The 72089-nt window shown below is 32.7% G+C and overlaps 1 protein-coding gene and 1 long non-coding RNA gene across 2 annotated transcripts; one reads left to right on the top strand and one right to left on the bottom strand.

Annotated features, from left to right (window-relative positions):
- Nucleotides 1-7895: 7895 nt before the first annotated feature.
- Nucleotides 7896-8433, bottom strand: LOC143194311 (uncharacterized). The gene is made up of 3 exons (XR_013005289.1): nucleotides 8231-8433; nucleotides 8112-8171; nucleotides 7896-8057 (listed from the first exon to the last, which is right to left on the bottom strand). It is a non-coding gene; the product is annotated as an uncharacterized LOC143194311 (long non-coding RNA).
- Nucleotides 8434-40775: 32342 nt separating this feature from the next.
- Nucleotides 40776-45347, top strand: LOC143201233 (toll-like receptor Tollo). Its single transcript, XM_083059064.1, has one exon. The coding sequence runs from the start codon at nucleotides 40971-40973 to the stop codon at nucleotides 44925-44927; it is 3957 nt and encodes a 1318-aa protein (XP_082915190.1). The 5' UTR covers nucleotides 40776-40970; the 3' UTR covers nucleotides 44928-45347.
- The last annotated feature ends 26742 nt before the right edge of the window (nucleotides 45348-72089 follow it).

Below are 72089 nucleotides of genomic sequence, written 5' to 3'. Positions count from 1 at the left end.
TTTGAAGGGTGTAAAATTATTTTTATATATTAGTATACTTTAGTTTTGTAAAATGGAAAGGTATACTAACACCCAATTATTTTTTATCGGGTTTTAATACTACATGAATTGCTATTTTCTTATCACATATTAATAATAAAATAAATGTAATAATATATAGTCAATATGATGACATAAAAAAAAGATATACAAATCTATATCAGTTTTTTAACTACCGCATCTTTTTTAAATAAAATAATAGATTTATTTATCGTTAATCAGGAATATATTAAAACTATAATTTGTTGAAACCTTAAACAAAGTTTAGCATTCAAAAGGCTCAAGCAAAAAGCTTTGGTAGACTTCTAGATTAATATAGTATAGAACATATCATCTATAACAGTTGCTTGCATTTTTCATAGTATATTTTAATATCGATAACAGTAAAAAATGTCGGAATATGAACGAGAAAATAAATATATACCATTGACAAAACGATACAATGCATTAAAAGAAAAGTAATCTCCACTAACTATATAAGCTGCGATATGAATATAATATATATGAATTTAATGAAGGAAGTCTATATTGGAATAATATATTTAAGAAATATAAGATTCCCAATTATGTATTATGTATTTGTTTACTGTAAATTAATCGAAAACATATGAACTTTCTTGGTAGTTTTACTGAAATTTTGATAGTAATAGCATCTATAGAGATTTACATCATTATCAAAACCCTCGTAATTTTTGCCTGGATCCCCATCTATAAAGACACACAAAGAGATGAATTGGCTGATAGCCTCGTTAACGATGCTATTACAAATGGCGAATTAGTGATAAAAATAGCAATCCAGTTTTTCTGAATCGATCTGAAATGAAGTGGTAATCCGAAGACTCTATGAATGGTGAGTTTAGCTTAAGATTGTCGTGGTAGCTCCACTTTTCATTGTTAGTCAGAATATGCCATAGAAAAATAATTTTTTTCTACCTGGCAGGCAGTTAAACCACGATGTTGAAACGATTCAAAATGACATTTTCACTCAATGCGTATAGCCATTTTCCATATAGTAATTTTGACTTTTTCACCTAGACACCTTTCACAAGATGTAAGGAAGTCTCTTGAAAGCTCTCTAAGCAAAATATTCGTCTAATAAGTTCTACAACTCATTGCTTTCAAACTATTTCGTCCTACAGGGTGTGCTTTGTCATCATTTATTTGCCTTTGTTCATCTTCATCAAAATCAACACTATAATCGTTTAAACCAAAACCGACATTTCATATATGATAGGTCAGCATCATCATAATTTTATAAAAGTATTTAATGGGCTTCGGCATGAAGCTCGAATATGCTAATTTGAGCAATCCATGGCAGCTATACTACACGGAGAAAACATCTATTTTATATAGAGAAATGTCAAAACCATTGAAACGAACATTTAGGTAAGGTTATTTAACAGTTCTTTACATTGGTAATCTGCGTTTTCACCAATAGATTCGCGATTTATAATGAAATCCAAACAAATAAACGAACAGAAGTAGATTGACTGCTATAATGCAATTAACATAATTTTTTCAGTGATTAATAAACAGTTCGATATAGAAATAAAAGTAATCTAATGTTATACTTAATTTTATAATGTAATTTTTCTGAACAATCTTCTTGATATACGAGCAAGTTATACGCATACAAGCCATTAAAAAAATCGACGATAAGAAATTTATAACCAGTTTTATGTAGTAAAACACTGTTTAAGAAAACAGATAAAGAGAAGCTGAAATGTGTTTAGGGATAATCGATAAGGCATAAAAGAAGGCGTAAATCAACAAACTACATCGAATGGTTTCAATTTGATGGCGTAGAGATATATCCCGGGCTTTGTATGCTTCTCTTAAAGAGCAGTAACAATTTCGTATAGAAATAAAAATTTAGTCAGACTATATAATTATTCCTTTTTATTTAATAATGATTCATTTCAGTGCAGTGGTCAGGCGGACAGAGGTATTTTTAGTTTCTGTTCTTAATTTATACGAATAAGATCGGATATTTTCTGAAGTGATTCCTAAGTTGAACACTTGCAAAAGAATGTATTCTTGACATACACATACAACTTATGAGAATTGGCAACATGGCAAAATAATACGTAACAGAACTGTCTATGAGTACTGGCTGAAACCAAGGTTATTCTTGTTCACTTCAGATGAATCCTAGTTGATAAAAAGGAGACAAAACAGGCTTGGTGGTGTAGTGGTTATGGTGATAGGACGGTCTCCTATTGTTTCTATAATCGCAGGTCGTAATCCTGCTGGGGAATGGATGTACTTTATGTTGGTGGTTGTAATTGTAAATTTCGTTATAGGAAGCAGTAGAAAATTCGACAAGGAATAACCATCCCAGTCACGCCAGTAACCAGGCTGTGTTTGACCGGATGTCTTCTGGGATCTCTAAGTTCGTTCAGTCTAGATATATCCTCGTTGGTTAAAAGGAGACTTTAAAATATATAGAAAAAGGTTAGAGTTGTTTTATTATACTTACATATACCTCTTTTCCCACCAAAAGTTAGAGTTCTAGGCACGCTATATATAATAATCGACAATTCCATATCTAAGTAATATGTTTTACTTTCATTAAACAGCAATTAAAAACATAAAGCACATCAATGCCCCAAGATTCGAATCTGCGACTATCGCAACAGTAAGAAGGCCGTCCTATCGCCTTTACAACTGCGCCACCAAAGCGGCTCAACACTAATGTACAAACTATTGTGGCTGTTTAATTAACTGTAGTTTAAACCATTCGGAAATATGAGGATACGTTAGCCTTGAGTCATATCCGGTTTTAGCGAATGTGCACTATTCTGCCTAGAATAAACCATATTGTCTTTCTTTTCTAATAGCGGTATATTCTATTCGGTACAGTATCACGTCAAAACAACAAATATATCTAGGATATTTAGATTTTGTGTTATATTAATAATTCTAATAATAATTAAATTGTTGTGTTATTGGTGGATTAACATACATTGGTTTTAAAATATGGAAGAACAAGGGTAAAGTGCAGAATGTAAGGTTATATTTTGAAAAGTTATAAAATCAATAATAGCATCAGTTTTATTTATAGTGGAAATGTTAGCTGCCAAATTTATAACACATCATTTTCAATGTCATCGAATAGGTATCAACATATGCCAAAATTTAATGATAGCAACAACAGAGAAGAAAATGATTCTTGTTAGGTTGGAAGTAGTCAAGTCATTAATGAGGTTTATCCATCAAGAATAGTAGCAAAAATTGTAGTAACTGGTAAGAATTAAACACTTATTAAACATAATATATTTTAGCGATGATTAAAATTTAATTTTATAGATAAGAGGTAGTGAGAATGGTTGAGAGTGAAAATCGAAAAATGTGAAATTCAGAGGAGAGGAAATTAGACAGCAGTGAATAGTGTACAGTGATACTGTGATATAATTAAATTTGTTAACAAAGGAGACCTGGATCAAATAAACAAAATATAAAACCATCAAAGAAACCCTAATGATCTAATGACGAGGAAAATACAGTGCATTATCATATAAGAGTATAAGTAAATAAATTATTGTTTTGTAAAAATAATGATGTATTGACTGAGATTTATTTCAGCTTAAAAATACAATAATCCATTCATTTTAGGCTAGCAAATGTACAATATGTTAATCGAAAGCTGGAGGTAGTCAATTCATTAATGGATTTTGTGGATCAAGAATAGTAACGATCATAGTTGATCATATTTGGAGATCTTTAGGAGAATTTCACTGCTTTTATATATAGTGGTGGCTTTTTCATTTAATTTTAAGTAAATTGGGTGGGATTAATTCAGGCGATTTTGGTCATTTTTATGGTAATGTTTTTTATTTTTTAACAATTTTGTTAATTGTTTAAATATGTAAATTAATTTAAAGATGGTGTTTTTATACAAATAAAAACGTATATAGAAACAATATTTATTATTTCATTTTTTCTATATAAATATTTTAAAGTCTCCTTTTACCAACTATGGGTTTATCTGGACTGGGCCTAAGGTTTAACGTGAGCTCAGAACCACGGTCTTCAGCATTAAGCCTACCGACTGGCGAGTGACCTTCTTTATAAATCATCCCAGAAGACATCCGGTCTTACCCATCCTGGTTACTGGCGTGTCTGGAATCGTTTTCCTTGTCGGATTTTACACACTTGAATAAAACATTCACAAATGTTAAACAATCACAAACATAAATTTACGACCATGACCCAGCAGGTTTCGAACCCGCGGCTATCGCAGCAGTAGGAGCCTTTACCACTACGCCACCAAGCCAGCTATTATTTGATTTTATTCAATAATTTTTTAAATAAAATATGTTATTTCAAAAAAAGTTCTATGTTTATTTCTGTCCTTATATATAATTTCAACAGTAAATCAATTATTTATCAAATTTGTGTATATTTATTAAAAAAAATTATATGTAATAAGATGTTTTTATAAAAATACAATGGATGGACATATATTAATTATATTTTTATTATTTCCTTTTATTCAATAATTTTTTGAATGAAATGTTTTATTTCCAAAAGTTTCGACATTAAATCTAATAATCACAACAAAAATATATAAGTAAATAAAGCTGTATGTGCGCATGTGCCGAATCCGGAGATGACTGAGGAAGTAAGGTATCCTGGAAATATATGCATTAGATGTACTAACACACAAAATTAAAATAAATTATATTCGATAACGTTATTTTTGTTTCATTATTTTATTTACGTTACGAATGACTATTGTTGTAATGTGTGTGGTATGTGCTTTTTAAAATTAAAAAAATACAATCCTGCTAGTTGACCTGGATTTGCATATACCACCAAACAAAAGAAGAAAAAAACGAAATGTCGATAGAAAGCAAATAAACTGACCTGAAAAAGAAACCGATGTGGGTTTTTGAACCAACAAAACATGTCATCACTGCCCAAATCTCCTTTCCTATTACCCATCCTCAACCTTCGAAATTGATTGTTCTAATATGCTTATTTGTAATATAGAAACAAACATCTCCATTTAGAAACACCGAAAAAAAGACGTCGTCGTTGTTTTCCTTTCCATTACAATCTAGCCACTCGGGAGCTCCCAAATAATGTGTTGTCGATCGTATCGGCTTCGAATTTATAGTTTTCATCGCTCCCAATATCTTGGTTTTACCGTTTTCGCCCCTGCACGCTAATTACCATATTTCCATTGCCGAAAATGGGTCCATTACGAAGCCATAAACAAGTCAAGGTCTTCCATCTACCGCCTTAATGGTTTTTCAATAACTGGGGAAAAATGAGAATGGCAAAACTAATCACGATCGAATTATATCCTGCCCGTTCGCTCCTGCAGCAGCTCGTTCCTCTCCGCGATCGCCAATGAGCGATATTTTATTTCTGGGATGGACAGGACCACTAAATTAACAGGAATTTTCAATGGAAGCCTATAGAATTTCAAGGGACTGGAAATGTAATTTCTTTTTGTATTTCTCCCGCCCTACCTCCCTCTCGCTCTTTCTCTGGCGATTCTCATTTCGTGTATTTGCATAAAATGTTTTTGGAATATATTGAAGAGAGATAATTTATACTGACCTGGATTTGAACGTTGTACTGTATAGCGCAATTAACTTAATTAGGATTTAATTGAAAAATAGTGCATTAGAATTCTCCATTACATTCAAAAGTATTTATATGGCCAGATCATGCCTTTATCATTTTATTATTTCATTTATTTATTTATACTTTTATTTCATGTTTGTGTTAAATATGATTTTATAATTAACATGTTAAATTTTGACTTCTTATTGACCAATATTTAATAATATCCGGCCGCTATTGTGACATTTAATGACTTATTTAGTTGAAAAATGTTAACAGTAGTTATTTTTTAAATGATGACGTTTTGTTTTTATAGTTTATCTAAATATCTCGGAAAAATCTGTCTTGTTTCTTTTTATGTTTGAGGGAATCAGACTCATTCACTCATGAATCAGTAACACATTATCATATAATTTATCGTAATATGGAATTCCTGTGATGGTTTCGTTAGGTTTGAATATATATATATATATATATATATATATATATATATATACATTTGAAGTTATACATACTTTACTTCAAGCAAAACAACATTTTCAAACAGTGGTTTTGTCAAAAATGTCCAAGAAAAAAGAAAGCTTTCATTTATGCAATTCAAAATATTTTAAAACTTTACAAATGTGATATAAGTTCTAAAATAAGTATGTATGTATTTTCAAAAAAGCTGGAATTATTCATCCTAACTAAACACAAACTTAAACAAACTTAAAAATTATTTTCATCTCGGGATGCCCTTTCTTCAATATTAATTAATTATTAGCATTTCTGAAGATGTTAAAGGCGTTTTAAGAATGCTAGAAAAGATCTTCAAAAGACAGTGAACAAGCTTGTGAAGTGCGGCCATAAAAAGGTGCATACTGCTTGTTATATTTCCAGTCCTTGCAGTTGACAGCTGACAGCCTTGATTTGAACAAAACTTTTCATGTCATTTTATTTTACGTTTTCCAAAGTTCAAAGAAATATTTCTCAATGTGCTTCGTGTTAATATTGTGTTATGAAAAATTCGAATTTGGAAACAAGATAATACGAATACCTATGTTGGTAGAAATTGTAGCCTACTTAGATTTAGTTCACATCAGTTAGAGACATTTAAAATTCTTTATTAATATTCCTCTAGAAAGTAACTTTGGTTTGCTATTATATATTATGATGTTTATATATAGATACAATAAATCATATTTATCATCATATTTTTTTTATAATAAATATTATTTTAAAATAAATATTTTTTATGAAAAGTTTTCGATGATACTTTTAATAGGCTTATAAACAATTTAAAACTTATAATTTACCTTAATGTTTCTTGAACAATACATAAAATATGATATAGTATGAGTCACTATAAACAGAGCCTTGTCCTAGTTTCAGGCATTTTTCAACATTTTCTGATATTCTTCCAGGTAATCGAGCTGTTCTTGCTTCTTTAGAATTAGCAAAATCTACAGGATGGCCGTTTCGGACAAAATTGTTAAAAAACCTTGTTAAAAAGTAATAAAACAGGCGCACGAAAAAATTAATGAGCATTATTGTTTCTCTAGTTTGAGCCTTTTCCTTGTTGTTTTTTCTTAATACATTTATAATTTATTACACAAAATTGCAATTCTACATATTATACCCCACGACGGTTTTCAAAGGCTTTTGGATATTTTCATGTAATGATACGTTAACAGCTAACGAAAAACCCAACCTCTATTGAACATCATTACATATTATAAACAAACAGAAAACGATTTTTGTTAGCACACATTCTTATTCTTAGGTTGTACAGTAAATACTGGTCAATAAATTATGAATACAAAATGTCTTGATTTCCTGTTAACCTTAACATAACCTTTTTGAACTAAGCAACAGTATACCCTATAAAGAATTACTTCATCTTTACAGCTATAATAGGACTTATTTGCTTGTTAAATCTGCAATATCATTTCAGAATGCCTGCACTCGACTGTTTTCCTTTATATATCAATTACTCTGTGGATTTTTGTTCGAAGAAGAATCAACTACAGTTAGTTTTGATTGGGTTCTAAGGTACAGTTATAATTTAGTAACGAACTTTCTGCAAAATCGCATTAATACATCGCTGCAGCTTAACCTTCGCGATACCATATAACCTTTGGCCATTGATATAATAAGCTTGATAGCAACTATTTACTCTGAATGACTGGTGTAACAACAAATCTAACTGTAAAACTGGAATGTATATATATATATACATATATATATATATATATATATATATATATATATATGATTAAAAATTTGTTAAGAAATGCAGGAAAAATTAGTAAACAGAATATGTAATAATAAATAGATATAGTCCATCCAAAGTTATTTTGTACATACGTTATCTAAATTTGTGAGGTCGAAACGTCGCAATGTTGCCGTATCAACTCTGAGTTTTAGTTTACTTTGTCTTTGACATACGGCAAAATTATATCCTAAATAAAAATACGGTTATCAAATATACATTTACATTGAATTGTATTCCATACCACCCATGAGTTAGAGTTCTATTCGCATTTGTAGTTGTATCACCTGGAGGCCCAATCCACCTAATTAACAATTTTATATCCAAGTAATATATTTTATTTTCATTAGAGATCATATTTACCTTTTTCACTTATTTCTTGTATTCTCCGGTATAATATTACCTTATAAAAACACTTACTGTAGATAGAACTGATATCACTGTATTTCTCCTCAGTTTTTTCTGTTACTAGATGTATACATCTTTCTTGATAGAACTAGATGTAATCACTGCATTCTCATAATATATTTGCCGTATCTGCAAAACAGTTAGTATTCTTTCCCTCCTAGCACATTTTAACAATTTCTCTTATATATTCTGAACAATTACACACATATCTATGCACGTACGTCTTTTATACTCTACAAAAAGATTTCCTACAATTATCATATATTAATTATATACGCACCGTAATTACTTGTTTCCATTGTTATCCCCTCTAACGAATTTTATAGGCAAGTGGTAGCCACCGTTATCTCATTACTGTTCAAGGTTCTGTCGGTATTTTTTTTTATATTTTAAAGTCTTCTTTACACCAACGAGTGCTTTTCTTGACTGGACTTACTCTTTAACGTGGGCTCCGAACCACGGTCCTCGGCATTAAACCTATCGACTGGCGAGTAACCAACTTATAAATCATCCTAGAAAACATCCGATCTTACCCAGTCTGGTTACGTGTGACAGCGTGCTTGTCGGGTTTTAAACTCTTGCCTAGGACTATCACAAATATTAAACAATCACAAACACAAATTGACGACCATGCCCAAGCGGGATTCGAACCCGCGACTATCGCAGCAGTAAGAGAAAAAAGGAAAATATTGTCGGATTGTAAAATGAATGTACAAATTGCGTCAGGCAATATATTAAACATACTGATGGCGTATGTATAAAAAAACTTTGGATACACTATATATATCTTAATATAAAATTTGTAATATTAGAAATAACAACTTTTGTCTTTTTGAATTTTGTTTTTGTTATATGAGTATAGTGGTTATGTTCGACTACTAGGAGAAAAAAAGCAAGAAAAAAAGATGTTGGATTAGTAATCGTTTTCCATTTTCTCGAATCATTTTTTAGTGTAATTTAGTGGAGTTGGGGCAAAAGTATCGCTGCTAATGCCGTAAGGTTCAAAGGGTACAAAATGTAGATTAAAGCCGCCCCAAATAAGAAACATTCAAGCTTCGAGAAACACCCCTAGTCCATGGATTCTCGGCACATGAATCACAGATCAAGGTGTAAAGCCACCAAATGCGAATTGTAATAGCTCAGTTTCTTAGCCGTAGACTAAAGCACTGGAAAACTATTACATAAAGAGATTTGGAAATTTGGCTAGAAACAGTGCCATTTCGAAGATCTTCAAAGGGAAACTATCGGACAAAGATACAGGCGATACTCAAACATAGTTTTACAATAACTGTAAGCTCTCCATGTGGAATAAAAGAATGCGTAACACACGTTTTTACATTCAGTGTCACTTTGTATCGCCGTTCTACAAGTCTCCTTTATCAAGGAGTGCTTTTCTTGACTGGACTTACTCTTTAACGTGGGCTCCGAACCACGGCCCTCGGCATTAAGCCTACCGATTGACGAGTAACCAACTTATAAATCATCCTAGAAAACATCCGATCTTACCCAGTCTGGTTACGTGTGACAGCGTGCTTGTCGGGTTTTAAACTCTTGCCTAGGACTATCACAAATATTTAACAATCACAAATACAAATTGACGACCATGCCCAAGCAGGATTCGAACCCGCGACTATCGCAGCAGTAAGAGAAAAAAGGAAAATATTGTCGGATTGTAAAATGAATATACAAATTGCGTCAGGCAATATATTAAACATACTGATGGCGTATGTATAAAAAAACTTTGGATACACTATATATATCTTAATATAAAATTTGTAATATTAGAAATAACAACTTTTGTCTTTTTGAATTTTGTTTTTGTTATATGAGTATAGTGGTTATGCTCGACTATTGTGTGTTCAACATCAATCAAATTAATTACCAAGAAAAAAAAAAGATGGATTAGCAATCGTTTTCCATTTTCTCGAATCATTTTTTAGTGTAATTTAGTGGAGTTGGGGCAAAAGTATCGCTGCTAATGCCGTAAGGTTCAAAGGGTACAAAATGTAGATTAAAGCCGCCCCAAATAAGAAACATTCAAGCTTCGAGACACCCCTAGTCCATGGATTATCGGCGCATGAATCATAGATCAAGGTGTAAAGCCACCAAATGCGAGTTTGCGAGTTGTAATAGCTCAGTTTCTTAGCCGCAGACTAAAGCACTGGAAAACTATTACATAGAGAGATATCATGGAAATTTGGTTAGAAACAGTGGCATTTCGACGATCTTCAAAGAGAAACTGTCAGACAAAGATACAGGCGATACTCAAACATAGTTTTACAATAACTGTAAGCTTTCCAGATGGAATAAAAGAATGCGTAACACACGTTTTTACATTCAGTGTCACTTTGTATCGCCGTTCTACAAGTCGCATCTTTTTTTCAAATTTTCAAGTAAATTAAAATAGTGTTTGTGATTAAAATGTTATAACTTAGAATATAGAATATAAATTATAATATAGACAGGAAATCACTTACTGAAGTAATTTTCTACATATCATATATATAATAGTTCATAGGAAATACTTATTGAACTACTAGGAGAAATAAAAATGGACCTAATAGTAAACTTGTTTGATTTCTTACCCATGTATAATAAATATACAAATAAGGAAAATTAATTGATAAAATCTTAATATTACTGAATAAACAACGAACTACTGGAAACCATAAATCAACACGGCCAAAGCAAATAACCAAGCAAACATATTAAGACGAAATATATAATATCGATCTTTCCATTTATAATGAATTCGGTATATTCAATCTCCGAGTTTCCAACTATTATCCACGCTACCTTTAACTGTATTAAATCTTCCTATAACAGTTCATATATCAAAAGTTGAATGGGCGCGGACAGGATATAGAAACAAATATACAGAACTCGATAAGTTTCAACTAAAACGAACCCTTTTACTCCTTTGTCCGCCGCATACCCTCATCACGAATTTCTAAAGGTTCTTTGCTAACGTAGGACGAGACTATTTCCAAACAAATCTACGGCCTAACTCGTCTGCCCCCCGTCCCCCCGCTCGAGTTTCGTCCTTTTATAACGGTTTCACCTTTGCCTATAGTACCTATCCGGTCCCCCCCTCCCACTTATCCACATTTCACTTTTCTCGGCCTTTACTATTCGACGACAACGACATAGCTATAAAACAGCTTCTGCCATGTTTAAACAGAATTATCGTTAGAAAATTATTCACCAACACGAACGTGATACCGCCGAATCTGGGCCGCCATTTAATCCACTTTGAGCATCCCCCCTTTGCTCTCTGCGGATCGAGCTCACCGGTCCCCCGTCTGGTTGTCGGGGTTTTACGCTGGAAGACATCGAACATGCGGGTTGTGAGGGATTGTTAATGGAGAAAAAATAGATTGTTTTCTGATATCAGTCTGGTTTTAGTAATAATTATAATTGCTGAAGTACATAACAAGTCAATTGAAAAGTCCCCGGCCCGACACATAGATGGCGCTACTAGAATTAAACCCTTATGTCTTTTAGTTAGCCCTAACCTTCAAAAGATGCGTGTATAAATTTGACAGGTGTCTGATCATTAGTTTGTGAATTATAGAACTTTGAGTGAAACAACTTTTATTATTGAGAAAATAATGGATAAAATGGAATTGTGTTGATAAAATATTGCTTTTTGAAGGTAAAAAATACAGTTGAATACAAGTTTTTGGCTTGATGCCGAATTTCCGGACGCTGTCCCAGGAAAATAAACCATCAAGAATTGGTATACTAAGTTTAGACGTGGTGAAATGAGCACCGAAGACGGTCAACGTAGTGGACCAAAAGAGGTTGTTACCGATGAAAACATTAAAAAAATCCACAAAATCATTTTGAATTACCGTAAATTGAAATTCAATGAAATCAATTCGAATTCACGAATACTTGGTATGAGTAAGCTCTGTGCAAAGTACACCCACTCGCGAGCTCAATTTTACCAAAAACATCGACTAGTTTATGTTTCGGAACAGTGTTTGAAGATGATCAGGCGTAATAATCCCGACAATGGACGAAATATGGCTCCATCATTTCACTCCGAAGTCCAATCGACAGTCATCCGAGTGGACTGCACATGATGAACCCGCTCCAAAGCGTGGGAAAAGGCAACAGTCGGCTGCAAGGTTATGACGTCTGTGTTTTGAGATGCGCATTTGGAAAAAGGAAGGACCATTAAAAGCGATTATTACATAGCGTTAGTGGGCAGTTTAAAGGACGAAATCGCCGAAAAACGGCCGAATTTAAAGAAAAAGGAAGTTCTGCTTCACCAAGACAATGCACCGTGTCATAAATCAGTGAAAACGATGGCACACATTCATGAATTGGGCTTCGAATTGTTTCCTCATCCACCGTACTCTCCAGATCTAGCCCCCAGCGACTATTTCCTGTTCTCAGATGTCAAAAGAATGCTTGCTGGGAAGAAATGTTCGTCAAATGAAGAGGTGATCGCCGAAACTGAGGCCTATTTTGAAGCAAAGGACAAATCGTACTACAAAAATGGTATCGAAAAGTTGTAGGGCCGCTATAATCAATGTATCACCCTTGAAGGGCATTATATTGAATAAAAATAACAATTTTGCCAAAAAAAAATGTGTTTTGCTATGGTAGGCAGGGGACTTTTCAATTGACCTGTTATTATGAGAAACTGTTAATTACACCGGTTTACAGCATTCTTATTACAGTACCTAATTTTCGTTGTTTTTATACCTAGAAATAAGAATAAGAACAAGAACTATTGCTGCATTTGATTTTATGTATGAAAAAATGCTAAAAACCAACTCAATAAAAATACATAAAATTTTTATATAAAAATGTTTTACTAATAATGTTAGTTTGCCTATCATATTCAAAAGAAGTTTCTCTTATCAACCATCATGCTTCCAGTGTGCTGAATATTCAAACATCAAAATCAAGTAAATTTAATTGTTCTAATCGCGATACCAATAACTCTGCTTTATTTTTTGGAAGATTTTAGTCTCTTATTTAGTCATTGAGATCTTCAGAGTTCATGAGATGTGGTAGTTTGGGTACAGATTCAATACCAATTTCGGAATGTATGGATATAGATCATCTTCGTGATGGATGCCTTCCTTGACAAAGCTTATTTTCCAGTACAGGTGGAGCAGATAAAAATATTTTCCTGCATTGTATATTGGAGCAGATGTCGATGGAAGATCAGGATATTTTTTTTCAATTTTTACCTTTAAATGGATTTACAATGCAAAAATAACAATCTGTATGACGGTCACTTGGTTCCCACCAAATTCTTGGAACTGCAAAACTTCGTTGCTCTTTTTTCATCTCTATACCAGCCTACAATAAGACATAATATATAACTTAAAGAATAGTTCCAAACAATAAAAAAAGAAAAGAAAATAAAGTCACCATCCACAACATATCTGCAAGGCTTACATGAAACATGTGCAGCCCATTGTTGTCTTGACTTTTCATTCAGAACAGATCGATTCAGCTTAGCTGATATGCGTTCAGCTTTGTGCTAAAGTTATTTGTTTTTTGACAATTAAAGACAGACTCATTATATAGTTGGTATTTCACAGCCATAGGAATTGGGAATTAATTTTAAAAAGGCCAAAATATTGACCACTAATGAATCAACATTTGTATTTCATCCTTATCATATTATTATCATTGTATATCCCCGTTGATAATAAGAAACTAAGATTGTTCAAGACTAGAATGGTTGTGGTCAATTTTCTCCTTTGACGATGTTTGGTAAAGAATAGGATGGAATGGAATAGACTTGAGAAGAATGGGAACTAAGCGACTAAATTTTGAACCTGCCGCTCCAACAGCAGCGTAGTGGTTGAGAAAAAGATGATTTTGTCCAAAAACCGGCTGGATGATGGTGATGACGATTTTCGAAAGTTATATATACATTATATACAAGCAATGACTTTTTTTTCAAGCAATCTTGAAAATCACTTTATTTACTTGATTACTGCTGTTTGTATTGAAAGAGGATTATATTGTTCAAAAGAGAAACAGTTCATAATTCGTCATTTTTCTATTGACCAATTAAACCCGAGCTATTTTGATTCATTCTCTATTAGTAAGTATATATTACAATTTTTTTATAAAATTAATAACACAACTAAACAAATATGATTAAAAATTTTTATAACATCTTTATTAGATACGCTTAGTACAATCTTAATTATTATTATTATTACAATTAATTTATTACTACTTTTCCTATGTGCTTGGATTAATTAGCAAGCAAGACGAGTACGAGAAAATACATCAGTATGTATTCCTCAATTATAAAATTATAATTATTTATTAATTATTAACTTATAGCTATAGTTTACACTAATAATACACACTAAATGTTCACACAAGTTCGTATGGTTTTGTTCGTTTCAGTCTCCTGACATCCTGTGCGCTGTCCAGCAGTTGTATTGCTTCCACGTTAGAATGATTTAGTAATCTTCTTTCGTCTTTCAAGGCGAAATCCTGCACAACTTCGCAAATCCATTTGATTTCCAGGTCATCGTGCAGTACTTCATTGGTTACATAATAGGCATTGGTAATCAATCGAAGAATCTTGTTTTGACAGCGCTGTATGACTAACTGATTTGAATATTTAGTGCAACCCCATATTTGCACCCCATAGTTCCAAATTGGCTTTATAATTGTATTATAGATCAACCTCTTTGATTTTAGATCAAGTTGGGAGTATCTTCCGACTAACCAGTATAGTTGTTTTATTTTGGTTCTAATGTGTTTTGCTTTTTGTCTAACGCGATGCTTCCAATTTAATCTACCGTCAAGATGGATTCCAAGGTATTTTGCTGATTCTGCTTGAGGAATCGGGCATCCATTGAGTGATATAATTAAGTTTTTATTATTTCGCCTTAATGCAAAATTAACGTGGACAGATTTGGAGCTATTAAGTTGAATTTTCCAATCTTTTGTCCATTTGTAGATTTTGTTGACTGCCACTTGCACTTTTTCTATTGCCCTAGGCAGAGATATATCTTTTGCCATAATAACTGTGTCATCAGCAAAGGTTCCAAGAAGTGTTTCTTTTGTTGTTGGAATGTCAGCAGTGTAGAGCAGATACAGGAGAGGTCCTAAGACGCTACCTTGTGGAACTCCAGCCGAGATATTTTTAAATGTCGAGAATGCCTTTTCGTGCGATACTCTAAATTTTCTTCCGAATAAATATGACTCCAGCAATTGACAATAGTTACGCGGTAACAATTTGCTCATCTTACAGATTAATCCCAAATGCCAAACCCGATCAAAAGCTTGTGAGACATCCAGGAATATTGCAGGGCAGTATTTCTTTTCTTCAAACGCTCTTTCAATAGCCGCAGTTACTCTGTGCACTTGATCGATAGTTGAATGGTGATTTCGAAAACCAAACTGGAAATCTGGTATTGTTACCAAATGTTTAACACGTTTATATATCAGCTTCTCAAATAGCTTTGATATTACAGGTAGTAGCGAAATAGGCCTGTAAGATTCGACTTGTTCTGCAGGTTTGTCAGGTTTTTTGAGCATAATTATTTGTGCAACTTTAAAGCATTCCGGGACATGCTTCAGCCTTAAACAGGCATTAAATATATATGTCAACATGATGATTGCTTTTCGTGACAGTTCTTTCAATAATCCAGGTGAAATGCCATCTATACCAGGTGCCTTTTTAGGATTGAGGTTATCAATTTCAGTGGCAACTTCCAGTGGAGAAATTAGATTTGGATCTACATCGGGTTGATAAATAGGAGATGTATCCATGGTAGATTCTATATCATTAGGCCGAAAAATGTTTGCTAAATATTCTGCGAACAATTCAGCTTTTTCATTGTCGCGTCGAATCCATTCATTTCGATCATTTTTAATAGGCGGTACTCGAATAATTGGTCTTTTAAATCTTCGAGTTGCTTTCCATAGCGAATAATCTTTGTCTGCTTGTGGGCAACTAAACAAATATGATTAAAAATTTTCATACTGTCTTTATTTATATATAGAACTTTAATTTATCATGACTTTGAAATGATACATATTACAAAATATCCGTAAAATTTGACTAAAAAAGTCGTTTTATTTAATGTTTTAGAACAAAAAAATTTGTCTTTATGATAACATAAATTTAGTTAATACCTGGAGGACCCATTGGCCTTATCTCAGTCTCTGGTGAAATAATATTTATACATGTCACTGCTGTATTTTTTAAATATATGCACCACAATACACAACACTACACAAGATCAGATGGTTTGATTCTTTAGAGTCTGTGTCCTGTTCCGGTGGTATCCAAAAGTTGCAATACTTCAAAATTTTCATACGAATGGAGTCTTTCCTCATGTTCCTTTGCAATTCTCTTGATTTCTTGACTGACTGTAGGTATCTGAAGGTCTCGATGTGAGTAGTCAGTGCTGTAGTATTTGGGTGCGCCCACAATACTTCTCAGGATCTTGTTCAGAAAAATATATATTTTGTTGTATGTATATGTTACTCTTTGCAGAACATCCCGATAATTGAACTCCGTATGTCCATATAGGTTTCAGTATTTGCTTAAATAATAGCAATTTATTATGTACTGATAATTATAATTTTCTTCCAATTAACCATTACGTTTCCTTATATTTCAAATAAATCTGTCTCTGTCTTCTTAAAATACGATAATAATCTAGCTTTTTCACCAGTTTCATGTCCATTAAACTCTGTCTCTGTCTTCTTAAAATATACATAAAAAGTCGGAATACTATAAAACAATTCAGTTTGATATTTCAAAATAAGTTTTAATAATTGAAAATCAATTATAATGTAAAATATTCCTTTTTTATGCCGATTACAAAAAATAAATGGTACTAATATCCGTAACAAACATAATAGTCGGTATTGATGCTCACCCTCGGTTATTAATTGACTAAATGTCACCCGGTATAATTCATAATATTTAACGATGACCTTTTTTCCGTCTGCTCTTTATTAGGAACGATCATAAAGTCCCAGCTCACTCACCTCGTCCAATTTCCCCCACGGAATTGGTAAAAATTCACGTGCTCCCCGTCGAAGCTAATTAGTATGGCGCTACTGTCATCGACCGAACGTCAAAAATCAATGATTGATGTGAACCTACCTTAATGTAGTGCGTGTCGGTCGGCCATCACGCATCATCGAGCTATAAAACGAGCATCGTTTAAACAAAGCCAACGTATCCCACATAACGTTTACGCTTCTTTCTCTCGTTTTATGTCAGCGTTTTTATGGCTATTGTCTCGATTGTATATCAGTCGTTTCTCCGCGATGCCTTCCACAAGAGAGGTTTATCAAACAGTAATGATCCAGCTTTTTCTTCTATTGATTATTGATTCAGTTTAAAAGCGAAAGGTTTTATGTGGTTTTCGCTTTTTTTTCAGGGGGCTTTTATAAATGTATTAGAGCCGTGGGGAAACCGCTAATATATTATTTATTACTGGAAACGAAAAAGACAGTCGTCAACCTATATCAAGTGAATGAATTCACGGCGTTTTTTTGTTGGTGTTCTAATTAGTAAGTTTAGTGTGATGGAGGCGGCCAAAAATGAACCGCAAACAATGTTAAATTATGTAGGGCTTCGAGCCCTCAAGCTAAACAAAGAAAATCAATTAAATTATGTATTTTTTCCATCAGACGTCCTATATAATAATCTGTTTTTGGTCTGTGTAGTAGCAGTTCAGAGACATATACTAAAATGGTTTTAACATGTCTGTCGAATGAACAAAGATGTCTTCACTATTTATATGGCCAAATCGATCGTTTGGGTGGAAGACGCTGCGAGTAGCTCTGAAAAAATTATGAATCAAGATCATGGAAATCAATCTGGAAAATAGGCCCATTGCCAACTCTAATGAGATGCAATGTAAAAAAATTCGAAGTCCTGCGGCACCAACTACTAATTGATTCTCTACTTCATATTCTTCAAACTCTACTCCAGATGGTGTCTAAGTTGTTGCTATGGACCGGTGTGGGCATGCAGAATACTTATCAGAAATGCAGAAAACAACTTAAATGTTTTCGAGTTTTCATATAAAAATTTAAACATTGATATTATATCATAGATCAGCTATCTCACCCAATTTAACTTCAAACCAATTTCTTTAAATTATTTATATATTATTATCACATGGTTTGGTTCTCTTGAGTCTGCGTCCTAGACCAGTGTTATCCCAGTAGAGTCTTTCCTCAGTTTTGTTTGAATGAATCTCTCACAGGTCTTGGTGTAAGTACCTATTCCGTAGGTCCATGTGGCTTTATGATTAACTTCTAAAGCTATCTCTTAGATTTTAGGTCAACTTGAAAGTATCTTTCGACTAACCAGTGCATTTGGTTAACTTTGAGCCTCATCTGCTCTGCTTTTTACCTAATATGATATTTTTAATTTAACCTACCAACGAAATGGATGCCGAGGTATTTAGTTGATCAATGAATGGTTAACAAGCTTTTCTCATGGTAAACCTTTTCAATAATGTGTGTGATTCGATGGACCTATTCAATTGTTGGATGCTTGCTCATAAAACCAAACTGACATGCAGGTAATGGATTTCTCTATCTATAATTGGTTTTAACCAATTTAGCAGGAGCTTGTCAAATAATTTAAATATTACTCGTGGCAAGATTTTATTTCATTTGGTGGTTTTGAAGGTTTCTGAATCATAATAATTTTAGCTATTTTTCAAACCTCTGGAACATGTTTAATAAAACTAAAATTTCAAATGAAACTCAGTTAATAATTCATAGAATATTCTAGATACAAATGTAGCATTATTCATCTACTCAGTGATATTTTTTACTCTTTGGAAATGGAGATTCCGGAAGCTCATTCTCGTCATAGTTTGCTATTTTTCCGAAAGCGAAAAGAAGCAGCTCAAGTTTTTCAAAAATCATTCTCAATTGCTGGCCTACATGAGATTGCAAATTGTGAGTTATTGCTGAAAAGGAACGAAAGCTGGAGAAAATACTTGAGAATGTCCACGTAGGAAAATAATGTTAGAGTAATGTAAAATAATGTTGCAATAATCATAACAGATCTATTGTCATGATCATTATAATTCTAATTAAAAAAACACTTCCTAAATGACCAATAAGAAAAAGTTCTAGTAAAGTTGTTGTTTTACCAGAAAGGGGTATCAAAATGATACAAATATGACTGATATGACATTTTACATTTTCTCAACCCATCATTTCATGAACTTTTTTATGGTTTCAGCAATAAGTTCTGATTGTTTCTCTTAAGAACGATTTATGAAGAGCATCTTCATATATAATATTATCTTTAGATAAGAACAAATTCGAATTACTGAGTTTTGTCATCTTTATTGTAATACTATTTGCGTAAATTATTTTTTCAATACTCGTTATGCTATCGAATCAGTCTTATTTAATTAAGCTACAATATTATAAAAGAATCATTAAATACATGAATTATTAGTATAATAATGAGAGTATAAATAAAAAATTTAATTAAATAACCTTATTTTTATTTTTGTTTTTATATATTTTAAAGTTTCCTTTTACCAACTATGGGTTTATCTGGACTGGGCCTAAAATTTAACGTGGGCTCCGAACCACGGTCGTCAGCATTAAGCCTGCCGACTGGCGAGTCACCAACTTTAGAAATCGTCGTAGAAGACATCCGGTCTTACCCAGTCTGGTTACTGGCGTGACTGGGATCATTTTCCTTGTCGGATTTTACACTCTTACCTAGAACATTCACAAATATTAAACAATCACAAACATAAATTTACGACCATGCCCCAGCAGGATTCGAACACGTGGCTATCGCAACAGTAGGAGGACCGTCCCATCGCCTTTACCACTGCGCCACCAAGCTGGCTTCCATCAAATATTACCATATAAAGTAAATACCTCTTGACATAAACAACAACATCGCATAACATCAACATTTGGCAAATTGGATGAATGTCAAATTAAAAATGTTAAAAGGACAAGCAGGAGAAAAAAAAACAAGGCAGTAAAAAGAGTTTCATAAGAAAATGCCCGGAAGGAAACGGAAATATTTACTGCATAAACGATAAAGATGCTTTCGCAACTCCGCATACTCGATATGAAATTGTTATTTGTTTGTTCTAGATGGTTATATATGTCTGCCAGTATGTGCGGGTGTGTTTGTACGCTTGTATATGCTTCTAGTTTTATTATTACGTATACGTTACAAGGGGTTGTGTTTATTTTTCGACGGGGGATGTCGGCGAAACTTTTCGAAACTTCGTAATTTCGGCTTCAGTCAAATAATATTCAGAACGGTTTTCCATTTCACGGCAACGGGGCTCTTTGTGTCTGGAACGTCACATTTTGAATTGTGCCTTTATAACAGGGCGGGTCATTTATATTTCATAACATGTCAGAGTTCGAACAATAATATTAGTTTTGAAAAGAGATTTGCGATTCCATATCGCGGTTTAACATATCTTGAATTTGAAATAAAATCCGTCACCGTAATTTTGTTAGTCCTTTGTTAGCTCCTTTATACCCAAGCCATTGTTTAGAAAAATGGGTACATTAAAGTCTGTTCAAAATACGAATGCACTCACATCATCTTGATGTCGACTGTATTACCAATCGTAGTTCCTTAATTCATATTAACATCACGGCATTTTCCATCTAATTTTATTCTATAAAATTCGCCTGGTTGTTAAATGCCTGCAATATTATGTACAGAGAAACAGATATTTAACTTTACAGGATATTTTGGGGAAATTTTGAATTCTCGATATAGGAAGTGTTGTTTACTCGGATGCGCGTATAGTAAAGACATGCAGAATCGTTTTCTTTCGAAGAAGTATTTCGCTTTCATTAAAAAATGGTTGATAATGTTAGAAATCCCAAATCGATTGGATTAAGCATCAAATAAATTTATGATCGTTACCGCGTGTTTTATTGTTATAAGTTGGGGTAAGTTTATTCATGTATATAAAAATATTATTAATTATACTTACTTATTAATCCTCCAAAAGAAGCTATGCAAGCTATATACTTACTATACTTCTCTTCTTGGATCAATAATTGCCACTCCAATAAAATGATATCTCCCGAATGCAAATCTATGAAGAAAGGATCAGCAACTTGTTGTATATGTGGAAAGAAGCAATATGTACAATATCACCTTTGGTATGAATAAATTCCATCAGAAACACAATAGTAAACAAAGAAAGAGATACAAAGAAAAAATTGACAAATAGTAAAATCATGAATAAGTATTAGATAGATTGGAAATTAACAGTACTGACTTGTATAGTGACTCAGAAAATGACAGTGACTGAATGAAACTTTGGGGATGTGGGATTTTGATCCAATGATGACAGTTGCGAAGAAGTGGTAATGAAAAATATCAGAGAACTTATTTAGCTTTGTATAGGTATTCCTTGTTATTGACGTCAAAATTACAAATATCATAAAATAACTTTGAACATTGTTTGTTCAAATAAGAAGAAACTACTAACAAAAAATTTTCAAGCAAATTTTAAACTATAGCCAGAACATTTAATGTTATTTAATATATTTTTAGTCTAAGATGGTACAGTGGTAAAAAATATAAACAACAAATATTTTTGTATACGTCGAGCCAGCTATATCAGACTAGATATTTTGCGAAAATAAGTATATAAATTTTGCTGCGTATGCCATTTTCAAGCTAATTTTTGTCAAACCCACCAATATCTTATAACAACCTAGAATGTATTAATTGTAGGCCGAATTTCTTTAATGTAATCTAAAGAATCCTCATTAGAAGAGCTGCAACTAATAACAACTGTCAGATAGATCGATCCAAATCATTTTATATAATTCGACCGCATGATGACCACAAGATTGACAAGACTGAACATATAAGAAACTCGCAGAATATTCCAATGTCGCTACCTGTTAGTGTATTTTGATAGTAAATGAGTTCATTTATTGAGTATATAATAATATTGTTTCTATTACTTTTCTTTGTGTTTGTTTTGGTTTGGATTTGAAGTTTTTTTGTTGTTCACAAGACAATTTACAACTGAAGGTTGCCTCAATAGTCATCATGTTTCTAAATATAAAACCACTACATTGTGATTACGTAGTCGAAAGAAACCCGATGGTCAGTGTGAAAATTAAGGTGAGAAAGTTCGATATATCCTTATTAATTTTTTATAACATTTTTATTAGATACGATATGTATTACTAGTTTTTATTTGTAATTGGTTTAATTCACAAGCAAGACGAGAAAATACATCAATAAGTACTCCTCAATAATAAAATTATAATTACTTATAGCTATAGTTTACACTAAAGGTATACACTTTATAAAAGTTCGTATGGTTTGGTTTCTTTCAATCTCCCGACACCCTGCGCTCTGTCCAGCAGTTGTATTGCTTCCGCGTTAGTATGATTTAGTAATCTTCTTTCGTATTTCAAGGCGAAATCTTGGATAACTTTGCAAATACACTTAATTTCCAAGTCATCGTGCAGTTCTTCGTTGGTTACGTAGCGATAGGCATTGGTAATCAATCGAAGAATCTTGTTCGGACAGCGTTGTATGACTAGTTGATTTGAATTTTTAGTGCAACCCCATATTTGCACCCCATAGGTCCAAGTTAGCTTTAAAATTGTTTTATAGATCAACCTCTTTGATTTTAGATCAAGTTGAGATTATCTTCCGACTAACCAGTATAGTTGTTTTATTTTGGTTCTACTGTGTTTTGCTATTTTCTAACGTGATGTATCCTTATTGTATGAGTTTATTAATTTCCGATTCATCTAGCCTTCGCTATGATGATTAACAATTCACAATGCTAATCCAATGTTTGTGGTATGAATCTGGAAATGCATGTCTTTCTCATGGTCAACTGAATGTTCACATATCAACAAACCGTCGGCTTTATTTGTTCTTGCGTCTGCTAATAAAACGAAAAATGTTGTATATCACAAGATGTTTCACTGAAGATATTAATTTATTATATACATATTAATTTTTATTAAACATTATTATATTATAGCGCAAAGGTAACACGGTATTCATTGCCTGTTACGCGATACAAAGTTCACCGGACTAGCGGGATCTAAATACCCTGGAATTGTGTAACTTTTAACAACGTTTGATTTAAGTCATGAAGAACCACATTCTCTGTAGAACTTTTGAGCCAAGGCAAAATTTAATTAATTCTCTGACTAGATCTATCGACATGCCCTCAATTAACTCAAGCACAAGTAACCACCAAACTGAAACTGAAGCTAATATTTGCGACGACGCCCCGTATATCAAAACGGGGATGATTTTAATGAAATACTAAGAGACGCTTAGAGGTTTAATCTTATTAAACCTCTTCTTTAGCTTTCTGATGTCTCATAATTTACTGAAAAGCTTATTATACTTAACACAACACTTAACATCTCCCATCTGCCAACAGTGCCGTTTGCTACGTCATATTATCTACCCCGGAAAAGCCCGTTCGTCGTCTCCCACCACCACCGCCGTCTCCACTGTGTTTGTCGAATATGTAGAATGAACTAGCAAATATTTTGCGACGAAAAAACAGACTCCCTTCCTCCGAAACGAAGCCCGGCAATAAACTTGACGCAAACTTTCAAGATATATACATTAATATCTTAGTCAAATTACCCCAGGGGCCTGCACAGCTACCGCCGGCCCCCTCTCTCTGCTCCCCCAGTAATAAAATGTCCGCTATCAAGATATTTGTAATTCTCCTAAGGCGGACTTTATGAGGGTATAAGGGGTGGATTAGCGAGACATTGAGAAAAAATTGTTTCAAACTCGAAATTTGCTTCGGTCGTCGACATGAACGTTTTATTAAGTTTGAACATTAAAATTGGTTTGTTTTTTAAAGAGCGAGGGTTAAAACGGGATAATTGTTTCGTGAATGATTCAAAATTAACCTTAGATGAAAGGGTTCCGGTATTAATAACAAATTTTACCCAGGAACCAACGATTGTACCTTTATTTTTTAGTGATCGCTGAGATTTTGTGAATATTTAATTCCAACAACATTATTCAATGAAGTTAGTTCAATTGTTCTTTAATCAGAGCCGGGCAGAATGCTTTAATTTTTTTTGATAACATCTTTATTAAATATGCTTAGTACAATCTTAATTATAAATTAATTTATTGCTACATATCATTTGTAGTTGTATTAATTCACAAGCAAGACGAGTGCGAGATAAATACATCAATATGTATTCCCCAATTATAAAATTATAGTAACTTAAGCTATAATTTACACTAAAGGTTTACACTTTATTTAAGTTCGTATGGTTTCGTTCGGTTTAATCTTCTGGTATACTGGGAGCTATCCAGTAGTTGTATTGCCTCCACGTTAGTATGATTTAGTAATCGTCTTTTGTGTTTTAAGACGAAATCTTAGGTAACTTCAAAAATCCATTTGATCGTGCAGTTCTTCATTGGTTACGTAGCGATAGGCATTGGTAATTAATCGAAGAATATTGTTTTGACAGCATTGGATGACTAGTTGATTTGAATTTTTAGTGCAACACCATATTGTGCATCCCATAGGTCCAAATTGGCTATATGATCACAACGTACTCGCTAATCAGCTAAATATGCCGAAGTGATAGTGAAGTCCGTAGACTAATAAAACGTGTAACACCATTCGATCTGATTATTGGACATATATAGACTTTAGAATCAGCTTTACAATAAGACTAATTAATTAAAATACTATTTTGTACTGGTGATCACTTTATAAAGTAATTTTCTACATCCCATGTGTATATAATATAAACATAATAAATATTAACTAAAGTCAACATAATGTTAAAAAAGCCAACATACTGTCTTTTTATTGTGTTGTTTGTAATTGTTGTTAAGGCAAGAGTGAAAAATCCGACAAGGAAAATATTCCCTGTCACTCCAGTAACCAGGCTAGGTAAGACAGTCCATAGTCGGTCTATAGTCTTAATGTCGGGGACCATGGTTCTGAGCCGATATTAAGCTGTAGGTCCAGTTCAGATCCTAGTTGGTAAAAAGGAAACTCAATATACCGTACATGCTTGATATTATCTGAAATTGAACTTAATCGAACATTAAACTATTATTTATTTACAACTTTATTATTATATTTATTTATATTTAAATAGAATTTGTAAATAATATGTGGGTTAGATAGCTAGGTCTGAACAGAGTATAACTTGAGGAAACACCAAAAATATAACAATGACAATATGGCGGAGTCACTATTAAATATCCTATATGGACTAAGAACATCTCAACCAAAATGTTAATATATAAATTTTCATTCAAAATATCAGATAACATTTTCAAGCCATTGCTATTGACTGTTGATAGAATTTGGTCAAATGTAACTTCTGAAAAGAATTAAATTGGAAACTGTGAAGACTTACTAAATTTTTTGTTGAAACTCGTATGTAATCCAAAGCCTGGAGATTTAAATTATTTCGTACAAATTATTTTTTATCTTAAAGTTATAGATTTATATATGCTGTTCAATTTGATTAAAGATTACACCCAATTATCATTATATTATGTTTAACAAGTAAACAAATTACGATGGATAGCATGTCCAAAAACTGATAGGTTTAGAATCCAAGGTTTCTAATCTAAATGCACTATGATACCATGAAAATAATTTTGAATTTCATTTAATTAATTTATTAGAATATTAGTATTATTAAAATTAATACACACAAAACACTGATAAAATATATTGCTGATATATCAAAATGACAATTTGGCGAAGTTGCCTAAATAAAAAGAAGAATTTATAAAGTGAATTCAAATATGCTTGCCATCATTATTTTAAATATTGGACCTGGCGTAGGTTTGAGGTAATTTTGTCAGTCAATCCTGGTCAGGAAACTAATTTGAACATATCATTATCATATCATAATAATAATAAAGCCCAGTGCAAGTAAAACTTTATAACTGTAAACAGTTGCCATTTAGATACCCTGTAATATTTAGTAACATTAATTGATTTTTGTTTGTAAAACTTCATTTTTTATGTGTATATTTTCCATTTCCAATCCAATTTTACTCTATTCTCGAAACAAATGAGAGAAGCAAATCAACAGGTAATGGATTAATTAGAATTAAATTACAAATACGTGGCGCCAATTTTACTCAACGGATATAATAACCAAACAAACCGGGATGCGAATTAATTTTGTAACAGAACTCCGCGGAAATGATTATTAGAAATCATCCATTTTTAATAAATTCCAACAATTTCGAGGGGGCGTTCGCATCTACAAAAAGTTTTGGCCGTCGGGCCCCCCGTCCCCCCAACGCTCCTCAGGCAACTCGGTTCGATTCCCCCGGTGTTCATTTCCTAGGGTTTTAAGGATAAAATATCGCAAAATTAATTAAAATTTCCCCGTTGGTATTTAGACTAACTTTTCGGAGATTTAGCTGCAACATTTTTCGATTTAATTGTTCCATCATAAGGCGATTATAATATAAAATTAATAATTTCGACCATTAAAAATAAATCAGCGTTACGCTTGGTTCGTACACGTGTAGGCGATAAAGTTCACTCGACAACTTTATAGCCAAACGATGTTTTATTACCTTCAGGTTTCGGGAACTATAAGGAATATTATTAATAATAACGCTGAGTTTAGGTGAAAATATAATTAAGTAATTAAAATTGCAATTACAATTTAATTATGCAAATTAAGACCACAAAATAATAAAAAATATAATAGTTTAGATATGCTTAGTACTATAATTACAAATTAGTTTAGTGCTACTTTTGTTATACTTGTACTAATACACAAGCAAGATGAGTATGGAATGAATACATCTGTACGTATTTCCCAATAAAACCACTTAAGTTAAAAGTTACACTTATATACTCTACCAGTTCTGTACCTGTATTGCTTTCATGTTGCTGTGCTTTAATAAGCTTATTTCATGTTTAAAAAAATAACTAAGTCGTTAATTAATTAGAATTCGAAGTAATCTTTTTGATCTTAAACCAAGTTGGGAGTATCTTCCAACTAATCAATATGGTTGCTTGATTTTGAGCCTGATTTACTCCGCTTTTTGTCTAACATAATGTTTCCCATGTAACCTACCATCAAAATGGATACCAAGATATTTAGCATATAATTAAGTTAGTTAAATAATTATGTTTTTGTCATTTCACCGCAATACAAAACTAATATGGACAGATTTCGAGCTAGTAAGCTGCATTTTGCAGTCTGTAGACCACCTTAGATGTTGTTGACTGCGACTTCTATTTTTTGCAGCCTTAGGCAAATATATATTTCTTGCCCTGATAACTGTGTTATCGGTAAATGTTTCAAGTACTGTTTCTTTTGTTGTTGGGATAGGTAAAAGAGATACAGGAGTGATCCCAAAACACTACCCTGAGGAACTCCAGCAGAATAGGTTTAATTATTGAGAATTGTTTTTAATGCGAGACCCTATATTTTCTATCGATAAAATAACTCCAGCAATATAGAATAGTTTCGCCAAATGCCATACCAGGTCAAAAGTTTGTTTGTCCAGGAATATAGCTACTCTATGCACTAGGTCCTTTGTTGAATGGTGATTTCAAAACCCAGACAGAAATCTGGTAATAAGTAAGACGTTGATTATTTTAGAAATTATAACAAAGTTAATAATATATGTCTTCCATAAAGTAAAGCGTTGAAGTTGAAATGGAGACAAACCAGAAATGGAGTCAAACATTTCGACAATATATTCGAAACAAATTTGTTCAGAGACCTTTTAATTCTCAACACTATTATTCCATCATTCAACGGTTCCAAAATAAGGTGTTGCGTGCCATTGTTGATGCTCCGTACTATATTTCAAATAAAGTGATACAACGCGATATTCCTCTAGAACCTATAACGAGTGTAATCCAACGTGTTTATGTGAAGTACTTCGAAAGAGTGTCAGTGCATCCCAATGTACTCGCTAATCAGCTAAATATGCGACGTGATAGTGAAGTGCGTAGACTAAAACGTTTAACACCACCTGATCTGATTACTGGACATATGTAGAGTTTAGAATAAGCATTAGAATAAGTCTAATTAATTAAGATAATATTTTGTACAGACGATTGCTTAATGAAGTGATTTTCTACATGCCATGTATATATAATATAAACAGAAGAAATACTTATTGCCAATAGGGCAGATTGTGGACTCACGAAGAGTAATAAAAAAAAACACTATTATTATCAAAATTAAACTATGAATATATCAATTAGTATATATCATCATAAATCAAAAAGCTCTTAATAAAACGCTCCAAATAATAAAAATCACTGTTTGTTTTTAAATTACCAGTTTAGTTACTGTTTATTTTTAATATAAATTATTAGCTAAGACTAAAGATGGAGACTAAAACCGTTATAATTGAAATTATCTGTTAGGATCTCAAATTCTCTATAATATGGAAAATATTCCTCTCAAAATGATCACTTTATGAGTTTACAATCTTAATAACTACCAAACACGACTGTTTTCTTTGACCAACGACTACAGATTATCAAAATATACCCAAAGAAATATATTTTATATTAAAATGCTGTGTTACACTGTAAAGTTACTGTTAAAACAAACACTATCCAAAATATTTAAAACAATATTTTATGCGGTATTATATATATTTAAGGGATATTCTGAACTATTAATCTGAGTTTTGTATGCTCAATACTAAAACTCCTATCTTAACTTAATCTTAACATATGAAAAAAAAAGTTTCAGGAAAATGGCGAAGGCAACATGGTAAATAATTTAGCACTTAACACATGTACACCACCATTTAATTTCCTTCTTGGTATATTTTTTTAAAACTTTGGATGAACTTATTATTCTTATTAAAATGTACAGAAATTATCTTTACAATGTATTATTATAGAATGCTACATCTGGACACATTTTTAATATAAAAATTGTGATGCCAAAACAAAAAAAAACTAAATAATATATAAAAAATTTAAATATATAAAAAAGCATTTTATGAATCTGCTTGGCTGTAAATTTTTTATAAATAATAACATCTAGAAAACTGTAGGCCTATCGTTGCTATGCTATCTAGTAAGGAAACTTACGACTACAGTTTTAGAGATCCAGTTTCTAAGGGGCCTTTCGAAGCTTAGGCTTGTACCCGACAGATGGCAGCAAACTTGTATAGCTAGTATTCTTAATTTATATGGATGGCACTCCAAAGTTGAACAACAGAGGGCGACACGGTACTAATAAAGAACATTCTTATATCTTCTTAAATGTATTATTATCCAGGATAACAGTTTTGCATAGTTTAGAAATATAATGTTACCATATGAAATCTTATAAAGAGTTTCTAAGAAAAACTGTGTTAAATCTGTCAAATTTGTAATATTATAATTAATAAATTCCACAAGAGCTACACTAAATAAAGGTCTAACAATTGGAAGGTTAGAGATTATTAACAGAACTTAACAGGAGCTTTATTAACAGAACGTAGGAATATTTATTTCAACTAAAATAACAAAAAAAATATTGAACTATACTTGGAAATGTACAAATCTTATCAAATAAGGCAAAAATTAAGCTATTATTAGATAGAAATGTATTTGGTGGAAATAGATCCATTTTCATAACATTTTACGCGCACGGTTAATCCCAATATGGGCACCGAAAACAACACACTGTAATGCTAGACCGTGTGTTTGATTGGATCGAAATGACAACGTTGTTTTACGAGCTGTTAGAACCTCGTAAAATTAATAATGCGGAAAGTTATAAACAACAATTAATGTAGTTATTCGTATAGTTCCAAAAACGCAAATAATATGAGAGTGTATTTTTTGCAGAACAATTAACGCTTCCTTGGAGATGTTTAATTAGACAGTTAAAGACACAGTGGAAGTTTTTCACTAGGATATTTACATCTAGTACCTCATTTCAAAAATCAAGAAATTTGTTAAAAACCATTTTGAAACAGATCAAATTATTAAACTATCCCTTGTAATTTCCTTCTTTTTACTCAGAAACAAATTATTATTCCCATATATATGTCCCACTAATTTTCAATTGATTCTTTCAAGTGTTGAAAACGTTAAAGACACAGAAGAAAGCAAGGCAAACTGAGAGAAATTACATCAAAATAATACGACTAATATTTCTCATAGAGTAGTTTCATATTTCCCATAATTTTCATAGATTCTGAAAAACGTTCAATAGATCTGATAAATAATTTTCAATCATCATTTTTAATGTTACACAAGAAGGAACAATTCGGCTTTCACGGACAGTTAAGGAATATACCTGACCTCCATCCCTCCAGGTACCAAGGACCGTTTACGCATCGTCATCGAGTGGTACCATGACAGAGATTACCGCCTGAATATTCCCCATGGTTGCGGTTAATAAATGAAAACGTTTACACGGCATGTTTATTGGAACTTTTTAGTTTGCAGTATATCCACAGATAAATCTTATCAATGATTTGGTTAAATTCTTGTAAGAAAGTTCTAAATGCCACTGCAAGAAATCCAAACCACGTTCATAAATAAATGTGGCGAAAATAATTTTATCCCACTCAAAAGCTTCCGGTCTACTAATATCCATACTACTTGGTAATCAAAAAACTATTATTCAAGCGTTGTACATTCATTTCAATGTTCCTATAACATTTTTTTTTATTTTTTAATATATTATTATTAGTCATTGCCAACTAACTTACAATTTATCTCTACAGTAATTTAAAAGTAGGTATTTATCTAGGAAGACACTGGATTAAATTACTCTTATATTTTCTTCCAAACAATCAATACATTTCTTTGAACTTCAATTCCAGTTCTTTTTTTCTCTTTAATATGCTGCTTCTTTCATACTTGATAGTCTTTTTGTAGGACGACTTTTGCCAGAAACTAAATATTTACTCGGCAATTTTTCTTACTCAAATGTTTAGTTGTGAATACCTACATACTTTGTCACCTATGCATGTGTTATGTTATATGTCACATGTAACACGTATCCAGTTATTTTAGTTTCTTTTGGACTAGTTCAAACAGCCATTAAATCTTCGGTCTATTAGAAACCAATAACGCATATTATGTTCTGATATATCTATGATGATTTGATGCTGCTTTTGTGAGAGGCTTTTTTTAAGTTGTGTTTGATTGACTTTTTATATTTTCCAGAACAAATGGCAATGTTGGGCGATTACAGCGTTGCCGAGTGTCCGGACACTGCCCCAGAAAAATCTACCATCAAGGATTGGTATGCTAAGTTTAGACGTGGCGAAATGATCACCGAATACGGTGAACGCAGTGGACGCCCAAAAGAGGTTGTTACCGATGAAAACATTTAAAAAATCCACAAAATGATTTTGAATGACCGTAAATTGAAACTGAATGAAATAGCAGACACTCTAAAGATATCAACTTACCTTGTACATCACACCATTCACGAATATTTGGGTATGAGAAAGCTCTGTGCAACGTGGGTGCGGCGCGAGTCCACTTTTGACCAAAATTAACTACGATTTGCTGATTCGGAGTAGTGTTTGAAGATGATCAAGCATAATAAACCAGAGATTTTGCATCGATATGCGACAATGAATTAAATATGGTTCCATCATTTCACTAAGAAACCCAATCAAGAGTCATCCGAGTAGATTGTACACGATGAACCCGCTCCAAAGCGTGGGAAACGCAATAGTCAGCTGGCAAAGTTATGCCAGCGGACCGTTGCATTTTGTTTGACTGTGTTTCAATGAGTACTTTGAAAAAGGAAGGACCATCAACAGCGATTATTACATAGCGTTATTGCACCGTTTGAAGGACGAAATCGCCGAAAAACATCTGCATTTGAAGAAAAAGAAAGTGTTGCTTCACCAAGACAATGTACCGTGTCACAAGTCAGTGAAAGCGATGGCAAAAATTCATGAATTGGGCTCAAATTATCATTATTATCATTATTATGGGCTCATTTATCGTATTCTGCAGATCTGGTCCCCAGCGACTATTTTTGCAAGCAAATGACATATGGTACTACAAAAATGGTATCAAAAAGTTGGAGGGTCCCTGTAAACAGTGTATCACCCTTGAAGGGAATTATGTTGAGTAAAAAAAAACTAATTTTGACAAGAAAATGTGTTTTACTATGGTAGGCCGGGGACTTCAATTGACCTGTTAAATCAATAATAGTTGATATATCTGATACAAGGTCTTCATAGTGTTTATCAAACTACTGTTTGACTTTAATCGTTAAACAAGCAATTTTAAAATCAAAATATCTCTAGATCGGAGACTTAACGACTTGTAGAGATTCATGCGATATATTAATAATACCTTTAAATTTCTGAAAAGTTGAACCGTTTAAATAAAAAGCAATATTCTTGGGTGAGGTCACGATTCAATTTAATTATCGCCGCCAAATTTCGGAGTTTTATTCAGCATCTCTCATAATTTTATTTATTTATTCATATATTGGGCGAACGATTCCCGAAATATAAATAAGATAATTGGAATTTATGCAGATCAGGAGAAGGTCAAAGGTCGCCTCCCATCAACTTAATTTAAATAACATCACGGAATACAAGACAACTCGTTGAAAAAGATGAAGCGTATGGTTGAATGACTTACTCCATCTTTGAGAAAAAGTGAGGCGTCACCAGACACGTCGTTTCTATAAGCACCGATAGATGGAGGATTCTGTGTAAATTTAAAGCCTGAACTCTTTATAATTTATTAGTTTTGCTTTTCATAAAGGATTAATTGAAATTAGTTGTATATTAATTGTATATTTTCCATGATTGCAACTTAAGAGACTGATACGCAATTATTTTACTTACATTTATTTTAGCAACAGTTTTAGTAAGAAGAAAAAATGAAAAGGTAAAGCTGCTGAGACCCTGGTAAAAGTATATTCGAGCATTATTTTGAGATCTGTGAATAGGAAATAGACGCTGGGGGCCAGATCTGGAGAATACGGTAGATGAGGAATCAATTCGAAGCCATCGTTTTCACTGACATGTAACACGAAGCATTGTTTTGGTGAAGCAAAACTTTCTTTTTCTTCAAATGCGGCCGTTTTTCGGCGATTTCGTCCTTTAAATGGGCCTATAATGCTATGTAATAGTCGCTCTTGATGGTCCTTCCTTTTTCAAGAAAATTATGAAATGCGCATTCCAAAATACAGATGCCTTAACCTTGCCAGCCGATTGTAGCGCTTTCCCACGCTTTGAAGCGGGTTCATCATGTGCAGTCCACTCGGATGACTGTCGATTGGTCTTCGGAGTGAAATGATGGAGCCATCATTCCATTATCACATATCGATGCAAAAACTCAGGTTTATTACGCTTGATCATCTTCAAACACTGCTCCGAATCATCAACTCTTGGTTATTTTTTATCAAAAGTGAGCTCGCGCGGCACCCACTTTACACAGAGCTTTCTCATACCCATATACTCGTGAATGATATGATGTACACGTTCAGTTAATATCTTTAGAGTGTCTGGTTTATTCATTTAAATTCAATTTACGACCATTCAAAATCATGTGTGGATTTTTTTAATGTTTTCGTCGGTAACAACCTCTTTTGGGCGTCCACTATATTCACCGTTTTCGGTGCTCATTTCACCACATCTAAATTTAGCATACCAATCCTTGATGGTTGATTTTCCTGAGGCTGTGTCCGAAAACTCCGCATCAAGCCAAGTTTTTGCTTCAACTGTATTTTTTCCCTTCAAAAAGCAATATTTTATCATCACCCGAAATTCCTTTTTATCAATTTTTTTAACAATAACAAAAGTTGCCTCACTCAAAATGCTCTAATTCATAAACTAATGATCTGAAAGCTGTCAAATTTACACACGCACCTTTTGGGGGTTAGGGCTTTGAAGCTTTGCGATTCTCTTGATTATTTCAGTGCAGTCGGCATCTGAGCACCTCGGTGTACGTAACCAATCCTGTAGTATCTACTTCTTCGGAGATTCATCGGGAAAACTTGCATTATTTTTATATTGTTTTTCGCAGAACAGTCCAATTTGAACTAATATACATTTCTATTAATAGTTCTGCCTAAATACTTTTGTATATGTTTCTTAAATTTATGATTATTGTACCAAAAAAATACTGACTACTTCATATATGAGGTCGAAAATATTCAAAGCAACACTAGACATTCATATATAGTTCAATATCTTAATATTAAATGGTGTGGTGAATCCTTTATTTTGTATTACTTCACGAAAATTTTGATTGAGGTCTTTCATTGCATATTTGCAAGCTTAATTTTATCTAATAAACCGTTCCAACAGATTCCCCAAAATCTTTATTAAATTTGAATCTGGAATATGTGACCATCATATTAATATAAACAATTTTTCTTCTATAAAAACAACACGAAAATGTTGTTATCTTTACCCCTGTTGATGTGCTGTTGAGCATATCAAGGTACATTAAAGGACTAGTAATAATAGCAATATTTATAGTTGATTTATTTTTATTGTTGTCTGTTCTTCTTGTAACATCTTCTAGTATATAATTTCTGATCATCATCCAAAAGATTTAACAGAGAATAAAGAATAAAGAATACTTCAAGCCAAATAGCTAAGTCATAAAAATTGATTTTAAAATATAAGACCATAAAATTTTAATACAACAGGTAATGACTAATATTATTAATCAATTTAATAAATGGCTATAAAAATATCTTTTGGAATTAAAATTATAAGTTTCCTAAACCTCTTGATAGGTGATACAATTTTCATTGTGAAGATAACTTATATAAATACTTCGGACATACATATTCATGCATATCATTAATGAAGGGACACGACAAAGTGATTTTGTAATATAGCAATTTACGACTATATGCTATAACATTCATGAAAAGTGTTTTCTCATCGTCAAATCGAAAGCCCCCACTCGTAGTATTCAACAGTCATTGTTGTAAATTTTTAATTTTTTAACTCGAAGAATATATTCCCAAGATTTCACGTGTCATAAATATTGGCTAAAGCTTTATAATATCATAAAAATAATATTACACGCAGTTCTTTGCAATAGATACCAATTCCGCTAAAATTCATCGTAATGTTATTTTAAATAATGCCATGCTGTTCTTATAAATGACTCATCAAATTTGTCTTTCATTGTCTGATATACATTAATAAATTATTTATATTTAATTGTATATTAATTGTGAATTATTTTTATATTATTATACCATGAAAGTAATGTTAAAATAATTAGTGTAATTATAATTAATGTGTAGTTATAATTAATGTAATTTTATATATAAATAAAAAATGAAAAAATTAAAAATATATAACCAATTATATTGTAAGAAAATCATGAATATCAACTATAAAGGTAATATATTTCTACTGTTAATATTAAGTTAAAACTACAAGAAATTTATGAAAACATAAGGAAAATAAAATAACTTTCTGATGAATCGATAATACTTCTTCTAACAAGCCTTTTGTTTCAAATTTTAATACATCTATCCTCCAAATGTTCAAGGTTCAATTAATATTTCGGGCTTTTCATTATTTACCAAACAATGGCCACATTCTCTTCTACAGAGTAATATAGCTTGCTTCCTTTTCAAAAATTACCTAACAAATTTTACATATTATTGAAAGACGAGTTAGACTTTACGACCCTTGTTGATTAATTAACTTTTTTTTTAAACGACGTCGACGGGTCAGTCCTTTTGACGAATTAATTTATCCAATTTAATTAGTACATTTTAATCATTCTTTTATGATATGAACGGAATTACCTAAAGTTAGCGTCAGCTAATTAATTTCCACGGCGCTTTGAACGTACTGAAGTATTCGTTCCCAGAAACCCATGACTTTATGACCAGATGTTCTCTTATGGTGTCGTGTTGAAGGTTCCGATAGATGGCGCTACCAGGTCGATGTTATACTTAAATATGTACTGGTCAGTTACATATTTAAAGAAATAACTTACCTAATTGTTGGATATTAAAAATAATATAATATTTGGAGTTGATAATCGGATAGTGTTTGAATTATTTCAATAAATAATTGGAAAGAATAATTAAGCATTTATTAATAATTTACATATGTAAAATTTGAATAGAAAAAACTTGTTTTGTGAGTTGTGTCCAGAAATTGTTAATAACTAGCGCTGGGAACTATCGACTGAGAACAGTTGAAACAGTCCATAGTCGCAAAACAGTCGACAGTCAAAAAATTAGCGACTGAAATAACTACTATCAAATGCAAAATCGTGATGTCAGACGAAGATGTACGAACTATTTCGTTATAAATTGTGAGAGGGGAAAGGACGGAGATAATTGCTTGGACCAGTTAATTTTATATGTGTTTATATTTTCTAACGTTTGTATAAAGGAGACTCAGATGTACATATTCCATGTATATATTAAGGAAAAAAGTAATTGCTCAATTCTACTAATATGCAATTAATGATTTCATTTTAAACGAAGTAGAATTATTTTTATATTCGAATGTTCTGTGGATCTGTAAAAAGGAATGGAATTTTTCTATGGAATGGAATAATACCCCACAAATGTTTTATAGTATTTTAATATGTTAATTGTTATTTTTACATAATATACTATAATAAATATAGACAATACAATAGAACTTAAATAAAACCATAACTAAACATGATGATGATGAAAAATATCATTCCAAAATGTTGCTATATTAATATACAATATATTGTTATTTACAAGCAAACTACCAAAAATATCATAAAACTATATATATTACATATTAATCTATATAAGCCTAAGTTCGGCATATTTTTGTCAAGGTCGGTCAGAACGTAAAAAATCAGTCGAATGAAACTAGTAGAACCCAAAATAGTAACTAAAAGTACACTACTAAAACAGTCGATAGTAAAAAGTAGTAAAATCAGTCGGACAAAAAATAGCGACATTCGATAGTAAAAAGTCGTCATTTGTTAAACAGTCGATAGTTGATTTCAGTCGATGGTCCCCAACACTAATAATAACTATAATAGTTTTATTATTTCTCTATTTATTTGTATTTTGTTCTATATTTACTTGTTAAGGGTGAATATAAAAAAAATTAAATTACAAGAAAAGTGTTGGTTATTTGGAAGATAATCTAAATAATAAAAATACACATAACAAATTCTTGCTGTACAAGTAAATGTTAAAACCTATATGGTCCTATATGGTATTACGGGGTTGTTCTGGGAGTACTAACGTCAACATAACACAAGTATTTCAGAATAAAGTTCTGAGAAGTATCGTGGATGAGCCCGTATAATATCGGAACAATTACTTACATTGAGACCCTCAGATTTTAAATATTATAGAGGAAATTAAAATATTCGCAACAAAATCAAATGTGTAGTTGTGTAATGAAGGATTTTTAAAGGTAAAAACACGAAAAAGTGCCGCTAATTTTATCCTTTATTTAACTTCTTTTCATAGCATTTCATTCCACTACTATGTTCCAGCAAATTAAATAAGCATAACCTAATATTTATCTATATAAAATGAGCACTAAGCATTATTCTTCATAATTTCTAATATATTTCATTAATAATATTTACGATAATGACGTTTTTGTTAAGAAATATTGTGGAATAATCTTACAAGAATGAAAAATAGTCGAAAAATCGACAGACATCTAAGAAATAAAATGATTATAATCTCTATGTATTTTGTATAGAATCTTGAGAGACTGTGTTCTTAATGTTGCCAACTGTTAGTCATTCGAGACGATACTTATCTCGACCAAAAAGTATCAGTTTAAATAATCGGAAACAAAACCACAAGAGGCTGATTTGTTCTGGACAAAATCGAGTCGTCTGAGGCAAATCTTTTGCTCTTGATGCTCTTTTATTTAACGTATGAGATTAACTGTGTAGACATCTGTTCGCAGAAAACAAAGTCTAAAATACTTAAGTGGATTTAGTACAGACGTTAACAGTTCTTTAAATAAATTTAATTTTTCAATTTTAGGCATTTTTTTACTTCTCTGGTTTCGTTTTTAATAAAGTTATGTTTTTTTAATTAAAGAATGTATAGGGTTGAATTTTTCGGCCTGCTAAAACATTCTATATAAAACATAATACAAGTGTATTGTGAGTATTAACTATAAATCAAAACTATATTTCCTATTACATTTCAACAGTTAACTCTTAAAAAAATATATATAAACTTAAAATTACAAAATATATATCGAAACATAAGGAAAACAAAATAAAAATTATATAACATTCCCACGAATCGATAGTACTAATTTTAATACGTTTTTTATTTTAATAATTATATTATAATCTTAATCTTAGAAATCGAAGAAAGGGCAATCTTAGAACATTGTACATTTGCGTCCTCAATAATAATCCTTGAAAATTACTTCAAGGATTAACTTGAAATTTGAATGGGATTTCTAAATATTTTGCGAAGTTTATATAAAAGACAATTGAAAAAATAAATTGACTAAAAATTATTTCCTGTATTTAAAACCCATGAAAAGTGAGTATCTAAAATAATTTCAAGATTTAAATAAAACTAAATTGGATTAAAACTCGAATTATATCTGAAAAATGACTATATGCGTATACTATATGTATATGTGTACTTTTTATTACTATTTTTAATTTTGTTATTATTATTTCTATATCAAATATGAAATATCAACTTTTAAAATGGTTTATATTATTTTTTTTTGCAAAAATAAAGGTGAGTTTATTTCATACAGAATATTGTATTTAAATAATTTGCTTTGTTTTGTAAATAATTTAATGGTTTGTGTTTTATGTGTTTGCCTGAATATTTTTGTGTACTTCCAGTTACTACTAAATTAAGCCCTAATGAAGCCAGGCTGTATATTTCTATATCAAATATAAAATACCAACTTTTAAAATGGTTTATATTATTTTTTTTGCAAAAATAAAGGTGATTTTATTTCATACAAAATATTGTATTTAAATGATTTCCTTTCTTTTGGAAATAATTTAATGGTTTGTGTTTTATATGTTTGCCTGAATATTTTTTTGTACTTCCAGTTACTACTAAATTAAGCCCTAATGAAGCCAGACTGGGTATGGTTAGTATTACTAGTATTTCTATAAGCTAGAACATAAGGTCGGATTTTTTTAATTTAATAATTATTTATTTAAACTGGACCCACTTTTTCTTCTTTCTTTTGTATAAAATATAAAAGTTAAGTAGGACCTACAATAATATTTGAGACATCAAACTGATTAGTAAAGCAATACTGCTTAAACCAAGTTCTTCGATTAATCTCTACGTAGTCAACAAAGGACTGCACGATGGTTTTGAAATCAAAAGGATTCGCGAAGTGTTCCGAACTTTTGTCGTATAACATCAAAGAAGGTTACTAAATCACAGCAAGAAACAAAACCACACGAACTTGCATAATGCATAAAGGTTATCTTTAATTTTACCGGACTCAGACGTGGAAAATAAAAGTCAACAAAACTAAACCAGTGAATGTTGAATTCGCTTACAAACAAACTGTTCATATAGTGATAAATATGAATGATATTGTAATCCTATAAAGTACAAATGCAAAGTACCTTGGCTTGAATCTTGCCACAAAACTTGAAATTGGAATTAGCATAAAAAAATAAAAGAAAACAAAAAAAAAACAAAAAATGAATTGGTTATTTGAAAGAAAATCTAAATTATACGTACAAAAAAAGTTGCTGCTGTTCAAGCACATAATAAAACCTATATGGATCTAAAGAGTTATAGGGATGTTCTGCAAAATGTAATAACAAAATAATACAAGTATTTCAGAATAAAGTCATGAGAAGTAAAAGATGCACCCATATACTATAGGACATTTACACAGTTATTTACACTAAGACCTTTGAATTATAAACTGTCACAGAGAAATTTAAGAGATTCGCAACAAGACATGAGGAAATATTACATTTCATTATCTTGGATAACACTGAATTAGGACGCAGACCTAAGACAACTAAACTTTGCGATCTTCTGGAGTTCTGTAGAGAAAAACACTGAACATTTCTACAATATTTTTTTAAATTTAATACAAAAAAAATTAAAATTTTACCTAGTTTTAAGTTACTGTGTAGACAAATTATAATTCGGAAAAGACTAGTAATAACATATTGATAATCAAAATTATAAAGATTCGATGATTTAAAGAATGTCCTACTGTGGACGTGTTTTAAGATTATTTGCAACCGCAGGGCTATTCCGAGACGATTCTTATCTTTACCGCAAAAGGTGTCAGTTAGAGCTACCCGAAACAAAAAGTCGAGAATGGTCTCCTCTTTTGACTAAAATCGGATCATCCGGCTCGAAGGAAGAAAAATCTCTCCCGAACCCCCGTAGCCCGTCGTTCCACGGAGGGGGTCCCCGTTCGCACTTTGCACGTTGTTAACATTTTCCGGAGTCCACGTGACAGCGTCCATTCAGGACACGGCACGGCGGGCTGACGTCGCCGGTGGTGGGGGACGAAAGAGGCGGAGCTAACCACGTCTCGTCGAAGAGCAACAGTCTCTCCGTCTGGACGGTACGCAGACATTCAGTTTACCGGTCGGGTTCGTTCGATGTAGACGTGCCCGTGTAGCATCACCAGCTACGTCGTCAAGTCGCGCTCGACACGACTTTGTTGTCATGTTGTTCTAACAGTTATCGAGTCTTTCGGTTTGAGTTAATTTCAACGTCGTTTAAACCAAGTGCGAGAGAGGAACATCGAAGAACTATGAATCCCGTCGCAGTTTTATTTTGTGCTTTGTTTTCGGTGTGTTGTGTTGGTGCTCGGAGTTTAACTAGTTACGAGTCGGCACCGAGAGGGTGCGAGTGGAGGATGCGACCCTCACCCGACCTAGACAACGCCGAGGAACCGGTCCTCTTCTGCCAGATTCGAACAGTAAGCAATGCCGAACCTCTCATTGGAAACCTGACTCAGATTCAAAGTGATCGCGTCACATCTCTGGTTCTCGAGTGTAACGACGCTCTGTTTTTCGAAAGTTCGCTCGAGTCGGCCAGACACGGCTCGTTTCTGATGCAACTGAAAAAATTACACGACCTCAAGATCGAGAACTGTAAATTCAGGACTATACCGGCGGCCTCGCTAACGGGCCTGCTTCATCTGAAAAAGCTGTCGCTTCGTTCCCATAACTCCGAATGGTCAGCGATGACTCTAGACTTGCACATAGAAAGTTTTCGGGGCTTGACTGAACTGAGAACCTTGGATCTCGGAGATAATAACATATGGAATATCCCCCAAGACATGTTTTGCCCGTTGTACAGTTTGAGTCATTTAAATTTAACTCAGAATAAGCTACAAGACATCGCTGCCCTAGGATTCTCTGATTGGGACAAAGGACCGATGGCACCAGGAAAATCCTGCGTCAACGGCTTGGAGGTAGTCGATTTAAGTGCGAACGAGATCATCTCTCTCCCTGACAACGGTTTCTCAGCCTTAAGAAGCCTGGAGGCTCTCCATCTCCAAGACAATGCCGTGTCAACTGTCGGTGATCGCGCTTTCGTTGGACTAAACGCCCTGAAAACTCTGAATCTCTCCAGCAATTTCATAGTTGCCATGCCTCCAGAACTATTTCAATCGTCCAGGGAACTGACCCACTTATATCTTCACAACAACTCTCTCAGTGTACTGGCACCAGGTCTTTTGGAAGGACTAGATCAGCTCCGAGTGTTGGACTTGTCGAGGAATGAGCTTACCAGTCGTTGGGTAAATCGAGATACCTTTGCCGGCTTAGTACGTTTAGTTGTTTTAAATCTGGGACACAACCAGTTAAATCGTATTGATGCCAACTTATTCCATGACCTGTATACGCTTCAGATACTCAATTTAGAGCACAATCATATCAGTAGTATCGTTGACGGTGCTTTCGCTGAACTAAAGAATTTACATGCCCTAACACTGAGTCATAATAAGTTGGTTCGCATTGAGTCTTATCATTTTACCGGAATGTATGCTTTGAACCAATTGCTCATTGACCAGAACGAAATCGAATATATACACCCGAGATCTTTCGAGAATATGACAAACCTTCAGGACCTAGGTTTGAATGGGAATCTTCTTGGAGGCATTCCCTCAGGTATTGGACAATTACGATTCCTGAAAACACTGGACTTGGGAAAAAATCACATCGAGACCGTTACCAATGCTTCATTCGAGGGACTCGACCTACTTTATGGATTGAGATTAGTTGATAACCATATAGTGAATATATCTCGAGATGCTTTCTCCACATTACCGTCGCTGCAAGTCCTGAATTTAGCATCAAATAGAATCAAACATGTGGAGCAAAGCGCTTTTGCCAGTAACCCCACTTTAAAGGCCATTCGGCTCGACGCCAACGAACTGGATGACATCAGCGGAGTCTTTACCAATCTACAAAGCCTGGTCTGGTTGAATGTATCCTCGAATAAGTTGCTCTGGTTTGATTTCAGTCACCTTCCAGTGAATTTAGAGTGGCTCGACATGCACGATAACGAAATTCCCGAACTTGGAAACTACTATGAAGTCAGGAATATGTTGAAAATCAAGATGCTGGACGTCAGTTTGAATCTAATTACCCAGATTCAAGAAGATTCCATCCCCGATAGTGTCGAAACTTTATATTTACAGAATAATCGCATAACATCAGTAGCTCCCAATACTTTTACGCACAAGAAGTTCTTGGAGAAGGTCGTGCTCTACGGTAATCAGATTCGATATTTGGATTTGACTGCATTGAAACTGAACCCTGTGACCGATGACAAGGAGTTGCCTCAGTTTTATATTGGTGGAAATCCATTTTATTGTGATTGCAAGATGGAATGGTTATTAAGGATCAATCATTTGAGCAATCTGCGACAGTACCCTCAGGTTCTGGACTTGGACGATGTAATTTGCGAACTGGCACATGCGCGCGGTGCTCCTCCTCAGCCACTTCTCCGCCTGAAACCGTCAAACTTCTTGTGTTCCTATCAGACCCACTGTTTCGCTCTGTGTCATTGCTGCGATTTTGATGCCTGCGACTGCGAAATGACCTGCCCTGATCGTTGCACCTGTTATCACGACCACACCTGGTCTTCCAATGTCGTTGATTGTAGTAATGCTGGTTATACGACAGTTCCCGAGAAAATTCCCATGGACGCTACTGAAATATACCTGGACGGCAACAACCTCGGAGAATTAGGCAGTCACGTTTTTATCGGAAAGAAGAAGCTGGAGGTTTTATATCTCAACAACAGCAATGTTAAAGCCCTCCACAACAGAACCTTCAACGGAGTCAAGTCGCTGCGGGTTCTGCACATGGAAGATAACAAATTGGAAGAACTCCGCGGTTTCGAATTCGACCAGTTGGAAAATATCAACGAACTTTACTTGGATCACAATAAAATCGCTTTCGTTGGTAACCAGACGTTCAGGAACATGCACCATTTGGAAGTGTTGAAGCTGGACGAGAACAAAATCGTGAACTTCCCGCCTTGGCAATTACAATCGGCCGCTGCTAGGGTATCCGTGGAAGGAAACAAATGGTCTTGTGATTGTTCCTCGATGATTAAACTAAACGCGTGGATTCGGTCTTCTGGTGGAGATCCGGCCAGGATGTTGTGTACTGATAGCGATCAAACCGTTGCTGACGCCCTGAACAGATGTGGAGACCTGGATAACGCCGTAGCAACATCCGTTGTGCAGAGAGAATTGGTGACCGATGGACGATTGCTCGGAGAAAGTTTCGTGCCATTACTAGCCGCGACTTTGGTGTCTGTGATCGTTGTGTGTCTTTTAGTGGCTATCATGTTCGTTTTCCGACAGGAAGTGCGTTTATGGGCCCATTCCAAATACGGCGTCAGGATATTTCAAGACTTACAAGATGCGAACGACGACCAGGACCATCTCTATGATTGCTACGTCGTTTACAGCCACAAAGACGACGACCTAGCAGCCAGAATCATTGCTCCCGAGCTGGAAGCTTTCGGTCATACGTTATGTCTACACTATAGAGATTTGCATCTACTCAGCGGAGCTTCCTATTTATCTGATGCCATGGTCGGTGCAGCTGATTCGTCGAGAAGAATACTACTGATCGTCTCTCCATCCTTCATCTGTACGGAATGGTCCAAACCCGAATTCCGCGCAGCTCTTCAGGCAGCTCTGCGCTCTGCTTACAGGAAGAAGTTGGTCTGCGTACTGAACGGTGACCCCCTGGAACCTATGGATCCAGAACTACGAGCCCTGTTGCGCGCCGGAAATATCACCAGGTGGGGCGAGCGTCGATTCTGGGAAAAACTACGTTATGCCATGCCTGACATCCATGGAGATAACCGCAGAAAGAAACCGCAACCCCATCACCACCACCAAGAGATCAGGTGCAAAACGATCCCGAAATACACCAACGCGGATGCCTGGTATAAGTACCAAGCGGTCGCAGGGGTCCACCAAACCGCCGCTCTGACGCCCACACCAACTCAAAGCACCTATGTGTCAGGAGGGGAGTCTAATCGCAGCACCGAAGACGAGGGTGGTTCCAGTACCAGTTCGCAACACTACGGTTCGGAACAGTTGAACCACAGTTACGTGTCCATCGACGGGAAACCGATGCAGTACCACCAATATCCCGGATGCAGGAACGAGGTCTCCCAGCATGTGTACTCAACAATTCCGGACGCGCCTCCTCAATCGAGGACATATTTCGTCTAAGACTCATTGCGAATGGGACGAAACATCGTCAATATAAGTTACTATATTTTCAAAGGCTGTCTTACTTAACTAATATTTAACAAATAAACGCTAAATTTTTGTATTTATCGTATAAAACTTATTTAAAAAGGGATATCTCGTTTAAAATTTTATTATTACTATGTAATGTCCGTTATATTGTAAATATTATGTAAATATTTAAATTAATAAATAAATATATAAAATTATTTATAAAATAATTGAACAAAAAAAAGATACAGTACCGTGTGGTACTAATTTTTTCAACGCTTATTAGACATTAGTTATTTTAAGTCAAATATTGTAAATAATATGCAGGATTTTATGGATTAAAAGACTGTTAAATATTGTATATTACAACACTTTAATTTATGAATAAAAATGACGTTTTTTTAAATTGAACTTGAACTTTTTCTTTTACCCATCCTTCTGGGCTTGGCCTTTAAAAGGTCAACTATATTCAATCATAAGATATTTTGCTTCGAAGTAACTGCACTATAAATAAATACACATTTCCTTAAACATTTTAAAGTTTAATTGGCAAAATTTGTTTTAAACTTTCACCAGCTTCTAAATCAAACTTTCTTTCGAACGAATAATATGTTAAATTAATTTGAGATGAACGTATATTTTATCAAATCCAAATAAAAATTTTGAAATCATCATAAAATCAAATAAAAAATATGTGTACTTTCATAAATTAGCTGGGAATCATTGGAAATTCATAATAATATTAAAATGCTAAAATAACATTGTATAAACGTCAACTAATTTAACAAATTTAAAAGGTATATCAAGAAATGTCTGATGTAGTTTATCAGTTGTCGAATTAATTTAGATTTATTGTGTCTAAAGTTATTGTTATATGCCATATTGTATGATTAATCTATTAAAAGAAGAGCTCTTTGTGTTCAAATCATATGAAATAATTAGATTAACTTTATATTTGATATGTAAATTGCTGTCCAATTATTTTTTCTCTATTTGAAATTATTGTTTTATGTTTTTGTTGATATGGTTGTTTTGTCAATGTACTTATTATTATTATATTGTCAAAAAAGGTGATATATTATGTTAACTAAAACCTTGAAATTCAGATATCATTCACTTCTGATGCAAACTAATATAAAATACTTTTTTTTAAATTTTATTTCGCACATTCTTTAAAGGTAAACCTAAAACATAATTGTTTTGGATGAAATTAATTTCTAACGTACAAAATATACTGCGTATGGTCTGTAAACTGGTTTTGCAGGTTTGTTGTTCTGTAAAATTCTGAATTATCTTCAATCTTCTGATCATAATTAAGTTATAAGTTCTCTCGATCACTGGCCACTGCTTTTTAATTTCTAAAAACATATCAACGTTTTTAGGTAATGTTCAATAAGTGCACAGTTTTTTATTTAAGGTTTTTCCACGTGGATTAGTAGTTTTTAGACAGTAGACATTCATTATTTTCAAACCATAGAGACTAACACACATGATACTTTGTTAATAATTTTCATTAAGTTTAATTAACATTTACTTAATATTTTATCAATTAGAATGACACCTGATAAAAAATATTTCCTATTGGTGGAATACTAACGTAAACGTAAAGACAGAAATACTAGATGAGATACAGCATACGTTGCACATATCGAGTTCAATTCTCAAAATGAATTAATTATATATTTTACGATTTTGTTAAACTTTAATGTGTTTTTTTTTTCAACACACTGTTTTATCGATTGTAATATTAGTTAAGTAAGTAAGAGGAGAAATGCTACCAAAATCAACTTCTACTAATGGAAAATAATGATTCTATACTCTATTAATGTAGTATGGGATATTTTAAATAAAATAAATATAAATCAAAGTGTAAAAAAATAATAAAATTACTGTTTGAATTTTAATGGATATAAAATTATTGTATTTCTAGTCAGGATTGCCAATGCCAATTTCTTAAATTCCTTAATAATCCTCTGAGTATGAAAATAAACTGAAATTACTATAATTTGAAGACACTACAGCAAGGTAACTAGTAACACTGCAGGTTAAGTTTGGATATAGAGCGATAATAATTGGTATTGTCAAGACAGGATCTTTAAATAAATATCAAAGGATTTCTTTAAGAATTTTACTTGATGATTCCTTAACCATTTCTCTTGTTTCCAAAGATACCACAATATCTGTATCTAAGCAGTATCAGCTGTAAGAACATACCAATTTTATATGTTTGGGAACAAGTGTTCTCCTGCAGCATTTTTAAGAGGAATCACTTTACCCCAGTGGCATTCACCATCAATGCTGTCCAATGGAGTTCAATACCATGTTGATCAAAACCTAACATAGCATTGGAAAATTGGCTTCAGTAACTTAAATTGTAGCTGCTGACCTTTGGATGGATTTATAGCAGATATAAAATAAAATAACAGATTGGTGAATGCCTAACGTCGATGTTGCTATAGTTAGTTGGCATAGAAACCATACTTTTCAAAATGTCCGCAAAGGGCCTATTAAAAAATTGAAAAATGACATGCTACAATATAATGTTATTATTAATATTCAATATAATATATTATTATTGTGGTAAAATGCTGTTATTAATAAAATGACAAATCGTGTGAAAAGGAACAATAATATGTTTTAGAATTCCAGTATGGTATTAAGTATGGAATAAATCCCTAACCAACATGAGATTTCTCACAGGTTAGGAAATTCCCCTCAAGTTGGCAACGCTATTGGTTCTTTTTTTTTAATAATGTAATAGAATTACAGTTATTATAAAAAAATACGTATCACAATTTATTATGGAAATATTTCATTATCTATATATATATATAGTCTATTCAAAGTTATTTTGTATATACGTCACCTAAATTTCGTCGCAATGTTGACGCATCAACTCTGAGTTTTAGTTCAGTTTGGCTTTGACATACAACAAAATTCTAATGTAAATAAAATAATTAAACAAAAATGTTATCAAACATGTTTAATTTATTTTAACATTGTAGTACATCTAGTGCATATACTATCGAATGAATTAAAACTACAACTAAGAACACAGGTATAATAGTTTGTAGGTTAGAGTTGTTTTATTATATTTACCTTTAACTCTTTTCCACACCACCCATAAGGTAGAGTTCTAGGCGCGTTTCTTTCTGTGGTGGTACCTCCCTGGAGACCTATCCACCTAATTAACAATTATATATCAAAGTAATGTATTTTACTTTCATTAGAGAGCATATTTACCTTTTTACTTGTTATATACTTGTATTTACCGTTTTACTAGTTCTTGTTTCCTTCGATGGTGTGTTTACTTCTCAAGTCATCTTGATATTACTATATTTTTTATTTCTTATGCCACTATCTCTGTTCACCATTCTTGATAAAATTAATCACTGAATTCTGTCTAATGAATTTACCATATCTACAAATCAGTTAGTATTCACTCTCTCCTTATAACAATGAAAAATCCTCTCTGAACAATTACATATCTATCATATCTGTGCACACTAATCTTTCACGAACTACATTACCATTTTCTACAGTTATATTCAATAAATTATGTGCTTACCTTTAGTTGTTTCCACTCTTATAAACCTGTCTCAAGAATTTCCAGCATTGCACAGCATTATTACATATCCTGAAATTTTCTTTTAGTTACTTTCACTTTCCGAGTCACTGTCCAAGTCAATCACTAAACTGTTAATTTCCAATATGTCCAAAACATGTTCACGATTCCACCATTTATCAACTACTTCCCCTGTCTTATCGAGTTCATCCAAACCGAAGGTATTTTGGTCGGCAATGCTTCCTTCCACATATCCATACAGTTCTTGATGTAATATCCGTCTCGACCAGCAGTCTATTATAATAAGTCTTTGCTACCCCCATATCAACTCGACTGAATGGAAAATAAAGTGATAATAAGTCGTAATACTATATGACCATATTATTCAGCCAAAACTTGCAAAAAACGCAGTGAAATATTTCATTTATATTTACCTAGTAACAATTTGAAATATTTCATTCTTTAATATAATTTCTTCACAACTTATTTTATGTACTTTAAGCCATTCCTTAATTGCACTCTTTGTTGATGCACTTGTTGGGATCTTCTCTACCAGTGTACTATGATATGGTGAATAGTCCATAACAATAACTGACAGTTCCTCCAAGTTCTTTAAAAGCTAATTTACAAACCACTGCAAAAGCAAGTTATGGTTCATTTCTCTATGTTGGTCAGCATTTGACTTAGAGGCAAACACTAATTCTGCACCAGGAATAAAAATATTTCATTTATATTCCTGTTTCCATCATGAAGTAGTTCTTCATGACATATAGTTATGTCTGCAATGAATTATTTATAAATGTTATGACTAATAAAATCTAATCGATAGTTATTCCCACGTTTACCTTTTTCCATCAACTTTTGTTGCTTTACGCTATATTTATTATCATCTTGTAATGTACCATTCTGAAATATCCACGTCTCATCTAAATATACAAATTGATATAATAATTCTTCCTTGATTTTGTGATGTTTTTAGAAATTGTATTTTTTTAAAAGTAATGTCTTCAAGTTCCATTAAACCTTTTCGTGATTTATTTTTACATAACTTGAATCCTATATTACCTAACAGTGTATGAAGGGATGCTCAACATCCCTCAGATAGCTGCATATCTTTCAGCTTTTTATGGACACTTTCAAGACTAATAATTTTCTCTGAAATAATTGTATTAAATTAGGTTTCGATTGAAAAAAACTACTTTTCGTATATTTGAACTCTGATACAGCTGGCATTCAGCTGATCTTGATCATCACCCGTTTCACATAAAGACGGCTTCTGTTTGGTGAATTTATGGTTATATTGCTTTTTATTTTTTGAGATATTTTTAAAGGTATTTTCAATAAAAACCACGGCGATTTGACATCTATTAAAACAAAGCCTTTAAACAGGGTTTCCTGGTTTATAACTCGCAATTATGATACATTGAATAATTTTGTGTACGATTGACAACCAGACGACTTTAACAGGCTAGTTCGGTGTCACGGTCGAACTTATCAGACAGCACTATGTCTCTTTTTAACTAGAATAAGATGAGAAGAAAAATATTACTGGTTCTGAAACGAATTTAGAAATTGCTACAGACAATACATTAATAAATCTCTTGATGACGAATACACAAAAAAACTTTGAATAGACTATATGTATGTTTTAATCTTCGAAAATTTGAGAGATTCGGTTGGATATTAGTTATTCGATCTGATGCTAACCTAGTACAAGGAATTTTCTTGAAACTTTTTCGCAATGTATATTACTCCCTATTTTTCTGTACAATTTTAAAAGGAATCTCTCAAATAACAGCGGATAATGCAGATTCCACGGAGGAGAATCTAATAATAGACAATCCCTAACATAATTTTCGTAATATTTCTGCCCCACATCCCGTCGAGTTACATTCCGAGATAAGAATCATCAATTTCAGCTTATATAAAAGCAAGAAAACAGTTCTCGAGTCAATAAGATCCCAGTCATCCTTAATACGTTTTAATACCCATCAACTCGCTCAAAGTCTATTCAGAACACAACTGCCCTGTAAAGAAAAGCCCATCGTCCAATGCAATCCAATACACTCCGAGCATTCTTTATTTCTCATTCGGAATTTATAGACATTTAAAAAAGAAGTGTGTGTGTGTTTTTTTTTTCTATCTGTTTTTGGGGGAAAAAGATTCGAATACGGACGGATCAGGTAGATACGGCGCGGAAGGACCAATATTTTGGTCTCGTAATATGAGGGTCCGGAGAATAATAAAAAATTTAAACTGGCCTTAAGGAGGCTTTTAGAGCGAAATTTTCTGTGTTTATCGTGAAATAGACCGGCTTGTTTTCACATATTTTCGGGTTTGGGTCTCGTTTAAACATTGATGGTATCGGGGGAAAGGGATCTAGGAAAACGTTGCAATAGGAACTGAATGTCTGGAAGCGTAACGAAATTGCCTACAAAGTGATTCTAATTATGGATTAAAAGCTTACACGTATTACATAGAATACATCACAAATAAGAATAATATAATTAGTAGATTTTGCAAAAGAAGTTAATCGCACCAACCCTAAAAAATCTGAAAAAACCTTTCAAATCAATTTACTTAATTCTTATGTACTTTTGGGCACTGAAACCGAGTTTATATCAGGTTTTTCATGTTCAAAAAAGAGAAATTTGATATATATATATATATATATATATATATATATATATATATATACATATATACATATATACATATACATACATACATATATACATATATACATATATACATATATATATATATATATATATATATATATATATATATATATATATATATATATATATAGAGTCCAGCAACTTTTGTTATTGTAAAAAAATGTTATAATAAATTACTTGTAATAAGTTGATAAAATATTGCTTTTTGAAGGGAAAGCATACAGTTAAAGCAAAAACTTGGCTTGATGCTTTCCGACACTGCCACAAGAAAATAAATAATCAAGGATTGGTATGCTAAGTTTAGACGTGGTGAAATGAATACCGAAGACGGTGGAGGCAGTGGACGCTCAAAAGAGGTTGTTACCGACGAAAACATTTAAAATTAAATTAAATTAAATTAAATTGAAATTGAATGAAATAGCAGACACTCACAGCATGAACATCATATCATTCACGAATATTTGGGTATGAGAAATCTCTGTGCAAAGTGGGTGCCGCAGCGAGCTCACATTTGACCAAAAACAACGACGAGTTGATAATTCGGAGCAGTGTGAGATCAAGCATAATAAACTCGAATTTTTGCGTCGATATGTGACGTGAAACATTGCTCCATCATTTCACTCCGAAGTCCAATCGACAGTCATCCGAGTGGACTGCACATGATGAACCCTCTCCAAAGCGTCGGAAAACGCAACAGTCGGCTGGCAAGGTTATGGCGGCTGTATTTTGGGATGCGCATGGAAGAATTTTCATTGACTACCTTGAAAAAGGGGGGATCATCAACAGCGACTATTACATAGCGTTATTGGACCGTTGAAAGAAAGTGCTGCTTCACCAAGACAATGTACCGTGTCACGAATTAGTAAAAACGATGGCAAAAATCCATGAATTGGGCTCCGAATTGCTTCCTTATCCACCGTATTCTCCAGATCTGGCCCCCATCGACTACTTCCTGTTCTCAGATATCAAATGAATGCACGCTGGGAAGAAATTTTCGTCGAATGAAGAGGTGATCGCCAAAACTGAGGCCTATCTTGAAGCAAAGGACAAATCGTACTACAAAAACGGTAACGAAAAGTTGGATTGGGGATTTCACAGCATACATTAAACATAATGTAATTTAGATTGAATTACATTTTATTGAACATTTTAGTCTAATATATATTTTTTGTCAGAGAAATTAAGCCCCATAAAATTAAAAAATAATAATCATGTTATTATTATATGCTACAATTGTAAAGGAAGTGGTAATACTTCCTTTAATACTGAGAAGTCATTTAAATGCAAAGCAAAGTTAGTAATATGAAAAGTTACTAATTGTTTATGAAATATTTTATATTAAAGACGAATTAAAATGCACATTTGTTACAAACTAATAATGACGCAACATTTTAATTATAATTGTTATAGACTTGTTGATGCATCACAACATCTAAATATTCTAGATTATTTGTTGTTTTCACTCTATGAATAGTATATTTTAAAATGGCTTATTATACATACTGTAGACTTCATATATAATACTGTAAAGTTAATTTGCGACCTAAATAAAGGCCCAAGCATTTTATTATATTCCCTTGGGATGTTGTTACTGATATAATTTTATCGATGGACAGGGTCTTCAGTGCGTAAGCGACATGAGTGAACTTGGTTTGGTTTGCTTTTATCTCCTTGGTTAAACTGTCTCTAATCTCTAACTTACATATAAGCTTAGAAATGCTTTATGAAGTTAATTACCTTTAGTTGTCGTTATTCTAGAGAAGATTTAATTAATTTTTTCAAAACACCAGGGACTTTTTGCATCTGCTTTTGTTGAACGCTACAAAGGACAATTCTGCTTGTTTACAACAATTTAAATTTGAAGATATGAACATGTGACTACAATATACATGATATGTCACCAATATTTTTCGAGTTTAAGAATAGCTAGAACATTCTTTGTTAAGATTTCGTAGTACAATGTAGTACAGCCATTATTTCCTCGGGTAGTGTTAATATTCCATTCTGTACGGTCTTAATATATGACAGTTTCGAAGTCGATTGTTGAATCTTCTATTCGAAAACCTAAATGGAAATTTTCATACATTTCAAGAATATTGATAAAATATACCTTGTGATTCTTTATTATTTATTTTATGTAGTATCAATCGCCTGGGAATCGAGTAAAGTATTTTTGATTCTTGTATACTCCATAGAAATGTAATCGGCCCATTCATATTACAAGTTCGGATAAAAATAGCATAAAGCATATAAATCAAAACCGCAATTTCCCAATACATTTTCCGTTTTTATTGATGGTTTTGTTTTTTTTTCAATGTAATACTCGTGGAAAATAAGCTCTAAAACAATTTGTCGCTGGTTTTCCCTATTTCCCGTCATCAGTCATACGTATTTATCGATATGACCGTAAAAAGAATATAGAGGGGAATGACGGCGGAAATGTCAGCCCTCCGCCCTTAGGGAGTTGTCGTGAGCGGGTCGCAGTCAGAGGAAGTCGGATAATACGGGGGAAATGTGCAAAGGTTTTGATATATATATTACTGTATGTTTTTTGTTTCAGCTTTTATTTGGTTACAGTAATGTTATTTTGCATGTATATTTTTGTAATAATGTACTAAAATATATGGAGTTTTTGGGAATCGAAATAAAAGACTATCTTATTTCCCGTATGTAGTATTACTACGTCAATAAAAAAAACAATTGTTATTTGGTCGCTATTAAAATTGGCGCATATCTATCTCAAACGTCATTAGTTTTCGCGATATTTTCATCAAAAATTAATTTTACATTATTCACAGCAACTAACATATTTACATGATTTCATATACTGGAGTTTCTTTTTTTTATCTAAACTAAAAATACACTGCTATGATTTTAGTTTGGCTTGACTAGGGCGTTTTTCGTAGAGCTCAAATTTCTAACAGGTCAATAGAAAAGTCTTCGGCCTGACACATAGATGACGCTACTAGAATTAAATCCATATGTTTTTTAGTTAGCTCTAACCCTTAAAAGATGCATGTATAGTATTATAGTATTTTGAGGGAAGCAACTTTTGTTATTGTGAAAAAAATAGATAAAAAGGAATTTTGCGTGTTGATAAAATATTGCTTTTTGAAGGGAAAAAATACAGTTGAAGCAAGAACTTGGCTTGATGCCGAGTTTCCGGATACTGCCTCAGGAAAATCAACCATCAAGGATTGGTATGCTAAGTTTAGATGTGGTGAAATGAGTACCGAAGACGGTAAACGCAGTGGACGCCTAAAAAGATTTAAAAATTCCACAAAATGATTTTGAATTGCCGTAAATTGAAATTGAATGAAATAGCAGACACTCTAGAGATATTAACTGAATGTTTACATCATATCATTCACGAATATTTCTGTATGAGAAAGCTCTGTGCAAAGCGGGTGCCGTGCGAGCTTACTTTTGACCAAAAACAACAACGAGCTGATGATTCGGAGCAGTGTTTGAAGATCATCAAGAGTAATGAATCCGAGTTTTTGCGTCGATATGTGACAATGGATGAAACATGGCTCCATCATTCCACTCCGAAGTCCAATCGACAGTCATCCAAGTGGAACGTTCATCCAAACGATGAACCCTCTCCAAAGCGTGAGAAAACGCAACAGTCGGCTGGCAAATTTATGGCGTCTGTATTTTGGAATGCGCATGGAATAATTTTCATGAAAAAGGAAGCACTATGCACCGTGTCACAGATCAGTGAAAACGATGGTAAAAATCCATAAATTGGGCTTCGAATTGCTTCCTCATCCGCCGTATTCTCCAGATCTGGTCCCCAGTGACTATTTTCTGTTCTCAGATCTCAAAAGAATGTTCGCTGGAAAGAAATTTTCGTCTAATGAAGAGATTATCGCAGAAACTGAAGCCGATTTTGAAGCAATGGACAACTAGTGCTACAAAAATGATATCGAAAAGTTGGAGAGTCGCTATAAGCAGTGTATCACCATTTGAGGGAATTATGTTCAATAAAAATAAACTAATTGTGCCAAAAAACTGTGTTTTACTATGGTAGGCCGGGGACTTTTCAATTTACCTCTTATAAGGTCTCGAAATACTTGCGGAAATGGATCAATGATTGGATCACTGACAAGCTAAGATCTCTTTTTCGACACAATATGACCATATTGCCAAAAAGAGAGTATAATATAGAGGGAAACAATGTATAATATGTTGATTGAAACAGATAAACATATCAATGACCATAAAAGTGATTGAGTTAAATCCGAAATCAATAGAGCCACCAATGATTCTTTAAACATCATGCGTAAACCCACCCTCCTATATCATTGTGATTCGAAACAATTTCACTGACGTTTAAATATGGAGATGAGTTTTACGTCGGTCTTTCGCACAACGACCAATCTCGATGGTATTAAAATTTAATTGGAATAATAACCAACTAGGAGTGATTATCTAAAAGCCACAGTTACAAATCAAACATATAATGATTAGGCGCGTAACGAAACGAGAGCGAGCGAGATCGAAAGATCGTCAATTGAACGAGCACGAGGGCGGACAGGGGGTGATATCGGTTTATATTTGAGAACCGACTAGTTATAATTAATTCGATTCGGCAATTAAGAGTATCGATTTAATTATTTATTTGCAATTATACGGAATGGAATCGGAGATCGTCGCTCATTATGCGTCCGTTTGGTCGGAATGCCGTTGTTTGGTTATCGGTATTGCGGTAATTGTTGGCGGTGCATGTCTCTTTGTTTTCCGTATCTTTTGTCAATTTCATGGTCCGTCTGTTGATCCACGATGAAGATAGATATGCGTTATATATTAAGCGATATATGTGATGGAATGTTCTATAGTGGAAAAATAATTACAAGAGCGTAGAGAAGATAATATGAGTTTCAAAAAGACTAACTAACTGTTTGTTTCAAATTTGTTTCTTTTTGTTTCAAAGTGTTTTTCGATCTTCCAAATAGTCTTTTTATGAAATAGAACGAACAACATTTAATTAATTGCTTGGCCGGTTTTAATCTCTTTAATCTTAACAGGTTAATTGAAAAGTCCCCGGCCTACCATAGTAAAACATATTTTTTGACAAAATTAGTTCTTTATTCAACATAATTCCCTCCAGGGGTGATATACTAATTATAGCAATCCTCCAACTTTTCAATGCCATTTATGTAGTACGATTTGTCCTTTGCTTGAAAATAGGCCTCAGTTTCGGCGATTACCTCTTCATTCGACGAAAATTTCTTCCCAGAGAGCATTCTCTTGAGATCTGAGAACAGGAAATAGTCGCTGGTGGTCATTTGGAGAATACGGTGGATCGAAGCCCAATTCATGTATTTTTTCCATCGTTTTCACTGACTTATGATACGGTGCATTGTCTTAGTGAAGCAGCACTTTCTTTTTCTACAAATGCGGCCGTTTTTACGCGGCCAATAACGCTATGTAATAGACGCTGTTGATGGTACTTCCTTTTTCAAGGTAGCCAATGAAAATTATTCCATGCGCATCCCAAAATACAGGCGCCATAACCTTGCCAGCCGAGTGTTGCGTTTTCCGACGCTTTGGAGAGGGTTCATCGTATGCAGTCCACTGTGGATAACAGTCGATTGGACTTCATAGTGAAATTGTTGAGCCATGCTTCATCCATCGTCACATATCGACGCAAAAACTCGTGTTTATCACGCTTGATCATCTTCAAACACTGCTCCGAATCGTCAACTCTTCGTTGTTTTTGGTCAAAAGTGAGCTCGTGCGGCAACCGCTTTGCACGAAGCTTTCTAATACCCAGCTATTCGTGAATGATATAATGTACACGTTTATTTATTATGTTTAGAGTGTCTGCTATTTCATTCAATTTCAATTTATGGCCTTTCAAAATCATTTTGTGGATTTTTTAAAATGTTTTCGTCGGTAACAACCTCTTTTTCAACATTTCACCACGTTTAAACTTAGCATACCAATTCTTGATAGTTTTCCTGGGGCAGTGTCCGGAAATTCGGCATCAAGCCAAGTTTTTGCTTCAACTGTATTTTGCCCTTCAAAATGCAATATTTTACTAACACGCGAAATTCCTTTTTACTAATTTTTTTCACAATAACAAAAGTTGCTTCACTCAAAATGCTATTCGCAAGCTAATGATTGGACAGCTTCTAAATTTATACACGCATTTTTTGAAGGTTAGGGCTAACTAAAAAACCTATGGATTTAATTTTAATAGCGCCATCTATGTGTCAGGCCGGGGACTTTTCAATTGACCTGTTATTTGATTTAATGATCTACAGAATATGTTTTGCGACCACTATTAGTTGTTTGTTTGATTGAAATCGTTGCCCGTGAAAAACGTTTGGAAAAATAAAAACGACCTGAACTGGAAGATAAATCTGGATAAAAAGTTGAAATAGTTCATACATTAATTTATTGAAACCACTTAAACTAAAACTGAAACAATGTTTTTGCTACTCTTGGTTGTAAAAAGAATTTTATAGCAAAATAAAAATTCGTCACTACATGAAACAGGTTGGGAAAGCTCAAGCGTTTTTGACAAAAACTCAACAAACATTTTATTCCAATAAGCCTCAGTGCCATTTTTCCTCTTCATAAAGGTATAGTACCCCTAAATATGATATTTAACACATTTTACTCCTGCCAATTTTAAAATGAAGTTTACCATTATAAATCCTCATCTATGTACTTATGGAAGAAGATGATTAAAAACAATTTTATAAATTTATTTTCTTTTCTCTTTAGATTAATGAGGAAACTGTTTTTATTAAGTAAGTAATTATAATAAAAAATTAAGACATTATGGTTGCAAACGTTACAATTCGAGCAAAAAACAAACCGAAAAAAGGCGCAAAAAAACTGAGTATATAAAAAAGATATTGGGAATAGATCAAGTGAGCTATTGCTTCGGATTTGGCGTGATCCAGAGTTCAATCGTCGGGATCCCGTAGCCAAACTAGTCCTGAGATCATTCAAAATTCATCCAATTCGGCCATTTAAAATCGGCAAATGTGCAGAGTTGAAGGTCAAGATATATCGTCGGACCAGCTCCACTTGTGTATATATTGGATTTGGCCATTCTGGATCGTTCTCCATAAATTGTCCGGCTCGCGCTTACATTATATATTTATGTTCATTACTGCAATCCGCCTACGATAGTTTGTCACTGTCCGAAAGCTGATCTACGGGGGACCTTTATATAGAACGTGGCAGAGGTAAAAATTCATGACATGACGGAATAAAATACCCTTTAAATATTTTCCGCTCCTTGCATCCAATGAACTAATAAATATTGTGATGTACTACAATTAAAATAAAATGAAATAGTTTAATATGAATCTTTGTACTCATTACGGGATGACCCAACATTCCTTTTTACGATATATTAAAAGTAGGTATACGAGATAACACCATGTAATTATATTATAGTCTATTAAAAATATCAGTGAACTTACATCATTAATAAGTTTCTCATTTTATTTAGTTAAAAAGAGATATAATGCTGTCTGATACGTTCAAACCGAATCAGCTTACGAATGTTTTTCGGTTGTCAAACGTCTGCAAAATTCTTCAAAATATTAGTTACAATAATTACAGATTATAAACCGGCAAACTTTACTTGTTTTAACGCTTTACTTGATTTAATAAATGTGGCTGCTTATCGTTGGATTGAAAACACTGTGCCATACATGGGTAATTTGTTTAAATGTATGAGGAGAGAAAGAGTATTAACTGTTTTGTAGATATGGCAATACATTAGGGGGAATGTAGTAATTAAATTTATTTTTATTAAGAAAGATATATGCACGTAGTAACAGAACAAGCTAAGGAAAAATTGAGTGATATCAAAATTACTGTACAAGGAAACATTGCACCGAAGGAAACTAGAACTAAACCTAAAATAACTATATACTAGAACTCTATCTCATAAGTGACGTTGAAAATAGTTTTATGTAAATGTAACAAAACACAACTCTCACTTACAAACTTTTTTGACTGTAGAATTAATTGTAATGATGGACTTATCATTAATTTTTGTTTCATTATATTACTTAGATTAGAATTTTATTGGGTCAGAGCCAAAATGAAGCAAAACTCAGAGCTAATGCGTCAATATTGCGTCGTCTTGACGGGATCAATTTAGATGACTTGGGCTCACTGTTTTATTGAACGGAATATACAACTTGTTTTATGTTGGCAACACTTCATGCGTGTAAATAATGCGACGCTCCCAAATCTTGCAGTTTGTATCACAGTGTATTATGCGTTTTGTTTATCGATGGTTAAAACAAGAACTAGGTGGAATGCATGATATCTCCGACTTCGAAAGAGAGGAAATCGTTGATACTCTATTAGCGAGAGTGTCCGAGATGGAAATATCTGAATTGTTTAATGTATGACGAACGACAGTACCCACAGTAATGCCAACATGCACACAAGTTTACAAAACATCATCGGTAAAGAGAGAGTAGTGGATGAAACCCAAACTTAACTAACAGAGAACGACGAATATTAAAATAATTGTCATGACAGAAAAACTTACACTCTCTTGCGTAGTACTGTTTCGACATGGACAGTACGGCGGGAGCTCCACAACATACATTGAAAGGTTGCTATTGTAAAAATCTATAATGGAAGCCAAAGTTAAGCTGTGAATGAAGTTGTACAGTGATTATAAAACCTAGATACATGACGATTGGAAGAATGTGGTAACTATCTCTTATATTGTTTCCTACAAACGACATGGTTTATATATCAAAGAATCCCAAAAAGCCTATGCCAAGCTAGGAGGAGGCTTCGTTATGATTTGGGCGTCAATATATTGGTATTCAGTTCAATTGATCCCGTTCTCATCATTGGCTGTATTACTGCGATAAGATATCTCAATATTCTTAATGATGAATTTCTGACTGTGACTAACATTGCATGTGAAATGTTGCATTATTCCAAAAAATTTATGTGCCCATGTACATAACCAAAGAGCATCATCAGAATCAGATTTTGAACGAACATCTATATAATATATATATATATATATATATATATATATATATATATATATATATATATATATATATATATATATATATATATATATATATATATATATAATATATATATATATATATAATATATATATATATATAATATATATATATATATAATATATATATATATATATATATATATATATACCTCGTATAGTTAGTATTATATACTGATATACTGATAATATATACTCTGATCAAAATAGATGTAAGCGCTTAATCCTTTTTTTACAATATATTTCAATAATAATACCAGCAAAGCTATGCTAATTTTTAGGTCCTAATTTTTTTGAACACAATATTATATAATTAAAGTTCCTGATGTTTTCATGATTCAAGTTTTCAAAGATTAACACGTTAAAATTACGACATAATTACCAAATAATAGTCTTGCAAATTTATAGCAATAAAAAAGATATATAGCAAATAAATGTGGAAATAACATTGGACAGGTTTTCACCTTGCAAAATCACTGAAACAGGTTAAGATCTGGTTGATTTAGAATACTTTTGACATTTTGAAAACAAGGCGAATTAACATTTTACTAAATTATTTTTAATAGGGACGTAGAATTATGATCAGTATTTTGAAAGTAGGCTGGTTTCTTTCCTGCTTAGCAATAGTATGACTAACCATACAAAAACGAGAACTTACTATTTTAGATAAATGTTTCGAAATATGTGGATCTTTGTGAATATGTAAATTAAATTTAAGATATATTAACAGTCAGTTCTAGTTATAGTCCGTCCAAAATAGTAGTGAACTCATGTCATCATGACATCAAATTTATTGCTAGTAGCAGTTGGTAATTTTTTTTTTCAGCATACCATATATTTCCTTCTCTATTTATTCTAGTTAAAAAGAGACACGTCCGAACGTTCAATGGAATAAGCCTATAAAATTCACATGATCGTGAAATATCTGCAAAATTCTTCAAAACATTGTTGATAAAAATAAGAAATTAAAAACCGGCGAACCTTGTTTTGGCGTTTCTACTAAATAGCTACTTAATATGTGTGATTAATCTCTGACAATGCCGAAGCCAATATATAGTCAGTCAGAAATAAATTGTGCCTCTTATCATCGTCACTTCAAACAGGAACAAGATAACGTGAGTGCACTGATATTTTGAGCAAAATATCGAAATAGTCCTTCCAGTAAAGCAACACGTCATCAATATTTTTAACGCGACGTTTCCCCATTAAGTTGCCGAATTAAGTTATTATTTGTTATTGCAACAAAATTCGAAGGTAAATAAAATAATGAGACAAAAATAACGTTACAAAATGTAATATATTTCAACATTATAGTACATCTAATGCATATTTATTGATGGACTTAAATTTTATAGATTGATTTGGTTACATGTTCGGTCGCATCAGATTTCATTTTATCTCCTTTTAACTAGAATATTGCTAATTAGTAAAGTGAGGATAGAAAATGCTTTCTTATAAACTGAAATTGGCAGTACGTTCAGCGCTGTTAATGACGTGCATTGACTACGCTTATGTTTTTTGTTGAATCTTTAAAATCTATAAACTACTACAGAGGTATGGTTTACATAAAATACATATATTTTATTAAAATAATTATAAGGGCGATTTAAAAATCTTATTTTTTTAATTACAAGTATTTGACGCGTGGTATATTAAATATCACATACTACAAAGAGCTTCTAATCATTTATGTCTATTAAAAAATCTCTAAAATGTGTAGCGATAGATATGAATAAGTTTTTTTTCTTTCTACAGTCTTATTCCTTTTTCACAATATCCCATAACCAAATTATGAGTAATCCTGAAGTAATTGAAAATCTGTCTAACTCGGCCTAAGTACAGAGTTGATTATCATGATATCTCCTATTGCTACATTTCCACAATCAAACTAAAATTCAACAAGCCTTTGCAACAAAATAACAAATAGAGAGGAATATTGGAGAAAAAGTGGCGATTTTTCGAATGACTGCATAGACAGTGCCTCCAGATCAATCTTATTCTAATATAAACGAAACCCTTACAATGCAAAACTCATCTCGTTACCAGATATTACACCAATTTCTTAGAATATCCGATGTCATACTAGTTACGCCATATAACACATATATTACTAACTAACGACCCGCCCCGGCTTCGCACGGGTGCAATGCTGATACTAAATTAAATACACTACAGAAAAAATATGAACGTTGTATATAAAAATATAGCGGCCCGCTCCGACTTTGCACGGGCATAAAATATATATGCCTATGTCACTCAATGAAAACATGATTAAAATCGATCCAGTATTTTTGGTTCATTCATTACTGCCCTTGGCCTGCACGCATTAAATTTGGAGTAAAACAATTCCTCTTCCCCTATACTTACTATGAAGATTTCCTGCTATCTTTGGAATATCTAAATTCATACAATTTTTATTACATTACACATTTTTAAACGCAAATTTTAAATTTGTAATATCTCCGAAAATATTTGTTTAATTTACATGCTGTAAGGAACCATATTGATCTATATTAATTGCACACTGTATTTAAGGTACTTAATTCGATAACGATTAATGCCGTATTGCTTAAAATAGCTTCGTAAATAAGCCATTTTCTCACGTAAAAAGTAAACAATAAAAATGGTTAATGTGGGTTATCCCTAAAAGATAAACATATACCATCGCGGACTTTTTTGTAGACCTTTTTATGGTGTACAATACTGTAGTACATTGATTTGATCTAACTCGTAGGGTTAGGCAGCGTTTTTGCTAATTGCTAAATAAGCCTAAAAAAATAGGTTAATTTACGACATCACGTTAGAAACCTCTAAAATTAGCAATGTTGCCTTAGTATATTATGCATGTATTATACATATAAACCTTCCTCTTGAATCACTCTATCTATTGAAAAAAAAACGCATCAAAATCCGTTGCGTAGTTTTAAAGATTTAAACGCACATAGGGATATAGGGACAGAAAAGGCGACTTTGTTTTATACTATGTAGTGAAGTTAAAGACGGTAGCTTTGTATATATAGAATACCACAAAACATACCAATCATATTTCTATTAATACAGTGTTGAAATGTTGGATAAACACTCACTAAAATGTGTATACCACAATCAACGAACGAAAAATCTACTGCCTAACTATTAATACCGGCTACTCTTCAACCAATAAATCTATCGTTTATTTATTTAGAAGCTTCCATATAGTAATATAAACAGTTCCGGTCCTTCACACACGCGGCTACACACTCACCGTATTATAAGATGGTTCTAATTTAATTTGGTTCAATTACAACATCCACTCACCTCAAGCACTTCGACTCGTAGGCATCTTAATGCCATTCAAGGTCAAATTCTCTAAAAATAAATCAGATCTATTCAGAACGCTTGATTTACAAGCTCACTATATTAATATAAAACAACAAAAAGTAGGTTTTTATTTATTATGTCGTTATATTAGTGGTAAACGTAATGTTACGTAATAATATAAGGAATGTGATTTGATGTTTTTTGTATTCATCATATTCATCATTTATCTTTAATTTTCTTCTAGTTTTTGAACTTGACATTCTGGGAGGGTGTATATTTTTTCACCAAAACGCTGCTGTTGATGCCGCAGGACTTAATTCTGTCAACGTTCTCAAACTGTAGGGTTTTTTGGGATATCTTGGATTAAACATAAAAATGATGTAGCTCTGCTAAACCATGCCGTACGGATCTGAATAAGTAAGAGTAAAAAGTGCTAATATATGGCGAGTATTGTTGGTCGACTATTATTTTCATTTAACTAAGTTCCTTGATGTAGGTTTTTATATAAATCATAGTAATAGCACTTTATAACTCTTATCCCCAATAAAAAAAGTAAAAGCATAATGATGCAAATGTATCTGTATGATATGAGTGTGATTCTATACAGGTAATAATTTCAATATTTTGATGAAATTAAAAGACACTGAAGTTTAATAGGTTCCAAAGTATATAGAAATAGAAAATATAGAGATGCAGTTGAAATATTGAAATAAAATATCAAGAAATAAAAAGAAACATATATTTGTCACATACTAAGTATGTATATACAACTATGTGGTTTTAGATGAAATGCTCTCAGAGTAATTTAGGTAGAGAAAAAGGTTGCGACGATTCGTTGATAGTAACGATATAACCATATTATATTGGGCATTATATAATAGGTCAATTTAAAAGTCCCTGGCCTGACACATACATGGCGCTACTATAATTAAATCCATATGTTTTTTAGTTAGCCATAACCCCCAAAAGATGCGTGTATAAATTTGGCAGTTGTCGGATCATTACTTTGTGAATTATAGCATTTTGGGTGAGGCAAGTTTTGTTATTGTGAAAAAAATGGATAAAAAGGAATTTCGCGTGTTGATAAAATATTGCTTTTTGAAAGGAAAAAATACAGTTGAAGCAAAAACTTGGCTTGATGTCGAGTTTTCGGACACGCCCCCAGGAAAAATAACCTTCAAGGATTGACGTGCTAACTTTAGATGTGGTGAAAAGAGCACCGAAGACCGTGAACGCAGTGTACGCCCAATGACCTTAAATTGAGACTGAATGAAATAGTAGACACTCTAAAGATATCAAATTAACTTGTACATCACATCATTCACGAATATATGGGTATGAGAAGGCTCTGTGCCGCGCGAGCTCACTTTTGACCAAAAACAAGATGTGTTGATGATTCGGAGCGGTATTTAAAGATGATCATGCATGATACGTAACATAATCATGCGTATTATGTAACAATGGATGAAATATGGCTCCATGGTTTTACTCCGAAGTCCAATCGACAGTTATCCGAGTGGACTGCACACGATGAACCTGCTCCAAAGCGTGGAAAAACGCAACAGTCGGCCGGCAAGGTTATGGCGTCTGTATTTTGGGATGCGCACGGAATAAGTTTTATTGACTACCTTGAAAAAGGAAGGACCATCAACAGCGACTATTACACAGTGTCAATGGATCGTTTGAAGGACGAAATCGCAGAAAAACAGCCGCGTTTGAAGAAAAAGAAAGTGCTACTTCACCAAGACAATGTACCGTGTCATAAGTCAGTGAAAATGATGGCAAAAGTCCATTAATTGGGCTTCGAATTATTTCCTCATTCATGGTATTCTCTAGATCTGACTTTTCTTGTTCGCAGATAACAAAAGAATGCTCGCTGGGAATAAATTTTCGTGGAATGAAGGGATGATCGACGAAACTGAGGCCTGTTTTGAAGCAAATGACAAGTCGTACTACAAAATCGGTTTGGTATCATAGTAAGAAAATTAATTTTTCTACAAAAATGTGTTTTGCTATGTCTGGCCGGGGACTTTTCAATTAACCTGTTATGATCTCTTTGTTTGCTAAATAAATTATTAATCTTCGCGTTTTGCTTTACTAGTCTATCAGCTAATGTCAAAAACAATAAATATTCAAGGTATGTTCGACTTGTTTCTAAATATGCGTATGTCCCCATACATTCCCGATTTAATGTCACGTGAGAAAAGGTGTCAGCCTCATAAATAAAACTAGTTCTTAAGTTGATTCCTTGTCAGACTTAAGTTCATTATGTTTCAGTAGTTACTTCCACATTAATAAATCAAGGTAGACACATTTTAAATTGAACGGTGAGCTTCGAGAGACCTCTGGTCTTGGCCGGCGCGGTACCGAGACCGTACCCGTACGCTATTCAATCAAAATCTCATTATTCAAACAGTAGAAACGTCGATTCGAAACGAAATTAATAAAACTGTGACAAAATTAACATATTACCGCGCACAATGGGCATAGGAGATTGTCGATTTCAATGGCCGTAGTTCACGTTCGGACGAATTGAAAAGGATAAAAAGTCCGAAACAAGATATGATTAATGAATCTCGAAAGATTAAAAAAGAACGAACCCGTTCGGTTTCCTGCTTTTGTCTCTTTCAAGCCTCGTTGTACACGGTCGATATTAATTCCAATTAGGGATTTTTTCTATTAAATTTTAGCGTAAATTCATTGTTATATGTTTATATTAGAAAAACAATTTTCTATCTGGATTTTGAAGAATATTCGGTCTAAGAAATAACGAAAACATTCCTGATGACTTTCTTATTTAAGCGAAAATATCTCTTCTGCAGAATAATAGTGAGATTGAAAAATTAATCACGGGAATTTGGATCTGGTGAATAAAATTAAATCATTTATTAGATTGTTACCAATCGTTGCTGGCTAACCTAAATTTTGTGTTGTCAATAACTTAAATCTAGATATCTATAGAGGAGGACACATCGGTTTCTAATAATGTCGATAGTTTAATTTAAATTATGATTGTGCATTGAAACAGCTGTTCTTTCTATTATATACATCTAACTGCACTACACTACGCAAAATCAAATCGTTTGATTATTTTGTCTCCTGTTCTGGTGGTGTATAAGAGTTGTAACACATCGATATTAACAGGAGAATGGAACCTCTCCTCATATCTCCTTGCGATTTAATAATATTTATTGTTATTGGTTTTTATATACTTTGTAGGTGACTATAGGAGGTATATTTTCGAGGTTTGAGTCTAATTCTTTATATTATCGCTCGGGTTTTTAAATGTAGTCACCGTGATATTTTCCATTTATTGTATAGGGTAAAGTAGATAAAGTAAGTAAAGAATTGACTCCAATACACTTCCCCGTGGTAGCTTTAGCCTCTTTTTTGATAGAGTAACCGTCCTTTTATTTGATATTGTATATTTAATGTCCAATTTTAATAGTTCATTGTGTTGATTCGGTAATATTTTCTGTCATATATGATCGATACAATCATGCCAAACTGGAACAAGGCTTGTGCTACATCTAAGAATATAGATTAATACATTTTTTCTCTTCATATATTTTTTAAATGACAAGCAAACTAGATTTCATAAAGAGACATATATCGATATTTTTGTTTGAAGTCTCCAGTCGTTTCAATATTAATAAAGCTTGGAGTTTATGAAGATGAATCGGGAATCTGGGAAGATAAATAAAAACTGCCAATAACTTCGAGTGCGGCTTCGAAAATGATATAAAGGGGTTTACACCACTACAATGAAACTTGAGATATTTTCCATAATTTTTAATAAAAGTAAGACAAAACAAGACAAACAATCGACTGTGTGGAATTCCTGGAAGACAATTGTAATATGTACAAGGAAATGTAACAGTATATAGATATTCTTAGAGTTTTTCACATCAGAAATAGAGCTCATAAATTAGAGTATTCTTAGAATATTGACTAAAAGATATATTGAATAATACAGTATAATAATAAAAACACACTTTTAGTTATTTGGAAGAATGTTTCAGTCAGAATTATGGAGTAACTAGCTGTAGCTTAGTCTGATATTAATTGTTAGGAGAGTAAACAAACAAATAACAGATTTTAATTAATACATATTGTATCAGCTATTTTTAATATAAAATTATAATCAGAGTATAAGCCAGCATCATATCGTGGAAAAACAGAAAAATTACGTATTATATGCACAGTTAATAAAGCATCAAAAACAAATTACCATACAAGCTCTTGTTATAATACAATATTAATAATATGATTAATAGAGCCAAATTAGAGGCACAAACAAAGAAAGTGTATGTTACAGCTGGAAAAGCGAGCCAGTTGATCTAAATATTAATTATATTTGGAGGAAAGTCCAATTTCTGATTCTATTAGCAAATTTGAAAACATTGGGTATTAAGATGGAGTCTTAAGATGTTTATTAAGATGTTTATTAAAATCAGTGTGTTAGATCAAGTTCAAAGAATCTCAAAAGGATTTGGCAACATGGGGTCAAATATAGTTACTATTTGATATACTCCATTATATAAAAATTAGTCCATAATATATTTTAACATTATTATTTTACCCCTTTTCGTATTATATACTATTCAGATTATATACTATTGACTTGTCATATTCATTAATCACTTTTATTTGTTATGAATGTTATTTAAAGTATGAGTTTTTTGCCTGAAAATTAAAGTTGATTTAAATTATTCTTACCTTTAGTCAGTACATGTTTATTCAGTTTTATATATCCTTTTATATATTCCATGGGGAACTCACTGTAACTGTCATCTTTCCTTAATCATTATTATTTAAATGTTCCAAACCAATATAATGCATTATAAGTTTTAAAAAATAATTAACATACATAATATACCATTATAAAAATTTAATATTCTTTATGAAAAATATTATTTCTAGTTTCGATATAAATTTACATTTTACAAGAATAGTTGATTTTTACGTAAGAATTTAAATTTAATTTTGACCATATTTTCCAAATCCTTGCTAAACATTGCTACATAAGCATAGTACAGCGATTCTCATGTAGATATTGAACTATCAATTAAATTAGAAACTGAATTTTGTTGAAATTAAACCTATTTTATATTAATATATTTACTAGGTCTAATAATCCCACATTAGAATTTTAACCGAATTTTTCAATATGAGGTTGGGATCATCAACGATATTTCAACAAACCTCTGAAGCAACTACTATCTGATTTACATTCAGGAAATATCTTTATATTAAAAAAATACAATTAAATTTCGAATGCTTCGCGGAATCCTTATCCTAACGAATTGACGAGTGTTTATGACGGTAATTTTCGTTTACAACAGGGCAGCTCGTAATATTTTATGAGTTAAAGTGGCAGTTTTGAATAACCCAGTACAATAGACAACCCAAATGTTACCGTCTTTATCTGGTGATATAAAAATTCAATAAGTAAAAATGACGTCTCATCATTGCTTCGCTATAAAATGGTTATTAAATATTTATTGTTATTGCCCATTGAGACTAAACATATACTTTCTGTTGACTCATATTTAAAAAATGTATTCCGCCGCTATAAAAAAGAATTGTTATTTTATTGCGGTATTAGTGGCAGCAGTTTATAAGACATTTGATTGTTGACAATTGTAATTGACGTTTTTCATGGTAGATAAGTGAATTTGATTTAAATCTTTTGTTCGTCCTAATAAAACTGAAATAGTTACGTTTTACGATGGTCTTCAGCACATCATAACTATAAATTGTGTAAATAGTCTGATATGGATAACCATCATCATAATTTCACAAGGTTCGAAATAAAAAAAAAATAGTATAGTTTATCCAAAATAGCAGTAAACTCACGTCGTCAATATATCGAATAAATTGCCTATCCTAATTTGTAACTTCATTTTAATTTCAGAGTATATTTTCATTTTCGTTTCGTTCTAGTTAAAAAGAGATACAATTCTGTCCGGTACGTCCGAACCAATAACCGAATCAACCTATAAAATTCGTCTAGCGGTCAAATGTCTGCAAAGTTACTCAATACATTAGCGGTATGCAATCGAATGCAACGTTTGAGCGCTTTGCTTATTTTGATAAATATCAAATTGGTCCTTAATATATGTGATTATTCTGATTGAAAATATCGATGCCAATAAATACTCGGTTATACATAGATTATGAGAGACGTAATCAATAACTTCGAGATAAATCAATAACTTCGAACGGGAATGATGTACTGACGGACCCTTCTTACCAGTAAAATATTTTAGAGTGGAATTTATCGATACTATTAAATATTAATTTTCTGGGGTTCTGTTCGAAATTTTATACCCTTTTATATCCCTTCGTACATTATTAGGAAACAAAGATAACAAACAAAAATGTAAAGGTAACACACGAAGAGGTTTAAGGGAATTTCCAGACATTGCCTTAAAAGAATTCAATTTTTAGATTGATTCTATTATTAACCTAATTTGTCTTTATAATAACTTAAAACTAGGTATATAACTAACCCAATCCGCCTATCGGCCCTATCTCAGTCTCTGGTGAAATAATGTTCATACATGTCTCTGCTGAATTTTTAAATATATACACCTCCCTACACAACACTACAGAAGACCAGATGGTTTGATCCTTTTGAGTCTGTGTCCTGTTCTGGTGGCATCCAATCGTTGTAATATTTCAATGTTCGTGTGAGAATTGAGTCTTTTCTCATGCACCTGCTGGATTCCATTAGCATTCCAAATTGCTAGTCGGATATCTTTATTTGCCATTTCGGGTTTTTGGGGCCACAGGCCTAATGTTTTTCATTTCTAGTTTTTCAATCCTTTCGGAAAAATATTCGATAATGTTTTCTTGTCTGTTCAGCTTTGGTATTAGTTTAAGTAGCAATTCGTTGGTGGGGCAAGACACTAATAAAAAGAGTTTAAGGACGACAAAATTTGATGGAAAAAGGTAAATGTTAGAGCAACATTTGATTATGTTTTGTGAGTCACATTAGCTTTCTATAGTTTATTGCAGACATATACTTCTTCATACTGAAATCATGAATGATTTTATTCCCTGAATAGAGAAAGCATTTTCCTCCAAGTCACAGAACGACTAAAATGGGGAACTGAACTATATATTCTGGCTTGAAAAACAGCTCTTAAAGAACTAGGAAGAACAATCAGTTATTGTTGTGGACAATGCACCATATCGTAGCATACTGGTGGAAAAGATCCCAAAAAGTGGATTGGCAAATAATTGAAGAATGAAGTATTTCAAATTGTTATTTGGTAAATATAAATGAATTACTTAATAGTATTTTATTTGATTTACTTTTTTAGAAGATCTGAAAAAAAGATAAACAGTAGATTAGGCGACTGAACAATAAAGCCACAGAGTGTAACATCTTCCTTTTTGTCTCTTTATTTACATTATAATGTTGTCATTGATTATTTTTCTTGATGAAACTCTGTTATATGTATTTTTATTTTTCGTTTCTTTTTCGTACTATTGGAACCATAAAACTAATTTTATAACTATGAAATATAAGATTAATGATGTAAATAAAGTCGAAACGCGCCAAGATTGACTGATATACAAATGCAAAAATGATGTTAGTGAAATCGTTACATCAGACGTTGACATAATATGTCGAGTAGTTATGATTTATGTCATCTCATTTTTAATTTAAAAACAAATGTGTTTTTTAGAATCCCTCTATCTTATATTTTTAGCTGCTTATTTACTCGCTTTACATATGGATATATAAATTTAAATATAGACTTATTGAGAAAAATGGGTAGAATATATATATTTATAAAAATATTTTTCAACTTTTTCTACAATCCTTTAATCCCTTTTTCCATTTTTACACTTTTTCCGCCTTTCAAAACGGTGTATTTGTAAAGTTATACTGCATCGATATGAGAAAACGATTTTTAACTACTTTTTACTAGTGACTGTTTCAGTCGCTATTTTCGGCCCGACAGATTTTATTACTGTGTATTTTCAGTTACTTATCTGAGTTCTACTAGTTTCATTGGTCTGTTTTTTAACATTTAACATTCTGGCTCTGTCGTCCTGGCAGCGACCTTGACAAAAATATATCAAATTTAGGCCTACATAGAATTATATCTTACATATACAGCTTATGAATGTAGTGCTGCTCTAATATAATGTTGGATCCCAATTGGTAAATATAACTTACAGGACAGAATAAAGTCAAATTAAGTGACTAAAAGGAGGAAAATATTTTAGAACAGTAAATTGAGTAATTAAAATTAATTTTAATTACACCCTAATTACACTGTGTTAAAAATTAAGAAATACATGTTGAATGATTTATTTTAATTAATTTTTTGGAGTCTTCTTTTTACCAACTAGGTTTTCTGTATTCGATTTATTGTTTAACGCGAGCTTGGAACCACGGTCCTTGTGCATTGAGCCTACCGACTGGCCATTCCAGAAAACATCCGGTTGCTAGTTCGATTTTGCACCCTTACTTCATAGAAATTTTTGCATGTCATAAAATGATTTATTTTAGTTTAATGAAATAAATATTGAAATATCAATGTATTATT

The sequence above is a fragment of the Rhynchophorus ferrugineus genome, unplaced genomic scaffold (genome assembly GCF_030347505.1).
Source record: "Rhynchophorus ferrugineus isolate W39M unplaced genomic scaffold, kcgeb_rfMv2 rfM1, whole genome shotgun sequence".
In the NCBI taxonomy this organism is placed as follows: Eukaryota; Metazoa; Arthropoda; class Insecta; order Coleoptera; family Curculionidae; genus Rhynchophorus; species Rhynchophorus ferrugineus.
Note: the sequence above shows the minus strand (reverse complement) of the source record. Positions and strands in the feature narration are given on the sequence as shown.

What these genes read in the sequence shown, in the direction of transcription:
- LOC143201233 (XM_083059064.1), top strand. Translation starts at nt 40,971, where the DNA reads ATGAATCCCGTCGCAGTTTTATTTTGTGCTTTGTTTTCGGTGTGTTGT.